Source organism: Acomys minous, assembly GCF_964271855.1.
Source record: "Acomys minous genome assembly, chromosome: 9".
NCBI lineage: Eukaryota > Metazoa > Chordata > Mammalia > Rodentia > Muridae > Acomys > Acomys minous.
In genome coordinates, this window is record NC_140490.1 from 9,307,038 (window position 1) to 9,377,255 (window position 70,218).

The window sequence follows — 70,218 nt, forward strand, 5'->3', positions numbered from 1 at the left end:
TATTCTCTGAGGTGCTTTGTGTGATCTTTCCTCAAAGCTTTGTTCAGCACCAATGACTTGGTTTCAAGATGTGGGTTCAGTGAGAATCCAGGTGTTGCATAGAGGCGCCAAACCCAAGGCAGTGATTTGATTTTAAAGAACTGGAAGTTGCCTCCCTTTTATTCCTCATCAAGAAAAGCACAGAGTGATGAATTTTGGTTTTTTGTTTTTTGTTTTTCCGAGACAGGTTTTCTCTGTGCAACAGTCCTGGCTATCCTACATTCACTTTTGTAGACAACACTGGCCTTGAACTCACAGCAATACACCTGCCTCTGCCTCCCAAGTACTGGGATTAAAGGACTGTGCCACCGCACCTGGCTGAGTGATGATTTTGTATATAACTGACAGTTCCTGGCTCCTACTAAGATATGTGAACAAGTTGGGAACCATTTTTTAAAATATGGGCTGTTATTTTTCTTTACTAGCTGAAGTTGAGGTTCTGTTGAAAGGAAAGACAAGTTTACATTGTGTAAGTGAGTTTAGAGAACAAAGAAAAACTATTATTTGCAAATTGGGTCACCGTTAGAGTCAGAACAATTTCTAAGAATTGTGGCCAACAACATACACATCAGTGTTTAAAGAAAAAAGAAGCAAAGGAGAGAATTTAACTGGTTCCAGCTTAATTAAATTTGTTTAAGCCTCCAATTAAAGTAAGCGTATTTGGCTTTTTGACACCAAGATAAACAATTTAAAAGTTTAAAATGACCAGGTGGTGGTGGCACACACCTTTAATCCCAGCACTTGGGAGGCAGAGGCAGGTGGATCTCTGTAAGTTTGAAGCCAGCCTGGTCTACAAAGCGAATTACAGGACAGCCAGAGCCGTTACATAGAGAAACCCAAGAGTTTAAACTGTTTGCTTTGAGTTACAGAAATTATTTTTCACTTTTGAGATTTTGTGTGCATGTATAGGCGTTTTGCCTGCATATGTCTGCATCATGTTGTGCAGTGCTTAAGAAGGCCAGAAGATGGCGCTGGGGCCCCTTGAAACTGGAGTTACAAATGGTTTATAGATGCGGTGAGTCCTGGGGATTGAACCTGTGTCATTTGGAAGAGTGGTCAGTGCTCTTAAGGGCTGAACCATCTTTTTAGGCTCTTTTCTTTTTGAAACAAGGTCCATGTGTCCCGGGCTAGCTCAGAACTCCCTAGGTATGAAACTTACTATGCCACTGAGGATGACCCCGAATTTCTGATCCTTCTGCCTCTTCTTCCTTAGTGTTGTTGTGATGTCTGTGCACCATTATACTTGGTCAGTGCCCTGCTGTGGGTTGAATTTAGGGCATTGCATATGCTAGAAAAACAATACCAGCTGAGCTGCATCCCTAGCACACAGCTGATTTTGTTTGTTTTGACCCACGGCTTCTCTGTGTAGCCTTGGCTGTCCTAGAACTTGCTCTGTAGACCAGGCTGATCTCGAATTCACAGAGATCCACTAGCCGCTGCCTCCTGAGTGCTGGAAATAAAGGCGTGCCATCCTCCCCTCCACAGTGCACGCTTGTGTATGTTTAAAGGCTTACTGCCCATATGTGAGTGTGCTTTCTTTTTTTTTCTCCCTCATTAATTTGTTTATTTAATCAACTTACAGGCTGATCACAGCTTCCTCCTTCCTCCTCTCCCAGTCCTATCCTCACATCCCCCTTTCCCCACACCTATTTCCCTTTCTCCTTACAGAAAGGGAGGCCCGCATGGGTACCAACCTATCCTGGTCCATCAAGTCACAACAGGACCAAGCACAGTCTCTCCCACTGAGGCCAGAGAAGGGAACCCACCTATGGGAAACGGATCCAGTGGCAGGTAATGGAGTCAGAGACTCTTGTTCCAACTGTTAGAGGAACAAGCTGCACATCTGACACATACATGTAGGAGGCCTAGGTGGTTGGTGGTTCAGTCTCTGTGAGCCCCCATGGGCCCAGGTTAGTTTATTCTGTAGGTGTTTTTTTTTTAATCTTTAAAAAATAAGCATTTATTAATTTAGGCTGTATAATGTTGATTTAGTAACATAAAAATTTAAAACACCACAAAATAAATAAAATGTCTAAGATGCCTTTCAGTTTGAAATTTGCATTCTAGGTTAAGTCAGGAGACTTCCTTAAGCTTAATGTAATAGAAGCAAAACGGCTTCAACTCCATCCCATAGGAGAGGACAGACCTGAGTTTACAGAGGTGAGGTGCCCAGTGCTAGTGTCTTCCATATTGAGACATCCTCAGCATGCCTGGCATACAAGTTTAGACAAGATCCCCTTGCCTTTCATCTCCAACTGAAGAGCAGGACTGCAACAAAATGGAAATCACTCTGATGTGGCTGTTTGAGCTTTGGTGGCATTTTTCAAAATCTTCTTTTTCCATTCTTCATAATCCTGTGTCAGATCTTGATCTTTCGGTGGTTTTTTGGGGGTGGGGGGGATGGGGTTCCATTACTTCTCTTTCCTTTTGCTGGCGGTTCAAGCACTAGCTATTTATTTATTTATTTATTTATTTATTTATTTGCCATTATATATACAGTCCTCTGGCTGCTTCTACACCCACATGCCAGAAAAGGGCATCAGATTAAGTTATAGATGGTTGTGAGCCACCATATGGTTGCTGGGAATTCAACTCAGGACCTCTTGGAGAAGCAGCCAATGCTATCAACCTCTGAGCCATTTCTCCAGCCCGCATTAGCTTCTTTTTCTTCAAGCTAAATCTGCAGACTCTCTGTTAATCTGATGCCCAATTTTTTTTTCTAACTGCTTACACAGCTGATTAAATATTGCTTTTTTTCTTCAGACTGGACGTAGTTATCATTTTGATTTTTATCCACGTTTAGCTTTAGAATTTTGCATGCTGAAAGTAGCGTGGCAGTGGTGAAGAGCGGCCTGAATAAGTCAAGACCTGCTCGCTGCACTTCAGGACTCATAGCTTTGCAGCCATGTTCACTGCTTCTGTGCAGCTGAACTTTACAGGTAGGTCTCTTATTCCAATATTTGAATTCATTCCCAGTCATCACTCAAAAGATCTAAGACAGCCCTGACACATCTTCTTGTCCAAACCAGAGAGTTTAATTAAATAAGCTCTATCCAAGGGGCACTTCATACCGGAAGCTGCAAGTCCAGGCATCTGACAGCATTGCTGGACTCTGAGCTATGTGCAGACAGACTGATGCACTTCAGCTTAGAGAGGTACAGGCACTCCTCCGCTCTCCTCAGTACACTCGGCTCCCCAAGGTCTAGACACGAGGCAAAGTGCTGTAACAGCTCCAACTCCATCGCTGGAAGCAATCTACTCTGCAGGTCTTACCATGGTGCCCTCGATCCCTCTGGCTCCTTAAATTCTCCCCCGCACTCTTCCACAAGGCCCTCCGAGCTCAGCCTATTGTTTGGCTAAGGGTCTCTGCATTTGTTTCCATTAGCTGCTGGATAGAGCCTCACAGAAGACAGATATGCTAGCTTCCTGTCTGCAAACATAGCAGAGTATCACTCACAGTGACAGGGGTTGGCTCTCTCTCTCTCTCTCGCTCACGGGGTGGGTCTCAAGTTGGGCCAGTCATTCGTTTGGCATTCCCTCAGTCTCTGCTCCATATTTATCCCTACACTTCCCACAGGTAAGGCAAATTTTGGCTTGAAGGTTTTATGGGTGGGTTGGTGTCACCCTCCCTCCTCTGGCACCTATGTCCCCCTGCTGCTAGTTGTCTCAGCTGGGGTAACCTCCATAGACTCCCAGGAGCCTCCCCGTCACAGCGATTCTCCCCCGTTAATTTTCACTCTCTTTCCTGGTCCTCCCTGAACCTCTCTCCTCCCTCTCTCACCCACACCCCTCCTATGTCTATTTTATTTCCCCTTCTGAGTGAGATTCAAGCATCTTTCCTTGGGGCCTCTTTGGTTTGGGTCTATGGATTGTATCACGGTTATCCTGCACTTTATGGCTAATATCCACTTATAAGACAGTACACACCATACATGTCTTTCTGGGTCTGGGCTACCTCACTCAGGATGATATTTTCTAGTTCCATCCAATTGCCTGCAAATTTGACGATGTCCTAGTTATTGAGGAGAGGTTGAAGAACAGAGGAAAAAGAAATACTCGGAGTCTCAGGCATATGCGGTACAAGCTGGAAGTCTTAAAGCCCAGGAGTACTTTTCTTCTGGCTCTCTCTGTCTCTGTCTCTGTCTCGCTTGCTGTCAGTCTGACTCCTTGCTCCTTTCTCACTTACTAGCTTGCTGTCTTTCTACCTAACCAACTATCTCCTTGCCTGCTGTTCCTCTTCTTTCTCTCTCTCTTGCTGTTCCCCATCTCACTCTAACTTACTCTCTCATGTCTGTTACTTGTTTGCCCTTTTTCCTTGCGCCAACCCTACTATTTTATTGAAATGAAGTTCAATTCTTTTTTGTTACAGATTACATCATGATCTTTCCCCATCTTTTACAATCATTTGGGCAATCAGAAATCAGCAGAGTAACAAGGACATACAAAAAGTTCTGTAACCTACAATAAAACATACAACAACAACAACAACAAAAACCAATCAATTTTCAAGTATCAATGGTCAGCCTGACCTGATGGTTATCTTTTCAACAATACAAGGGAAAATTTAATCATAAATTTCCCAGACTAAAGCCAATGTGTTTACAAGATGGTCATAGCAACATAGCTTGAGCTAGACATTCTCTAAAGAAAAAACTTGACCCACTTCCCGTCCCAGACCAACAGGTGGGCTATCCAGGCCTAGGCTAACTGCCAAGGGGTTCTTTATTGTAAAATATCTATACGGAATGATGCTCAAGCCCATCTTCTATTGCTCTCAAAGCAGATTCTAAAGAAATGTTTCTATGGGTAACAGAATCTAGTCAGGTACTGATATGTCAAAGTCTTAACTTTCTTTCACGCAGTTTCTGCTTGGGTGCTCACAGTCAGAGCCCTCCTTCAACATTCTCTGTGGGAAAAAGTTTTCCCTGTATGATTTTCCTTAGGGCTGAGAAATAAAAAGAAAAAACAGCTTTAGGAGAAATAGCAGATATCTAAACAACATTACACCTGGACCAAACATAATATTTAGGGGCAGTGGTGATCAGCTGGAGATCTTTGGAACTTTGTCAAGCAAAGCCTCAACAGCTACCCTGGATGTCTAGTGATCATGCTGGACAGTCGGAGGTCTCTGGAACTTTGTCAACTCTGGAACTCTGCTACTTACCCTCATGTCTGTGACAGGGTTTCTCTGTGCAGTACTCGCTGTCCTGGACTCACTCTTAAAATCAGGCTGGCCTTGAACTCGTATCAATCCACTGCCTCTGCCTCCTGAATGCTGGAGATCTTTTTAAAGACTAGACTTGATTTTTTTTTGTTATTTCAGACATACTAACGTCTTTGGATTTAATTATTAAGGATTATGAACTTTCAGAGAATCCATATTGCCTTGCTTTTTCCTATTTCTCATGTCTTTATGTTAATATTTTTAAAAATTAATTAGTTTCTGTTGAACTTGCATATTGATTGAGAGTGCTAGCTACTCTGGTTTCATATGGACTTTAAAAAGTTTAATTTTATTTTTATTCCTGTTTGTGTGTGTGTGTGTGTGTGTGTGTGTGTGTGTGTGTGTGTACATTTGTTTGCCATATGTGTGTAGGTGCCCAAGGAGTCCAGGAGAGGGCATTGGATCCTACAAAGCTGGAGTTAGAGGCATTTATAGGCTGCCCAATGTGAGTGCTAGAAACCAAACCCTTATCCTGGGCAAGAACAGTACATGAGCACTCTTACCTCCTAAGCCATCTCTCTAGTGCCTGGTGGGTTTCTTACTGAGCAGCCGTCTCCTGAGGCCTCAGTGTCTGTACCAATCCTGAATGGTGAAAGGAAACCACCAGTACAGCAACAAAGCCAAAACAAATCAGATATAGAAATACAATAATAATCAACTAAATCTAACCAGTGTACCACAGATAATCCTAGAAAATCTATCAAAGTAACGGAGAACAAACTATAGTTAATGATTAACGGGACTAGAGAAAGGGTTAAGCGGTTAAGATTATTTGCTGGATCATCAGAAGGCACAGAGTTCAGACCCTAGCATCCGTGTCAAAAGCTGGGTACCTAGTACATGCCAGTAACCCCAGCTCCAAGGGGAATAGAGACAAGAGGGTTGCTTGGGCTTGCTGCCTCCTACTACACCTGAGAGCATACTCCCCAAGTTGGGCATAGAGAACCTGCCTCAAAAGAATGCAGAGAGATTGAGAGTGAAAGACAACTATTGCCCTCTTCTGACCTCAATGTGCTCACACAGGTTTGTTCAGGTTTCCTGCGTGTATACTCAGACATAGGTGCATACACAGAAATAAATTATTAAATCTTTTAAGCATTTTAATAAAGCCATAGACTGTTTAACCAGGTGGTGGTGGCACATGCCTTTAATCCCAGCTCTCAGGAGGCAGAGACAGGCAGATCTCTGTGAGTTCAAGGACAGTCTGGTCTACAGAGATAGTTCCAAGGCAGCCAAGACTACACAGAAAAACTTTGTCTTGAAAAACTAAAAACGGGCTGGAGAGATGGCTCAGTGATTAAGAGCACCACCTGCTCTTCCAAAGGTCCTGAGTTCAAGTCCCAGCAACCACATGGTGGCTCACAACCATCTATAATGTAACCTGATGCCCTCTTCTGGCCTACAAGCAGACAATACTGTATACTTAATAAATAAATCTAAAAAAAAAAAAAAAGAAAGAAAGAAAGAAAAGAAAAACTAAAAAAAAAAAAAATTGTGGTGCACACCTGTAATCCCAGCACTTGGGAGGCAGAGGCAGGCAGATTGCTGTGAGTTCAGGCTAACCTGGTCTACAAAGCAACTCCAGGACAGCCAAGGCTACACAAAGAAACCCTGTCTCAAGAAAGGAAAAAAAAAAAAAAGCTGTAGTCTGCTGAGAAAACTCAAGTATGAATCCAGCAATCAGATTGGTGCTGCCAGTTTTGGCCAGAGAAGCATCTTTTCCCAATGAGTGGCAGTTACTGCAGAGACTCAACTGGTTTAGGTGCTGACAATAGGTGACTGTTGATTGATCAGCCCTAAATTATGCTCCCCAAGGCTCAGAAGAGGGGGCAGAAAAAAAAATCCCAAGAGTAAGAGAAAGGGTAGTGTGTATAAAGATAACATCCAGGGGCTGGGTGTGGTGGCACATGCCTTTAATCCCAGCACTCAGGAGGCAGAGGCAGGTGGATCGCTGTGAGTTCGGTGCCAGCCTGGTCTACAAAGCAAGCTTAGGACAGCCAGGGCTATAAAAAGGATAACATCCAGGTATAACAATAAATTTTATTTACCTGATTTAATTGTCATCTCGGAGGCTTACTGCCTCAGTCCACTAGCCTAGGCCTAGTCAAGCTAATCTACGCCTAGAATGTTTTCAGCCTCTGAGACTTGCTGCTGAATGAGCTCACCCTTTCTAGCTCTTTTTGAACTCTGGTTAGCTGGTTCAACTCAGCTGTTGTGGCTCAAACCCCTCTCCAAGCTGACTGATTCAACCTGGCTTCTCTCAGCTTCTCACTGAATAGCTCTGCTTAGCCTCAAACTAATTCTAGCAGTCTGTTTTAATCTTCTGGCTCCTTCTCATTCTCTGGCTTGGTCTGTCTTCACCTGTGTTTAGCTTGCTCTCTCTTCAACCTCTTTCTGTACAACTGACCCAATACACACACACACACACACACACACACACACACACACACACACACCATGCTGTTCTCTTAAGTCAACACCCTTTCCTCTGTTCTAGGCAGAGCTGGACATCTCCTATCCTGTCAAATCTTTCTCTGATTCATCACTTTTTCTGCCTCTCAATTAGACATGACTTTCAAACATGGAAGCTTCCTCCTACAAACTAATTTTACCATCATTGTTTGGGATTAAAGGTGTGTACTAAAGGCATGTCTTATTCTAGCCAGAGGGATTAAAGGTGTATGCTAAGAGAATGTATTCCAGCTGGGGTAGCATGTGGCTGGATTACAATCTCTCTACATCCAGGCACTCTTGAACACTCAGCAGCTGTGACTCACTGTGCAAGACCTGTCCAAGACTGGGCCTGTCCACATCTTGCCATGAGGGGAGAGGGACTTAGGAAACCTTGCTGCTCCTTCAAGATATATATAAATATATATATATATATATATATATATATTTATATATATATATATATTATATATATATGTATACATATATATTTTTTTCTTTTTTCCCCTGCAATGGCATAGCCATTGGTAAATTGAGAACATTGGCCAAACACAAGCATTTTCCTGTTTCCCAAGTGTGGACACAATAAGGCCAGCTCCCCAAAGCTCTTGCCACTGAACCATTTCTGCCACGATATTCTGTATGTCCTGGTACTGTGAGACAAAATCAACCCTTTCTTAGGTTACTTTTTTCAGGTGTTTTGTCTCAGCAGCAAGACAAGCAACTGGAGTGAGTATGATCAAATTACAGTATATGCACACCAATAAAAGATCTTTAAAAATCAATAATGATAAAGGTAATACTAAAAGAACAAAATTAAAGAGGGGCAAAGAAAAGGGAACAAAGATGAAACAAAGTTAAGTAAAGACATGAAAAAGAATGTGAGGAAAAGGACAAGATATAAATATGAAGTAAAAATTTAAAGTATGTAAGTAAAGTTAAAAGAGGAACAAAATTAAAATATCAATAAAATACAACAGAAACATAATATAGAAAAAAGAAAAAAGTGAAGGGGAAAACCAGGAACTTCCTTCAGGAATCTGCCAGGTAGGAGAGAGCAGCAAGTCTGTGCTGAAACCTGTTGAAAAGCCTCCTGTTTATGCAGGGGGGTCTGGCTCTGTCAAGGTGGGCTGCTAGCATCAAGGGGACATTGGCTCCATCAACTTCTCTGTTTTGTGCTCTAACAGCTGCTGCTGGCCACAGTAAGATTTGTGGCCTGTGGGCTCAGTGCCTTCTCAATCTATAGACGTCCACCTCTCAAGTTTTTACACCCACGAGTGGCAAACATCCAAGCATAGGGGTGTCCCTCGAATGAATCAGAGTGGAGAAAAGGATTTCTACACGACACGAGGTGGGGGTGTCTAGCTGTCTTCCTGGTTCCGGGCAAGCAGCCCCCGGCTAGCAGCAAACTTCCTTGCTGGAAGTAGAGCCATCTGCCTGCTCTGGCCTCTTGGCGCCTTGTTTCACTAGGCAGCAAACCAGAGGCAACTCCAGAGGCCGAGGAATCCGCCAGCCAGGACTTGGATCTCTCTGTGTCTTTGCAGGGATCCGCTGGCTGTGGGGCCTCCACCGAGCACTCTGGGGGGCGGGGGTAAGAGGGGCTCTGAGCTCCCGCCCCTAAAACTTCCCAGTCCGCCCAAGTCCGACCCTCCCCCTTTGCTTCAGCGTCTGGTCTTGGTCTGCCACTCTGGCTCTGTGGCAGAGTGGCCCCATGCTCGCTGACTTGGGACTGACTGTTCCTTGTTTTCAGAGTCCCAGAGTAGCTCAGCCTCAAACAATAAGCCCTTTCTCGACCAGGCATCTGGTACAGGACTCCCGAAGCATCGCATTGGGTAGGGGTTTGGATACAGGGATTGGATGCAGGATTTTTTTTTTTCCTCCGCAGCTAATGGGCCCCTCCGGAGGAGGCATTATCTCCCCTCCCCCCAGCTGGATTAAGGCTTGCGAGAACTGTGGGTTTATCCTGCAGCTGAGACTGCCAGTCTTTTGTCACCAGGGCTGACAGGTTTATGCGTGGTTGGGGCTCCAGCTCTTCTTTCCCCCACTGCGCGGATTGGGGCTGCAGATTGCTTCCGCTTGTTCTTGCCTTTCTGTTTTCCCATCCTTTCTAGTCTGTCCTGTCACTTCTCTCTGAGGCTCTTCCTTTCTTTCTGTTTTGGGGCTATGGCTTGTCCTTTGTTACTCTGACTCTTCTATCCCGGAGTTGCATGCAGGAAGAGCGTCCAGTCCGCCATCTTACCCCAGAAAGCAAACATTTTCTCTTCTGATACAGTGGGAAAGTGGGTATGTGGGGAGAGGAGGAGACTACGAAGAGGACGAGGTAGTATCAGTGGACAGCAAGTTGCTGCTGGAAAGATGTTTTCCACATCCTTCAGTTTCAGATGCGATCCCCCTAATTAGGTAATTTCTGCCGCCTGACTGAAACACCCAGGCTAGATCCCGGATCTCTCCTTTTGCAGATACATGGGGGGGGGGGGGGGGCGGGGATCAGGGGCTACTGGGTCTTTCTTTCCTTTACCATGTAGGTAGGATCCTGGGGGTCGAGATAGTATTTTTCCACATTCATATTTTTTCATTAGTTTAGTCACATGGCCTTTTTGGAAACTAACACTCATGCAGATAACATATAGATATCTGTAACACAGTCCATAAAGGTTAATTAATGCATTTAGATACAGAGCCTCCCACTTGATTGTCCCCTTCCCCTTTGTTATCTTAAATATTTTTTTAAAAAGTGAAAACAACAATGTCTTTTATGCCAAGCCACAAGAATATACCTTGTCGACAAAAGATATTTTTTTAACATTACTTGCATATGAAATGTGAGTTTTGGTTACAGCCAATAGAAACTGGGCAATATTATGTGACGAGCAGGCAATTTTTAAAAGAATTAATGTCTGACTTTAATGTGAAATGAACTAGGAAAGTTGATGGTGGAATGGACCCCCTGTGGTAAATATTTAGCTTTTAAAGGCTTGATGGAGAGTTTCGTGATGATTGAAAATGATCACCACCTGTACAGGGTCTGGCATCACCTAGAGGTAGCTCTCCTGGTACACCTGTGAGGGGTCATCTTGATTAGGTTAAGAATAAAAGTAGGAAGCTCCAATTTCAAAGCAGGCCACTCCACTCTTGAGACTTGGGGCTTGGACTACATTAAAAAGGAGAAAGCTCTGAGCAGTGGCATCCTTGGCCGTCTTCTTCCTGGCTCCGGAAACACTCTGACCAGCTACTTCAGGCTCCTGCTGCCTTGACTTCCCTGCGTGGTGGATGGTGCCCTGGAACTGTGAGCCAGCATGAACTCTTCCTTTCTTAAATTGCCTTCCTCGGGGTGTTTTGTCACAGCCTAGGAAAGTAACTGAATTTGTCTCTCAAATATCCTGAGCCTATTAGCCTCACTGAAGCAGCAACTGTCTTTTTTTTTTTCCCGTCTTTAGCAGCAGAGACAGCTGAAATGATTTCTCACTAGCATTTTTAACTCAACTGTTGCTTTCAGCAGAGGCACAGCAGCCACGCACACTTGGCATGCCTGTGTCTCTTCTAAGCTACTCACAGATACAAATAAAAACACAGAGCAAGATCAGACCTCTGTCTAACTTCCTATAACTCTTCCCTGAGCACATTTACACAGAAGGACAAGGCTCTTCTTCGGTGAGGTTCATTCTTTTCTTACTATATGTTGAGTGTGGTTATATAAAGTTGTTATGTCTTTCACTCACTCATTTATTTACGTGGGTGTGAGGGGGCACATTCATGCCACAGTGTAGGTGGATGTCAGAGGACATCTTGTGGGAGTTGCCTCCCTTGTTCTACTACATGGGGTCCAGGAATTGAACTCATATTTGTCAGGGCACCTGCTCAGCCATCTCTCTGGCCACTGAAGTTAATTGTTATCGGTATACCTTGTACTAGAGGATAAAGGGAAGGAAATGAAAATGCCTTTTGAATCTGTACAGACATGCTCATAAAGCATGTGTATGTAACACACACACATACGGACATGTATTGCAGTAGGGCCAGCTAGGAAAGAAGAGGGAAGCAGGCTGCAGCACACGCTAGAGCTGCGCTACCAGCTCTCCGCTGTTGGCTTCCCTCAGGCATGTCTCCGCTTTACTATCTTCCCTTCCTACTTATTGAGTTGGAGCCACCCAGGCTGAACAGTCTGCTTTCCTTAAAGTCACCTAGTTTTACTCTTTAATCACGTCTGTCAAATACATTCACAACATGCCTACCCTAAGGCCGAGTCAATATACTAGAGAGCTGAGGCTGGCCAATTTGGTGTACAATCAAATCAGAGAAGACAGAATAAAATTAAAAAATTTTGTTTTAGCAGAAGATGAGAAAAAAATTGAAAAATATGAAACAATGTGAGACTCTTAATATAATAGAGACTATGGCCAAGTTGAGATGATTAGGAAATAAAACCACCTGAAACCAGTAGGAGGGGCTGGGCCTGTAGCTCAGCGATAGAACACTTACCTTGCCTGTTTGAGACTGGGTTCCATCCTGAGCAAAGCAAATGATGATGGTGGTGGTGACTATAAAAATAACATACAGGTACAATCTCAAAAGCTCAGGAATAAAACCATACATGGAAAAGGTATTAGCCTAGATGAAAAACTACCCAGAGGAATCTACTCCAAATTCAACCTCTCCTTTGTGTAATTACTTCAAATTCCTCTTAGGTGGCTGTGTTAGTCAAATTTGACATTGTTCTACCAATGTCCCAGAGAGACAGTTTAAAGGAGGAAGAGCTCATTTCCTGTTCACCAGTTCAGAGATGTGTCTGAGATCAATGGGGTCCATTGCTGAGGGCCTGAGGTAAGGCAGAATCATGGCAGTGAGTCTGAGGCTGTTTCCCCCCTTCCCTTGGAAATGTAGCAGAGAAAGTGTGTGACAGGAATGCACTAGGGCCAAGACCTGTCCTTTACAGTCACACAGCCAGCAGCCCATGTACTCCAGCCAACTCTCAGCATTCACAGCTCATCACCTGCCAAGAGTCTTCAGAACTTCAGTCCATCAAAGAGTTAACCAGTGATTAGCTCAGCTCGGTCCCCATGATCTAATCTTCTCTGGAAACACCCAGACACACCCAGGGGCGGGGTTCACTAATCTCCCAGGAACCTCTTAATCCAATCAAGTTGACAATCAAGATTTGCCACAGTGCTGTTGCATATTTAATGAGGGGATTAACCCAACAGGTATTTAAGGAATGGGTGGGCCACTCTGAGCTTTCATAAATCCTGTGTCTCCATGAGCAGCTCAGCTGGGCCTCGTGGGATCCAGGTGACTGCAGCATGGATGTAAACTGTCCATTTGGTAAGTTTCTCTCTGTTGTTTCCTGTGGCAATGCTGAAGGTCTCTTTTGTTTCCCCAGACCTCAGAACTTTTCTGTTACACTCATGATTATCACACTGTTTAAGAGAGAGCTGGCTTTTAGTGACAGTTTGGGTGGGTAGACGAATGACTTTTTGAGTTCTTATAACTTATAATTTACAATGACAGCTAGGGTTCTTACAAAGGAGGCGTCTTCTTAGAGTATTAAAGTTGACACTTTGGATGAAGAGAAAATTAAATATCTAATGTTTAATTTTAGGAAAACATGTCATTTATTCCAAAGTTCAACTTTTGCACCATGATTTAATTTAACATTTTACTTTAAATATATATATACATATATGTATATGTATATATATATACATTTTATTAATTTGCATGTTTCTAGTTCCTGTGGCTTTCTGTGCTATTGTAGAATTTCTGTCCTTTCTTGCTTTGAGTTTTACATGACTATTATCCTTTCTAAAATACATGTTTATACCTGTGTGTGTCCTTATTGGCATGGCTTAAGCTATATCCCTAAAGTAAAAATTCATAGTCATCGTGTGTGTCTGGGCTTTGAGCATGGAGCAAACAAACAAGGAGTTCATGCTGGGAAAGAAACCCTTCACACTCCTTAATCCATCTTTTCTTTGCTAGGCCTACTGGAAAAAGAAGCCCGGAGAAGGAGAATTATTCTGAACCAGAGTCAAAAGGACACTCTTTGTGCGTGGTTTGAAAAGAATCCCAATCCTGATTTAGCCACCAGGGGACATCTGGCTAAGGAACTTGGTGTTTCTGAGTCTCAAATTATGGTAGGCATTAGGTCCCCCACCTCACCCCTTTTCTCTCTGAGTCAAGGAAAAGAGCAAAGCTAGGCTAAATTCTTTTGGGCAATTCTCATAGGTGGGCTGTATTTTGTTTAGTTTATTCCCTATGTAATGGAAAGATAAGACAGAAATTTTGTTTATGTCTCATTGAAGGAAAATAGCGGTTGTGAGCCTGCACTGAGGGGAAGGGATAGCCACCTCACGGTTTCCCCATAGGAGATGATGACAACATTATCTTGAGAATTACAAAATTTAAGAAATTATGCCATTAGCATAGTAATGTAAAGCCTTTCATTGTTAGAGCACAAGGAATAAAAATCATAGGGAGTTAAGATCTCATGAAAAGGAGCTGGAGCGATGGCTCAGTAGTTAAGAGAACTGTCTGCTCTTCCAAAGGCTCTGGGTTCAATTCCCAGCACCCACATGGCAGCTCACAACTGTCTATAACTCCAGTTCCAGGTGATCTGACACGCTAACACCAATGCACATAAAATAAAATAAATAAAAGAAAAGTCTTGTGAAAATTGCTGGATTGTATGCTAGTGCTTTTCTCTCCTTTATTAATATTTTTTAACTTATTCTGTGACGATTTCACAAACCCTCTCTGCATTCCCCTCTCAGTCCCTGTGCGCATCTTTCCTTGACACTTTCCCTTCCTACTTTCATCTTTTCTTTTCTTTTCTTTTTCTGAGACAGGGTCTTTCTGTAAAGTCCTTGATGTCCTGTACTCGCTCTGTAGACCAGGCTGGCCTCGAACTCTGAGATCCGCCAGCCTCTGCCTCCTGAGTGCTGGGATTAAAGGAGTGTGCCACTACTGCCCAGTTTGTTTTGTTTTTGAGTCAGGATCTAACTATGTAGACCAAGCTGACAATGGCCTAGAACTAAGAGAACCACCTGCCTCTACCTCTGGAGTTCCGGGATTAAAGGTGTGCACCACAGCTTTCTCTCCCCTCCTTTCTTCTTTCATCTTTTTCTTTCTCTTTTTTCTTCCCCCTCCCCAAAGATAGGGTTTCTCTTGTAGTCCTGGCTGTCCTGGACTAGCTTTGTAGACCACACTGGCCTCCAACTCACAGAGATCCACCTGCCTCTGCCTCCCGAGTGCTGGGATTAAAGGCATGTGTCACCATACCCAGCCTTCCTCTTTTTCTCTACCTCTCTTTCCCTCTCTTCCTCTTTCTCCTTTTATAGTTTGCTTAGAGCAAGTTTGAGTAGAGCTGTTGGCCTGTGCACAGGTCTGGGGTTATTTACCGGATTGTGGGGCCGCTTTGGTCTTGTTTTCAGACTGGTCTTGGACTTATGTGCTCATGTTGGCCTTGCATTTGCCAGTCTTCTGTTTAATTTTCAGAGTGCTGAACTGATTGGTTGTGTACCACTGTGCCGGGAATTTTATAATTATTATTTTACTGCCTTTTAATTTTAACCTCAAATATCATTTACCTAAGAGCATTGAATAAAATCCTATATGGCTTATGTTAGTGAAATGCTGCTGACATAGACAGAAATGAACTAGAGTAGTAAATTGTATAATTATGTCAAGTGGATTGGTATTTAAACCAGTGGAGATCTACCTTTAAACCTTTCAAGGCAAGAAAACGAGTTCAAGTTTTTGCACTTGCTGCATAGTGATGTTACTATAATGACTTCTTCAGTCCTTGGGAATCCTGGGGAGAAGAACATTTTCTTATGTTCTGATAAACTATCCAGGTATGGGAGATTGTTGACACAAATAATGCTCTAATGAAACTGTTCCGTGTGGGCACACCTGGTGACTGGCTGCCCGAGAGACTTGAACTAATGAAATTGTTCCATGTGGGGACACCTGGTGACCAGGTACCCGAGAGACTTGAACTGATAGAAAAGTTCAGAGCCATGTAGGGCATTGGTGGCTCTTGAGGACAGTTATATCTACTCATTAGTTGGAGGCTTCCAGCTGCTCATAAGGCTTTAATTGGAAAATTTATTTTGAATACTGACTCTGGAAAACATAAAGAGACGTTGAGAACAAAGCACGGACTTGGTGTTTTAGGAATGCAAGGCCTATGACTAACAAACCAGATGATAATTGTTGCAGGATATTTGATCTCAAGGTGATCCCTGAGATTGTGAACTGTAAAAACCCGTTGTTGATCCCATCATGATCCCTGAGATTGAACTGAAAATCCCCATTTCTTGAGGTTGAGCCCTAACACACCTTTAATCCAAGGACATTCTGTTTATTGTAAGCAGGTGATTCAGCCAGCCTTACACACACCTTGAATCCAAGAGCTATCAGTACACAGGATTTAATAAAGTTAACCCCAGGTCAAGAGGGAAGCAAGAAACCAGCTGACAGGGATTAAAGAGTAGGAGGGGCTTTGAGTTGAGGGGTGTTTAAGACAGCATGTAGCAGTAGAAGGGGTCTGTAGTGTTTGGCACATTTGGCTCTTGGGCTTTACTCTTGGGATTTTAGCTTTTAGCTCTTTGGCTCTTAGCTCTCTAGCTCTTGAGCTCCTCAGCTCCTTGGCCTTTGGCTTTTTGGGCCTTGAGCTAGCAAGCCTTTGACCTGGGTTTTTTTGCCTTTTTCCTCCTGTCCTGCCAGCTGATCTAGTGAGCCTTTTGGGCTTCTCCACTGGGACATGAGCTGAGTAGGAAGGTCAGCTTACAGTCTCAGAGATCACAATGAGATCAAAGACTGGATTTTTTTTACAGTTCACAATCTCAGAGATCACATTGAGATCAAATATCCTGTAACAGATAACGTTGTCTTTAAGGGTTTAAATGCTAGAGTGAATTGTCAGGTTGTCCAAAGAAAATACTCAGGAAAAAAACTAAAAAACCAACTGAAAAAACAAAAACAAAACAAAACAAAACAAAAAAACAAAAAAAAAAATTATAGCAGTGAATATAGTTTTTAAAACTTATCTTTATTATTTTTAAGTGTGTGTGGGTATGTGCATGTGAGTACAAGTGCCCAAAGAGGCAGAGGAGTTGGAGTTACAGGTAGTTGTGAGCTGCTTGATGTGGGTGCTGGGAATGGAACTCAGGTCCTCTAGAAGAGTATTAGTGCTTGTGCTCTTAATTGCTGAGCCATCATTCCAGCCTATGATGGAATAAATAGTCTTAACACTAGATGTTGGCATTTCTGGGAGTCTTCTTATTTCCGGCTTCCCCTGGGATGAAATAATACAAGCTACAACCAGAAATTAGTGTTAGCTTACCTGGTATCTGTTGTCAGTTCTGCCTTTCTATTTAAGGACATTATATTCAAAGATTAAGTCCATATATATTGCACATTGTGAAATGGATATTTGCTAAGAAGAGGGGCCAAGAAATTAGCATTGAATACTTTACCTATTTAACAAGTAGTGTGTGTGTGCATGGCAGGGGGCTGGGGGAGTGAGAGGGGAAGTGAGTGCAGAGTTTCCAGTCGGTATTTTAGATAAACATCATGACAATAAAGACAACAGAATGAAATGTTTCCCTTACCGACGTGGTCTGAAGGACAGATGTGCAATCAGTCTATCTGGTTGACATTTGGAGTGATCCAGACTGAGCTGCCACCATTCTCTATGGCCTTGCTTTTCGTTCTCTTTCCCCACATAGACTTGGTTTCAAAAGCACAGAAAAATACAGAAACAAGTCGAGTTTGAATGTTGCTTTGAAGAAAGCCAAGGCCAGGGACAGGATAAACTCAAAGGTAAGACCCACAAGCTCAAATATATTCCTCCACTGATTTCTTTGGGAGGATAAGCAACTGTGTGTTGTGGAGAAGTATCCTGTAGGGAAAGCTCAGGCTAGGAAGCAGTGATAGTATACCCTGGGCACCTGAGGGTCAGAGATATAAACATTATCTCACTGCGGGAGGTGAGAAACTAGAGGATCAAGAAAGAGTTCAAGAAGCGGGGTCCCAGCACTCGGGAGGCAGAGGCAGGTGGATCTCTATGAGTTCCAGGCCAGCCTGGTCTACAGAGTGAGTTCCAGGACAGCCATGGCTACACAGAGAAACTCTGTCTTGAAAAACAACAAAACGAGAGAGGGGGGGAGGTAGAGAGAGAAGGAGAGAGAGCAAGAGAAAGAGGGAGAGGGAAAGGGAGAGAGAGAGAGAGAGAGAGAGAGAGAGAGAGAGAGAGAGAGAGAGTGTTTCTGAGGTCATCTCTGGCTACTTAGAGAGTTTAAGTCTAGCCTGGGCTACGGGAATAATCTCTTAGCAAGAAAAGCTTCTCCTTTCTTATTATCCATTGGGGTTTATCAGTGCTGTGTCCCGTTGCCTCTGGAGTTTTATCAAACTGTTGTTTTTGTTGTTGTTGTTTTCAAGCTGGAATGTGAAAACTGACCACAAACCCTGTTGTGTGCTTCTGTTAAATCAGTTAAAGAAGCTGGCAGGAGCCGGACACACTTCACGCGATTTCAGACTGACATCCTAATCGAAGCTTTTGAGAAGAATCGGTTCCCTGGGATTGTTACCAGGGAAAAACTGGCTCAGCAAACAGGCATCCCAGAGTCCAGAATTCATGTACGTTGTGCATACTCCCTGACTCGGGTAGCCTTTGTGTCCTTACTGCAAGCTGCTTCCTTCCTGAGCTGTTGTTGGACAGGGCAGGCTATTTGGGGTTGTCCCCTCTGCCCTAGGCATGGGATGTAGATCATTGGTGTTCCAAGGGACAGTCTGGAGAAACAGTCAAAGCATAGGAAATAAGAAATATCAGCTAGCCAGGCATAGTGGTGCACACCTTTAATCCCAGCACTCAGGAAGGTAGAGTCAGGCAGATCCATGTGAGTTTGAGGCCAACCTGGTCTACAAACGGAGGCCAGGACAGCCAAGGCTACATAGAGAAACCTTGTCTTGAAGAACCAAACCCAAACAAACAAACAAACAAACAAATAAACAAAAAAAACCCAGCTAGGTGAAAGTGTAAGGTCACAATGTTGTGAGAACATAGTCTTTGTTAGTGTTTCTAGTCCATGGAAATACTGAAAGCTGAGCCCCAGGGGATGAGGGTGCTGTCCTGTGTATTAGGATGGTAGTGAGCACCCACCTTCCCGAGCATGGGATGTCTGCATACCTAGCCCTCAGGTCACTTCTGACTGAAGTCTGGTAAGTGCAGCATCTTGCCTGCTCTGGTTGAGAATCCCTGTTTTTTGTACATCATGGAGACTGATAAGCGTGGCCCATAGATTCTTCTGTCTTCGGATCAGCCATTGTGCTTCTATGCCTTCTAGAAGCTCCATGTTCTTAGGAGCTCCTTTACACCCAGAAATTCACCCTGCTTATGAGAATTTGTTTCCTGAATCAGTGCTGAGAATCAGAGGGGTGGGGTCTAACACTTTTATCTTTTCAACCATGGTAGTATTTTACTCTTGGCCTTGTGCCATGAGTTAACTTAACCTTGATTGTCAACTTAATTAGATTGAGAGACACCGAGAATTAGTGAAGCGCATCTCCTGGTGTGGTGAGGCATTCCTGGAGCTCATTAAATCGGAAGAGGCCTGAGCCAATCACTGCAAATACTCTATCTAGTCAGAGTCGGGATGGATTACTGGGAGGTGGTAGAGAGGTGGCTTGTGGGGTCTAGTTGGAGGAGGTACTAAGATCCTGCTTTTGAAGGATTTAGCCTATGTCCCCCTGCTGTTCTTTTGCTTAGCAAATATAAGAAACAGGTGGAATCACTTCTGATATTCAGGACTCTGTGTGTGTGTGTCTGTGTGTGTGTGTGTGTGTGTGTGTGTGTGTGTGTGTGTGTGTGTGTGTGTGTGTGTGTGTTTTAGATATGGTTTCAGAACCGCAGAGCTCGGCACCCAGACCCCAGACAGGCCACTCAAGCAAATGCTCAACCACCCCAGACCAGCCAGTGCCCTGCCCAGAAGACTGCTGAGCATCTTGTTCCTTCCAAAGCTCTCACTGCTAGCTGTTCAATTATACCGCCTCTTTCTCCTCCCCCCACACCATCTGCTCCTTTGGATCTCTCTCGGGGCCGTCAGAAGCAGTTATCAAGGGCCACAGTACTACAGCCTTCTCACGTTGTACAGCGAAGAGGTGATGGTCAAAATTCCTCAGTGTTTGCTGGCCACTCATCATTGGCAATAACTCCAGGAGAGGAGGGCTTCCATACCCAGGCTCCTTTGTGGTTCCTACGCCAAGAAAGATGGCAAGATCCCAGTGAGAACAGTGCCTTGGCTGTACCACCCTTAGAAGATTCTACTCAGGCTCTGGCTGTCAATCAACACTTTCGGGAACTGGGTCAGAAAGACCCTGCCTTTCTGCGACACTGGGACGAATGGTTCCAATCCATGCTTACCGAATGGATGCCTGACAAAGAATACTGGTCTCCTGATGGAGGGGAGCTGCCTCCGCGGCAGGTGCAGCCTCAGCAGCCTGCCAATGTGTCTTCTCAGGCAGACCAAACTCCGAAGCAATAGGTTTAAGCCTGAAGTCTTTCCCGTTCATTCCCACTGGCCAGATTTTTTTCAGGAGAGGACCTCATCTTTCTGCATCCAGGTCCACGTGTGGATGACTGTGCATGGCTTGGCAGCTTCTCAGAAGGTTTTCAGGTCCTCCTTCACGTGGGGAGAAGCTCATCAGTGACTCAGGTTCAGGAGAGCCTGTCCTTGGATGTGAAATCAGTGGATATATTGAAGAATAGGTATACCAAATTATGCAACAAGTTCAAGCCAGTGTACCCATAAGCCACTTGGACACACAAAGGGAACAGTTATTTTTATATTTAATTTATTCTTTTTTTTTTTTTTTTGAGACAGAGTTTCCCTGTGTACTATTGCTGTCCTAGAACTTGCTCTGTAGACCAGACGGGCCTCAAACTCACAGAGATCCGACTGTCCCTGCCTCCCTGAGTGCTGGGATAATAGGTGTTTGCCACCATGCCCTGCTCCATCTTGGAATTAATTTTAATTTTAGTTAAAAAAAAAAGAATCATAGTATCATTTACCATCTGTTATATTTTGCATGTGAAGTGTCCCCCACAAGCTCATGTTTTGAAATCTTGCCTGTCAGCTGATGGTGTTGTTTGGAGTCTGTGGAGTTTTCAGGATGTGGAAGTTGGCCAGGGGCGGGGCTTTGAAGGGTACACCCACCATGTGGACAGCACTCACACATGCTCCCGATGCATAGATAGACTCTTCTCACCATGCCTTTCTGTGATAATGGACTAAAAAATTCTGAAAATAACCCAAATAAATCACTCTTCTGCCATGTTGCTTCTAATAATGTTTGGCCACAGTGAGTTAAAAGTAACTAATACTGCCTGACATTTACTCAGTGTGTGGGACAGTAGGGCCAACTATATTAATTTTGTTTTGTTTTTTTGTTTTTCAAAACAGGATTTTTCTATGTAGTCCTGGCTATCCTGGAGCTCACTTTGTAGACCAGGCTAGCCCCAAACTCAGAGATCTGCCTGACTCTGGTCTGCCTCCAGAGTGTTGTGATTAAAGGCGTGCAGCTCCACTGCTTGCTGCTTCTGTGAGTTTGACTATTCTGGTTCCTTGCATCAGTGGATTTGCACAATGTTTGTCTTTTGTTGTTGGCTTACTTTCTTTTGTTGTTGTTGGCTTATTTTTATTGACATAATATCCTCAGGGTATATTATTGTGCGGCTGGTGTCAAGATTTCCTTTTTCAAGGAAAAGTAATTTGCATTGTATGTGTACTCCACATTTTGGACATTTGGGCTGCTCCTACCTCTTAGACAATAGGAAGGATACTACGGTAAATGATAGCACGTAGATAGTATTTACATGCTGTATAAAGACTGTCCTTCATTGAGACTTTCTTTCCAGGCAATTTTCTATGTTGTGTCATGTTGATGATCAACACCAGCCTTCACAGCTGGACCCTACTGTGTCTATTTAAGCTGTCATACTGTTCTCCATAGTGACTCCATCCCATTACCCTTCACCAACAGAGCATAGGAATCATTTACTTACATCCTCACCAATGCCTGTGAACTCTTGTCGCGTTGAAAGTGGTTGTTATAATGGGTGAGAGGTGGCAACTCACTTTCAATCTGACTTGGGCTTCTCTAATGGGCTGTGTATCTCTTAATGTGGCTACTTATATTTGCTCACTACTGAAGGAAGCATTTGTTGAATTCTAAGTGTTTTTTAAAAAAATATCTTCTTTTAAAGAATTACTTATTTTATGTATAAGTGTTTTGCCTTCATGCACGCATGTATGTGCGCCATGTATGCGCCTGGTGTTTTCATTAGATCTCCTGGAACAGTAGGTAGAGATGGTTGTGAGCCACCATGTGGGTGCTGGGATCCGAACCTGGAACCTTTGCAAGAACAGTTAGTGCTTTTAACCACGGAGCCGTCTCTTCAGTCTCCTTAAAGGTATATTCTTTGTTAGCCTTCTCCAAGATACAATTTGCAAACTTTTTCTCCCATCCCATATCTTTGCTTTTTTACTCTGTTGTGTGCTTAGAGAGACATGGGTTTTAATTATGCGTGTATGTGTTCATCCATGCCGCAGACTGCACCCAAGGTCTTGCACATCCTAAGTTATACCCCCTATTGCTGACACACCCCCTCAGGTCTGAGTTTTAATGTTTGAAGTAGTCTTACTTGGCTGTCTTATTTTTGTTGTCTACACTTCAAGTAGTAATCCAAGAAATCATGGGTCAAACCAGTGTCATGAAGCTTATTTTTCTGGTGTTTTGAGTTGCAAATTTGGATTGTTGACTTGAGTTCTTGCTTTTTTTTTTTTTTAATATGTGACTTATTAACAAATACACACACACATATGATAGTGGCACACTTACACAAAACAATAGTGACACAGCAAATATGAGTTTGAGAGTGTTTCTGTTATACCCAGACTTTTAAAAAAAATGTGCATATGCGTGCCCATGCATGTATAGGTGTCTTTTTCCGCTGTGGGCCATGAGATTGGACTGGGGTGACCAGGCTTTCACAGCAATTGCTTTTACCTAATGAGTTATCTTGCTCTATGCTGATGTTGGCTCCTTTAGTTATATGCCTAAGCGTGCTATAGCAGCTCTAGATCTAGTGTTTGGAGTACTCTTATATTGATTCCCATAATGATGAGACCAAGGTGTCCCTTTCTCTTCCACATCCTTGCCAATATTTGTTGGCTTTGTGTTTTATTCTTTTTAAAATATTTATTTAATATATATGTATATCTATTTGCATGCATGCCTGCATGCCAGAAGAGGGCATTAGGTCCCATTACAGATGGTTGTGAGCCACCATGTGGTTGCTGGGAATTGAACTCAGGACCTCTTGAAGAGGAGGCAGTGCTCTTAACTGCTAAGCCATCTCTCCAGCCCTTTAATTCGCTTTTAGAATAGATTTTAATTTTATTGCCCCCTGCCCCATATGCCACATATGTACAGGTGCCTGTAAGAGGGAAGAAAAAGACATGGGATCCCCTGGAGCTGGCATTACAGGTGGCTGTGAGCAGCCTGATGTGTGTGCTGGAACCTAGCTGTGGTTCTCTGTAAGAGCAGCAAGTGCTCTTAAGCACTGGCCATCTGCTCTTCTTCTCTTCATGATTGCTTCTGACTGAGATGAGGTGCAAGTTCATTGCAGTTTTGCCTTGTTTTTCCTTAATGGGCTAAGAGTATTTCCCACTTGTCAACACTTGTCATTATGTTCTGTACTTTTAGAGTCCATTTCATAAAGTCCTTGCTTATATCTTCAGCTGTCTTTGCTTTCTTCATGCAGTCAATAGCTTCAGCTTTATTTATTTATTTATTTATTTATTTATTTGTGATAGGTTTCTCTGTGTGGCTCTGGCTGTCCTGAACTCTCTCTCTACACCAGGCTGGCCTCAAATTCAGAGATCTGTGTGCTAGAATTAAAGGCCTAAGCCATCACTGCCTAGATGAACTTCAGGTCTTATGATCCACTTGGGGTTGATTTTTCTTTTTCTTTTCTTTTCTTTCTTTCTTTCTTTCTTTCTTTCTTTCTTTTCTTTCTTTTTTAACATACTGAGAGATGGGGATCCAGTTCTACTTTTCTGCATTTGAGCACGCAGTCTTCACTTACTAGAGATTTTCTCCAATCTATCTTTTTGGTAACTTTGTCAAGAATGTCATAGCTATAGCTATGTGGGCTCATTTCTGGGTTTTCTAGCCCATTTGTTTTTGTGTCTTTTTTAAAAATTAATTACAATTATATATTTTGTATCTATATACGGTAAGCATGCATATGCCACACAGGACAACTTTTGGGGATTTGTTCTCTCTTTCTACTATGTGTGTCTCAGAGCTCAAACTCAGGTTATCAGGTGTGGCAGCAAATACATTTACCTGCTGAACAGTCTCATGGGCCCTCTGTGTATTGTTATGCCAGCTCCACACTGGCTGTGTTATTGTGGCGCTGGAGTCCCCTGAGGGCATGAGTTGTAACACCTCCAGCCTTGCTTTTTGCTAAAGACTACTTCGACTAGCCAGGATCTTTTGTGTTTTTATATGAATTTTAGAATTGCTTTTTGCTGTTTTTTTTTTTTTAAAGAAAGTTACTAGAATTTTGATGTGGTTCAGTCACTTTCAGTAGTATGTCCACTTAAACAATATTAATTTTGCTGATCCGTGAATGTGGCAAGATTTTCCATCTTCTAGACTCTTCGCCTTAGCTCTTCAGTGCTTTATAGTTTTCATATAGAGGTCTTTAGCGTCTTTGCTTAAATTTATGATTACGTATTTTCGTCCTCCTCCTTCTTCTTTTTTAGTATTCATGTTATTGAGGCCACACACATGTCATAGAGTGAGGAGATGAAAGGATAAGCCGAGGGAGTTGCTTCTCTTACCATGTGAGTGTGGGGGAGTAAATGCAGGTCATCAAGTTTGGAGTCAAGCGCTTTACCCACCAACCCATCTCACCAGGCCTTATTTTCTTTCTCAGAATGTTTGCTATCAGGATATAGAAAAACTACTTTAAAAAAAAACATTGATTTAAAAAAAATATCCTGCTACTTTTAAATTTTATTTGTGTTAATTTACTTACTTCTGTTTATTTAAGAAAGGGTGTGGCTGTGTAGCCATGCCTAGCCTAGAGCTCAGTGTGTAGAAGGGTGACCTTGAGCTGTGGGGGTGACCTCCCTATCTCTGCCTTCCAAATGATAGGATTGTAGCTCCACCACGCATGGCCTACTTTTAAAAACTGTTCAGCACTGGGCGTGGTTTGCATGCCCATATGTGTATGTGAAGGCCAAGGGGGAACCTCTAGGTGTCAGTTCTTTTCTTCCACTGAGGAGTCTGGGATCGAACTCAGGTTGTCAGGCTTGTATGACAAACATTTTTACTCACTGAGCCATCTTGCTCGTCCAATCTGTATGTTTTAGGAAAGAATTCTGGCTACTTGAATTTAAGGCTATTATAGGGAGGCAAGTACGAATTCTTGTGATTTTGTTGGCTTGTTTGCTGAATGAATTGGTACCCCTATGGTTTTCTTTTCTTTTCTTTTTCTTTTTTTTCTTTCTGTAATCATCTTAGTGACTTCCTGGTTTGTTTAGTTAAAAATACTTGAAAAACATTTTATTAGTGCATATTAACTGTACAAAATAATGGGTTTAATATTGATTTTTTTTTCAGAAATTACCATGTGCTTCCCTATTGTCATTATGTGATTTATTCTTTCCTAGTTTCTTGTGATTGTGCCTGGTTTCCTTCCTCACTGTGTGTAGAATTACTTTAAGTAACTTCTGCAATGTTGGCTTGGTGGTCATCAGTGCTTTAGTTTGTTCTTGTCTTGGACAGTCTTTATTCTCCATCAGTTCCAAATGATAGCTTTGCTGGAACTCTCTCTCTCTCTCTCTCTCTCTCTCTCTCTCTCTCTCTCACACACACACACACACACACACACACACGAGAGAGAGAGAGAGAGAGAGAGAGAGAGAGAGAGAGAGAGAGAGAGAGAGAGAGAAGAGAGAGACTCTGTTCTGGAACTCATTTAGACATGAATTTGGGAAAAGTTTCCTGGTGACAATTGTCACAAGAATACTTAAGGTGTGAGTACATTGAAACTCTTTTGCAAAGTGCAAGTCTTTTCAAGTACATGAGATCCCTTCCATAAGGATGGGGTCTATTGACCGGGAAAAAAATGCTCAGGATAAAGTTCTAGGGAGGGAAAGTCTGGGATAAACATAATAGTCAACACTTTTGCAAACTGCACAGGACCTATTCCATAAGCATGGGTTCGATGGACTAAGAATCAAGATAAAAGTGTAGGAAGGAAGAGTCTGGAGGATTTAAGTAAAGCAGACCAGGCTACTAACCATGTCCTTTCCCAGAGTTCTAGGCAGAAACAAGTATACAGCCCCTCCATTGAAGAGCCTGCCTGTTTGACATTCAGGATTTCCCTAGGGCTTATCTGTGAGCACAAGGACCTCCAGCCCTCTACACCGCCTCAGTTCTAAGTTTTTAGAGAAAAAATAGTGGCTGTGATAGAGGACATGGTTGAAATGCATTGCCTCCATGCCTATATTACCCAGACTATTAATATAGCAAATGTGAGAGTTATAATACTAGGTAACAGAGGACCAAGGAAAGCATAAATCCATCTTCACCATGATGGTCAGGCAAAGGTCGCTTGAGGGATTTTTGTCCATCTCTTTAGGTAATCAACTTCAGGACAGCCAAGGCTACACAGAGAAACCCTGTATTGAAAAGAAATAAATAAATAAAAATTAAAAAGAAAGAAAAAAGAGAAAGTTTTGACAAAGTCCCAGATGTGGCATAATGGTATTTTTGTTGGAGCCGCCAGGCCTCCTGACATGTGTGGGGATGTGCCATAGCTGACTAGGAGGAAAGGCAGAAACAACCTTAACTCAGGATGCTAGCAGGAGCCTGCTCCAAGGTTGGTACAATGAGTTGTCCCTTACTTGGACTATAGATGCTTTCCTTGCTGATGCCTGGTCAAATTACCCATCAGCCCAGTGATGCACTCAGAACATTAGCAAAGTGAGAAGTTTTATCTTTGTCTTCTACACCAGAATTGGAGAGTTTCTTATCTCTTCAATTTTAGGCACTGAGAACCCAAGCTACCTAGATTCCTTTGTGCTTATGATCATGGAAACTACATTTCTTAAATTTGTATTTTGGTACAACACAAGAACAATATTTAAATGACAGTATAAACAGGCTTGGGATGGATTTAAAAAAAAAATAGAATCAAGAAAGTTTTTTAAAAAAAATACTTCTTTTGGATAATGTAGTAACCAAGAAATGCAAATATAATCGCATGTTTCTCAGATTCCATTGGAGGCCAAAAGAACTTAAACCAAAAATGCAATCAGTAAGAATAAGAGTATTTGGAAGTTTTCACCTAAAATTATTATTGTTACAGCTTGGGAATCTGTTACATCAGACTGTCTATAAAGTGTAGTAAGAACATTTTATCTTTGCCTTGCAGGAAGTTCTTCCTTCATAAAATTGCTATGCTCAGTCTTTTGTATAGCTTTGTCCGCTCACAGTATGGGCTGGATATGAGCTTTCATGCTTGCACAGGGCAGCTCAACTGTTTTCTCCTGCAGGGCTGTCTGGGGTTGTTTTTCTTTCTCTTTGTGTTCCCTAGATATGGCGGGGCCAGCAGTCTAGTAATACTAGCATGTTTCAATAACATTGGATTTATTTATTTATTTAGGGTTTTTTTTTCTCCCCAAGACAGGGTTTCTCTGTGTAGCCTTGACTGTCCTGGACTCACTTTGTAGACCAGGCTGGCCTCAAAGTCACAGCAATCCTCCTGCCTCTGCCTCCCCAGTGCTGGGAATAAAGGTGTGCACCACCATTTATTTTTAAAGTAAGGAAACTCAGCTGAAGAGATGAACTAAACCCTTTTGTTCATGTACCACCTGTTCCAAGTTTCTGTTTGACTAGACTCCATCCTTGAGGACTTTTGTTTTACCCTTTCTCCATTTACAACCCTTCTGCAACCTTTTCTTTCTCTCAGGTTGGGCAAGTTTTTGTTCTCAGAGCATCTTTATCTCTCAGGTGCTAATTACTTAAAGGGCCACTGGATGAGAAGTAGCTAATAAAACAGTGAGTTAGACTGTTGAGCTGTGCTGCCAGGGAAGGGTACAGTCCTTTTTGTGGAGCATGAGGAATTTGTATTTAAAGCCAGGTGTGCTGGTGCACACCTGTAATCCTAGCACTCAGGAGGAAGAGGCAGGTAGATCTCTGTGAGTTCAAGGCCAGCCTGGTCTAGAAAGTAAGTCCAAGACAGCTAAAGCTACACAGAGAAACCCTGTCTCGAAAAACCAAAAACCAAACAAACAAAAATCCAAAATATAAAACAAACAAACAATAACATACGCCCCTTGCTCTTTTGAAGAGTTATTTACAAAAGCATTAAAAGCAGTCTCTACAGGATTTTAAGATGTAATTTTAGGCAATACCTACAGAGCGTCTTCAAAGGGGACTTTTTGGGTAATGATTCTATAGAACCATGCTACGGCAACCTGCCAGTTATTACCAGTGTGGAACAAATAATCAACCTGCATTTTATATAGCAGCACAATAATTTCTGTAGGTTCTTTGTGAGTAAGGGATTAATTCTTTGAGCTACTGCATTAGCAGCAGCATTATTTAATAAGACAACAACCCACTCTACTTTACGTGTTGCATTTCATATAGAATTTAACCGAGCATCTCCAGAAAGCAACTTAAAACAGCAGAGCCAAATCCTCAGTGGTGATAGGCAAATAAGAATAGACTCCATTGGCATGGCCGCACAAAAGGTAAGCATTCCTTTAAGTATTGTTTAGATGAGCAGGGCAAGAGAGTGCCACCCATATACCAACTGACCAAGCTGGGCAGTGGTGGCACACACCTTTAATCCTAGCACTTGAGAGGCAGAGGCAGGTCGATCTCTGTGAGTTCGAGCCTGGTCTACAGAGTAAGTTCCAGGAGAGTCAGAGCTGTTACATAGAGAAACCCTGTCTTGAAAAACAAAAACAAACAAACCAAACAACCAATACCTAAGGAAATGTAAATGCACCAGCTTAACTGCTTTATGACTTAGTTGCAATTATTCCTGTACTAGAAGTTGGGCCAGCTTTATTCTTTCCCCATTATGAGACCATTGATTAATTTATACTGAGTTATTACTGCTGTGAGGGAGACTAAACAAAAACAAACAAAAAGAGCTTGGCTCTGGGGCAGCCAGGCCCTGGCTCACACTGGAACTCTAGTGTTTCACCAGAGGCTACTCAGAGCTCAGCCAAATCCAGGCAGCAGAAAGGGCCTCAGAGCCAGAGAGCTTTGCATTCCAGTCCTATCGCTTGGGAGAGCAAGCCCTGAACACGAGTGGCTGGTCTAGAAGCCAAGCGGCCCTGGAATTCATTCAGCCCATCCTGCCAAGACCTGCCAAGATGTGTCCTGCAGAACCCCCACCGCCCGCCACTTTTTTTTGCTCCTCATGAAAGAGGTCCGAGCAATACATTGCTATACTCCAGCTTGTAAGACAATTGGTAGGGATTTCATTATCCCCTTCTTTGTCGTAGAGGAATGTTAATGTTCTGGCAAGAGATCACATCCAAAGACCTTCTAGGTCTATGTGGTCTGGCTGGCAAGAGATCATAGCCAAACATCTGGAATACAAACATGCCTTTAGTCCAGGAGACAGAGGCAAACAGATCTGAGTTGAAGGCCAGCCTGGTATAGAGCAAGTATCAGGTAAAGAAAAGCTTAAATCCAGCCGTGGTGGTACATGCCTTTAATCCCAAATGAAGGTAAAGTTGGTTTGTAGAAGGAAGCATCCATGTTTGAAAATGAGGTCTAATTATGTGGCAGAAAAGGTGACGATTAATAGATTTGACAGAATAGGATACTCCCAAACTCTGACAAGAAGAGAGAGGAAAGGGAAGCTACTTAAGAGACAGCTTTACAGAGAGAGGAGGCAGTTTTACCAGAACGGCAATTGAGAGACGGGTTGCAGAGAGAGAACTCAGATGTAGACAGGATGAGCCAGAAAATGAGAAGAAGCCAGAAGATTATAGAAGATTAATGAGTTAGTTTGAGGCCAAGCAGAGCAACTCCGGGCTGAGAGAGAAGCCAGATTAAATAAGTCAGCTGGGAGAAGAGTTAGAGCCAGAACAGTTGAGTTGAACCAGCCAGCCCAGAGCTCAGAAAGAACAAGTAAGAGTGAGCTTAGTAAGCAGTAAGGCTCAGAGGCTGACAGCATTCTAGGCCTCGGTTAGAGTGTAGGAAGGCTCGAAGCTTCCAAGACTTGGCCTAGGTTAGCAGAAGGAGACAGTAAGCCTCCCAGACAACGACTGAAGAGGCGAATAAAAGTTACCTTTACACTTTGTGGGTCCTTTTTTTCATTAGTTCCTATGCATATAAAGCTGTAGAGCTGTTGCTCTGAATATTTTGCTACTTTGGATCTTAACAAATATTTCAATAGTTGTATAAAATACGTTTTCTCGGAGAACTAAGAATCCATATTTATTCCATTTACTCACTTATGGTCGTGAGCCCTTGGGCAAGAAGATCAAATTCTGCTGCTCCTTATATCTTTCTTCTTTTCTTTTCTTTTGTTTGTTTCTTTTCTTTTCTTTGTTTTTCTTTGTTTTTTGTTTTTCAAGACATGATTTCTCCGTGTAGCCTTGGTTATCCTAGACTTTGTAGACCAGGCTGGCCTCGAACTCATAGCGATCCACCTGCCTCTGTCTCCCAAGTGCTGGGATTAAAAGCCTGTGCCACCACCACCCTCGACCTCCTTATTTCTATTTAATGGGAACTTTCCCTATCTTCTGCAAGGGTCACGGCCCTCACATTGGGCTCCATATGTGCGGGTCTCTGTAAACAGCAGGGCCAGTGAGTAACAGTCCACGTGACATGAGAAGGAGACGCTGCCCTCAGGACTTAGCTGCTGTGGCTTCAAACTTCTAGAACAGTGGTTCTCAACCTTCCTAATGCTGTGGCCTTTTAATATAGTTCCTCATGTTGTGATGACTCCCAATCACAAAATTATTCTTGTTGCTGCTTCATAACTGTAATTTCACTACTGTTATGAATTATAATGTGTTTGCTGATGGTCTTAGGTTGTTTCATGCCCAAATTGAGAGTCATTGTCCTCTCTAAAATATATTTTAGATATATTTAAGTACAGTACAATTTGGAAAAAAGTTTCCTGGTGGCAATTATCACAATAATATTTAAAGTGTGGCTACATTGAAACTTGCAAAATACGTGGGACATCTTCTGTAAGTATGAATTCCATAAGTATTGGCTGAGAAAAAATGCTCAGGATAAAGGTGTAGGGAGAAAGAGTATGGGATAAATACAGTAGCCTGGGGAATTCAGGGGACACCTGTTTCTACAGATAGTATAGCCCTTCATTCACTGCATCCAATCCCAGCGAACGTTCTGGGCAGAAATAGGCACAATACACCCCCTCCATTGAAGACACAGCCCTGCATGTGGTTTCCCTAGTGTTTAACTGTGAGCACAAGGACCTCAGGCCCTCTACATCCAGCCCCTGGGTAATAGTTTAAAAAATTATTTATTACTGAATGCTTGTGTATTGTGTGTGTGTGCGTGTGTGTGTGTGTGTGCGCGTGTGTGTGTGAGTGTGAGTACATGGAGGTTAGAAGACAACGGCTAGAGTCTGTGTTCTCCTTTCACTATGAATTCTGGGGATCAAATGCAGGTCAGGCTTGGTGGCAAGCACCTTCCCTTACTGAGCCATCTAGTCAGCCCTCTGTGTGACACTCCTGTTTTTAGCTTTAAAAAAACATTTTTAAAAAAAAATTTAACTTCAATCTATGTATATTGGTGTGAAGGTGTCAGAGCTTGGAGTTACAGACAGTTGTGAATTGCCATATGGGTGCTGGGAATTGAACCCAGGTCCTTTGGAAGAGCAGGCAATGCTCTTAACTACTGAGCCACCTCTCCAGCCCCCTGGTTTCAGCTTTTGATCTCCTTTCTTTAGCTGTATTGTGACTTGTGGAGGGTCTCTGGGTGGATGCCCATGCTTGGGCCTTTTCTCCTGTAAGTTCACTAAATAGGTGTTCTGTGCTGTTCTTCTTCCTCTGCCCTGAAGAGTTTTAAGTTTGACCTCTTAATTGTGTCCCAGAATTCTTTAAAGTGGTCATGATTGCTTCTTCTTCTTCTTCTTCTTTTTTTTTTTTTTTATTTTTCCTTCCCCTTTCTGGCACTTGATTACAACAATCCTTCAATCTTGTATTTAGGCCCTGATATTATTTCTTCTGATATCATCAATTGATAATATTTCTCACTGAGTTTTGAAAACTCAACTTTTAAGCTTTTTGTTTCCAAGATTTATGCTATAGCTTTTAGAAAAAAACCAACTCATTACATTTGGTGTGTGTGTGTGTGTGTGTGTGTGTGTGTGTGTGTGTGTGTGTGTGTGTGTAGAGATCAGAGGATAACTTTTGGGAGTTGTTCTTTTTTTCCTTCCATCTTCTGAGTCCTTAGGATCAAACTCAAGTCAACAGGCTTGGAGATGTCTAGTCCCAAAGAGACTTGGGTCTAGGCTCACTCAGTACCTGTGGCTACTCCCCACACTTCTCAACCTACCCCTACCCTACACCTGTCCAGCATGTGTGTGTGTGTGTATGTGTGTGTGTGTGTGTGTGTGTGTGTGTGTGTGTGTGTGTGTGTGTGAGCCTTTATTTCCCCTTCCCCAGCTTCTGATTCCTATATAACTCAGCCATTTTGGCTACACACTCCCTTGGCTCTCCTGGTTCCGATGTACTCTGTTGGTCTTCTTGGCCCCCTTTCTCTGTTGGAGGAATGTTTTTGTGCACTGTGTGTTCAAATGCTGGTTTCCATGCTGGCAGAGATCTGGCTGCAGTCATTATTATGAAGCATCTCCAGTCTTAGTATTTTGTAAACATTCATCTCCATCACCTGCTGATTGGTTAAATAAAGAGCTGAACAGCCCATAGCTGGGCAAGAGAAGAAAAGGCAGGACTTCTGGGCGGAGAGCGAGAGAGCAAGACTCAAGTGGGGGCTGGAAGAGTCACCATCAGACATGGATGAAGCAGGAGGTGCAAGGGTGAGACTAAGATGGCAGGTGATGGACAAGTGGCAGGAAGTAGGTCAGGTCAGTATTGTCAAGTTAGAATAGCTCGGAATCTTCCAAGCTCAGTACTAGAAGTGAATAATGAAAATAATAAGTCTCTTCATCATTTGCTGGGGCCTGGGGTGGGCATAGAGAGCCATACAGTTACATTTAACAATTCTCTCTCTCCTCAGTCTAGTCTGGTGGCCAGATGTTCAGTCTGGACCCTTCCAGATGCCTCTGCCTGTTCTATCCCTCATATAGACAATGAGACCCTTCTTGCTAACTATACTTTGGAGTAGTCGTGTCCTCATTTTTATTCATCTGGTGCCAACCACCAGAAGTATTATATATGAGTTCCTTTCCAAAGGCCTCCACTCTCTGAGCCAAGATGTTGATTTGATACTCCTAAAGTATGTATGGATCACTTGTTTATGCTGTCCTCTGCCTAATCTATTTGACTCCAAATTTTATCTTATTTTACTTTATTTTTATTTAATTAATGTATTCAGATTACAACTCAATTGTTATTCCATCACTTGTATCCTGCTGTTCCTCCCTCTCTCCCGCTTTCACCCTATTCCCCTCCCCTAGGTCTATGACTGAGGGGGACCTCCTCCCCCACTGTATGGTCATAGGCTATCAAGTCTCATCTTGGTAGCCTGCTTATTCTTTCTCTGAGTGCCATCAGGCCTCCCCACCAAGGGGAAGTAGTCAAAGTGGGGCACCAGAGTTCATGTCAGAGTCAGTCCCCACGCTTCACATAACTGTAGAATGTCCTGTCCATTGGGTAGATCAGAGTAGGGGTTTGATGTTTACTATTGTGTTGTCCTTGGTTAGTACAACAGTTGGAGCAGACACCCCTGGGCCCTAATCTACCCATTACGGTGTTCTTCTTGTAGGTTTCTAAGATCTTCTGGATCCTTCTATGAAATTAATCCATGTAACGATAATTAGTCCACCAACCAGTCCAGCTGGTCAGTTATTGGGGGATCGAGGGGGGTCGCAACCTGTACATAAAGACATGGGCGGGAGAGAGACAGTAGCTCAAGCGAACAATTGCTTGTCAAGAGCTCGTTTATTAAAGGTAAGGGCAGGCTTTTTAAAACCTGCTTTAGTGAGGGCGGGGGTACGCAAGGAGAGTAGTGGAAAAGTACAAAATCTTCTGGGTTGAGCCCCGGGAACATTAGCAAGGGGAGGGGTCTTTCAGGTGAGACAAAGCAGGATGTCTCTGTGAATATCTTAGGATCAGATCGCTGTCTTCTCAGGACTAAGCCGGATGCCTTGCATACCTAATGAGTGGCCCAGCAGGATGTTTGCTGCAAATACTGAATGGGTGGGAGTCGGCCTCAGGCCTTTTGGTCCCTGGCATCCTCACCCCTTTTGTTTACTTTGGCCTGAGGGAGACCTTACAGCCCAGCGAATGACCTTTAGGAGGTCACCAGTCATTGTTACAGGATGGCGGTATATTTAAGAATCACTAATGTCCAATGTTTCAGGACAACAGTTATTCTGGACCGGCCAAATTCCCAAGGAGAGGGGGCCTCGCGATGGCCTGAGCCTGCTAGAGGATCGATGCTCAATCTTACCACGCCTATGGTCTGTCCTCCCACCAAGGACCGACCGACGTCTGATAACCGAGGCTTATTCGAACGCTCCGTCTCTGACTTACCAGGCACTATCGCGGGTCAGGTCAAGGTGGGCTCAGGCCAAAAGATATAGGGGAGGGCTTGCACAGGTTTATCAAAGGCACCGAGGGCACAACCAATCTCACCATCCAGCATTCTGCATCCTCGGGAACTGCAAAGGCCGCCCATAGGAACTGCAAAGGCTGCCCATAGTTAACGTAGGTGTAGGTGAAATCTCCTGGATGGAAATAGAAGTCTCATTTGCGTCCTCAGTCTCCAGGCTGCGGTAGTGAACCTGGATATTCTTGGTGGCAGCTTCAACCTGACTTTTAACAAACCCTGTAAGACGGTTTAAAGTCCATGGGCCAAAGGATAATAGAAGGAGAACACCAACGAGGGGCCCGAGCAGGGTGAGGAGAAGGGTAGTAAGCCAGGGGGAGGCAAGGTTAGGGTTGGGGAAATTCCCCCTTTCAGAAAATTTAAAAATGAGTCGGGGTCATGAATAGTAAAACGGGGAAGAAGAATAACAAGGACACACCAGTCTTTGGAGGAAAGGAAGGTAGGGGCATAGACGATCGAGGTTAAACCAGAGGAACAAGCAAAATGGGTGTTATTTGGCGCGAGAATGTAGGGGAGGGAGAGGTCGGGAATGACAGTCTGGGCGCGAACGTCGCTGAGGGGAAGAGGTTGGGGGAGGGAGCATATGGGGACCCAGGAGGCAAGTACCTATGCCGGAAACAGGCTGGAGGGTAATGCGATTGTCGGGAGCTAAGCCGGTGAGGGTGGGGTAACATTAGTAAAGAGCAAGGTGGAAAGAAGAGCAATACCCTCGTAAAAGGGCGGGGAGGGGGAGAAACACATCCAACATTCAGGAAATGACAAGGAGGAGTCATTCATTTTTTTTTTTTTTTTTTTTTTTTTAAGGCCCATATGGAGGCATTTGTCAACTGGGGAATGACATCAGCCGAACTGGGGGGGGGGGCCCACGGGGAGGGTAGGTCGGAAGGGAGGGGGTGGGAGGGGAGGGAGGCATGGGGGTGGCGGGTTTAGGCGGGGGGGGGGGGGGCGGGTCAGGAGCAGGAACGGGAACAGGATGATGGAAAATATGATTAGGCCCAACCACTGCAGCGCCCTTACTGGGTACCTTTTTCAGGAGGTGTAACCAAAACGTAAGTCCAAAATCGTACTCTGATTTATAAACACGGAGGCCCCATTTAAATCCACGACCCGTCCAAATGGCACGTTTACCGGGCTCAGTGAAGCGAATGGTCAGGGGGTTGCACCAGCCATTGGTGACTGAACGAGCTACATTGCAAAGGTCTTTAAGGGTCCCAAGAAGAGGATGGCTTCCAGTACGTGTCGCCAGTGGTCTCACACCCCCAAGAGGCACAGTAAAAATCTTGGGCCCCACCACAACGATGAGAGGGTCCCGGGAAAACATAGAGCCCTCCGGCCCAAGCAATCCCATCTTGGTGTAAGGTTTTGTGGAGCATGATGCGCTCCAGGTCATTACAGCAGCCGGGACTGGGACCACCAACCGAGCGAGAGAAAAAAAATGTCTTCCACGCCCCAAGAAGAGGGGCCTCCCAGGGCCAGGGCACAGAGGTCAACCTGTAAATCGAGCCACTGGGGATTAATGCCCTGAGAGGAGGAGGAACTAACAATATCTCCCGCTTGGTTAATAATGACCCAGATAAAATTATAGATTGTATAAGGCTGAGGTTGGCGCAGAAATGCGGCGAGAATCACTTCAGGGAGGCAGAGGCAAAGGAGCGACGTGGTGAGTAGCAACGTGATGCATCGGCGGTATCTTTTTTATCCTAAAAAAGAGCACAATTACATCTTTTCCTCAGGGGAGTTCCCTGGGAGAGGGGGGTTAAAAGGTTTGACTAGGCGCTCAGGTAACCAGCGCGCATTTTGTTCTTTCTGATCATAAATGCAGGCATGACCTTTGCCCCAAATAAGGACTGGGTCGGGTCCATGCCATCGGTGGGTCAGTGGATCCTTCCACAGAGCCTTGGCATAGGTGGAGGAGGTGGAGGAGTGCCAAAGGCGATCGGCCGCCGAATGGCCAAGATCATCCTTTTGTAGAAAATTTAGGATGAACAATGCATGATTGAGAAGCAGGCGAGGCCCTGCTGTAGAGGGATATAGGATTCCTTTGGAAAACTGTAATTTATTAAGCATTGCTTTAAGTGTCTGATGGGCCCTCTCGACAATTCCTTGTCCTTGGGGATTGTAAGGTATCCCCGTAACATGTTTAATCTGTAGTTGGGCACAGAAGGACTTGAAGGCAGAGCTTGTATACCCAGGGCCGTTATCAGTCTTTAAGGTATAGGGTTTGGGGGCAACAGTAAGGCAATACAAAACATGATCAATAACATCTCTAGTAGCCTCTCCAGCGTGCGGAGAGGCGCAAATAAATCCACTAAAAGTATCTATAGACACATGAATATACTTAAGTTTCTTAAAAGAGGAGAAATGAGTAACATCCATTTGCCAGACCTGTCCAGGCATGAGGCCACGAGGGTTGACTCCCGTATGTGGCTCGGGAAGAAAGGTGACACATGCCTGGCATTCTTTAACAATAGCCCGGGCTTGTTCCCGAGTGATGGAGAACATGTGGCGGAGGCTTTGGGAATTAAGGTGGTGGAGGGCGTGAGCCTCCCTGGCCATAGCAACGGGGTCACTGGCGGATGGAACGGCCAGCCCTGAAAGCAGGGGGCGCGTGGCTGAGTCCACCTGGGCATTAAGTGTAGTCAGAGGCCCTGGCAGGGTAGAGTGAGCGCGAATATGACCAACGAAAAAAGGCTGAGAGCGCAAAAGAATAAGCTGTTGGATACGGGAGAAGAGAGGAGAGGCATTAGTAGCAGGCTTAATACGAGGAACCGTCTCGAGGAGTGGAACAGAGGATGCTACATAGGCACTATCAGTATATAGATTAAAGGGAGTATGGGGAAGCAATGTAAAGGCGTGTGCAACAGCTTCCAGCTCAACAAGCTGAGCAGAGGTATGGGGGGTTTGTTTTTGCAGGATAGCTCCGTCCACAGAAAGGGCAGCAACCCCGGTAGAGGAGCCATCAGTAAAAACCAGGGAAGCCTGGGGGAGGGGTCTGGAGCGGGTGACTCTCGGGAAGATGACAGGTTGTCGCTGCAGGAATTGAATTAGTTTATCTGGGGGATAATGATTATCTAATAGGCCGCAAAAAGAAATACAGGAGACCGCCCAATCATCTGAATTTTGAAAAAGCCACCTTATTTGTGTGGCCGAGTAAGGCGTGATAATAGAGTGAGGGTCCCTTCCGAAAAGCCTGGTGGCCGCTTCCCGCCCCTGTCGAATGAGAGACGCAACCAGAGTAGGATAGGTAGGAAGGACCTTAGTGGAGGAGGAGGGGAGATGAAGCCAAAAGAGAGGGGTCCGTTGCCAGAGCAGTCCTGTGGGGGCAAAGAGGGAAGGAAAAATTATGAGCGCGAAAGGCTGGGTAGGGTCATAATAGGAGATGGACTGGTGGAAGATGGCGTCTTCGACCTTTTGTAGGGCCACTGAAGCTTCAGCAGTGAGACTGCGTGGTGAAGAAGGGTCAGAGTTGCCTTTTAAAATATCAAAAAGGGGTTTAAGCTCTCCAGTAGTGAGCTTAAGGTAGGGGCGCAGCCAGTTTATGTCCCCCAAAAGCTGCTGGAAGTCATGAAGTGTTTTAAGGGTGTCTCGGCGGAGCTGGACCTTTTGGGTCCTGACTGAAGAGGTCCCAAGTTCATAGCCCAGAAAAAGAAAAGGGGGGTGTAGTTGTATTTTGTCTGGGGCAATTTTAAGTCCCAGATGACCCAAACTCTTAACAAGTTCCTGGGTGACGAGAGAGAGCTCAGCCGTGTTAGGGCCAGCAAGTAAGATGTCATCCATATAATGAATAATATATAAATGTGGGTACCTAAGGCGTAGCGGGTCGATGGCCTGGGCTACATATTTTTGACAAAGAGTGGGACTGTTGGCCATGCCCTGAGGAAGTACCCGCCATTGAAATCTGGGTGAGGGCCCAACATGATTAACAACAGGGAGGCTAAAGGCAAAACGTTTGGAATCGTCAGGGTGTAGGGGAATGCAAAAGAAGCAATCTTTAAGGTCGAGAACAAGTTTATGAAATCCTTTAGGGATAGCTACAGGAGAGGGGAGACCAGGCTGCAGAGCTCCCATGGGCATCATGGTCTTGTTAATTTCCCTGAGGTCCTGGAGGAGTCGCCAGGCACCATTCTTTTTTTGGATGACAAAAATGGGGGTGTTCCAGGGGGAAGTAGAGGGCTCAACATGGCCTGCATCAAGTTGCTCCTGCACCAGCCTTGAGGCTGCGGCCAGTTTACGGGAAGGAAGGGGCCACTGATCGATCCAGACAGGAGAATCAGTTCTCCAAGTAATTTTATCGGCCTGGAGTGCAGGGGGAGAAGTGGCCCTTATAAAAAATTTTGTTCATATCCCAGCCCTTGGCGACTAATCCTAGGCATAGGGACAATGGGCTCGAGACGCCCCTGTCCCAGCTTGCCGAGGCCCTGGCCTGGCAAATAGCCTTGATCCAAAAGCTGATGCGTGACAGGAGAGGAGGGGCTATAGATAAAGACCCCCATCTGAGAGAGTATGTCCCGGCCCCACAGATTAACGGGTAACCCTGGGACAATGAACGGTTGCACCGTCCCTGTCTGGCCATCAGGGTCAGTCCAGCGAAGGACCTTAGAACTTTGAAGGGTATTGGTAGATATTCCGATGCCCTGAAGGTGAGTAAGGGAGGGCTGACAGGGCCAAGACGAGGGCCAAGAAGATTGGGACAGGACCGTCGAATCTGCCCCGGAATCAATGATGCCTTCAAAGGGGCGGCCATCAAGCCTTAGTGTAAGATGGGGTCTATCAGAAGTTAAGCGTTGGACCCAAAAAGCGGAGGGGGGCAGGGAGGGAGTCGGGGTGGCGGGAGGAGAGACAACAGAGTCAGCCAGGGTTAACGGAAGGGCCCAGGCCAGAATCTGACCAGGAGAGATGGAGAGAGGGCCCTGGGTAGCGGCGGCAAGGAGGAGCGTAGGAGAAGGGAGCGGGTGTTTTAAAACGAGGGGATAGATGAGTAGCCCGATAAGGGCAGAAGAGGCACGGCCGAGGACCAGGAGGGGAAGAGGGGGAGGGTTTCCAAAGAGGGCGACAGGCAAGGACAAGGTTCCATCCTCGGGCGTCAGTATTGTAGAGGTGGTGGCACGGAAGTCCAATCCTGTGGGGGAGGGCAAGGGGCCGCCGCTGGAATGGGAGGAGGTTGGGTTTGGGAGGTGGGGTAGGAGGTCTGTGGATGGAAGCGGGTCTGTAAATTGGGGGGAGCCTGTGACACCGGTCCCGACGCAGGCTGGAATTGGATAGGGTGAGGGGCCCGGGACTGGCCCCCAGAGGAGTTTCCCGAACGCGGGGGGAGAGGGTTACCCATGGCATCAACAGTGGAACGGCAGGTGTTCGCCCAATGACGACCTCTACGGCAACGAGGGCAGAGCGTAGTAGGGGGGGGCCGGGCCACAGGTCCCCGGGATCCAGTGGGTGGCGGAACGACCGGCGGCTGTCCAGCCTGTGAGGGTGGGCGGTTACGCTCATTTGGGCAGGCGCGGGCAAAATGTCCCGGTTGGCCGCACCGGTAACAGGAGGCCCCGCTAGGGAGGGCTCCGACGGCCATAATGGCCTTGGTAAACTTATCAGTTAGGGGATCAACCTCTCGGCAAAGCTGAATCATCTCATCAAGATCCCTGCCCTTATATTTGTGTCTAAGAACTGCCTTACAGGCTGAGTTGGCATTTTCAAAGGCCAATTGTGTAAGAAATTTACTGTCTGTCTGGCCAGGACCAAGGGATCTTTCTGAAGCCTCCAGGAGGCGCGCAGCGAAGTCGCTGAAGGGCTCCTGAGGTCCCTGAAGAATCTTGGTAATAGGGGACAGGGCGGAGCCCGTGGAAGCAATAGTTCTCCAAGCAGCGAGAGCGGCAGAACTAGAATGTGAAAGTAAGGAAAAGGGGAGTGCACGCTGTTTTTCGTCAGTGGCATATTTGCCCTGGCCAAGGAGTTTGTCAAGAGACCATTCACGGGTCTCGCGATGTCCCTGCTGTACGTTTTTTCGGATAAGGTCACGGCAACGATCAGCCCAGTCCGCCCTCCAAGAAAGGAACTGTCCTCGAGTGAGGACAGTCTGTGCAGTGGTGATCCACTCGTTGGGCGTTAGATGACCTCCATCTGCCAAATCATCAAGGAGGGAGAGTGTGAACGGCGCATTAGGTCCGTAACTACGGACAGCCGTGTTAAGTTTTTCTAGCTTTTAAAATTTGAGTTTATGATAAGCAGTGGGGGTAGGGTCAGGAGCCGTTCCACCACCTTTCTGTTCTCCCTCCGAACCTGAGGAATCATGCTCACTATCAGAATCTACAAGGGCCGCGGACGACTGGGAGGGTGTAGGGGCAGGTGGGTCTCCCAAAGCAGCGCCTGAATCAATGGCCTCAGTTTTCGCCCCGCTCAGGGCGGGCTGGCTCTGGGAACGGGTGACAGGGAAAATAAACGGAGCTGTGGAGGAAATGCGCGTTGTTAAAAGCGAAAGCCGTTGTTGAAGCTGAAGAATCTTCGTCGCATGGGAGATCTGGTGTTGGAGATGAGCCTCCGTCTGGCAAAAGCAGTTTGGGAGGGAACAAGGTGGCGGGAGCCGGGAGGCAGGGTAAGGCTTAGTAAGGGGAGGGGGAAGAGTGAGCAAGGTAGAGGAGGGAAAGGTTGGCGCCGCGCGGAGGAGGCCATCATCGGAATGATGTCGAGCAGCCTCCTCCTCAAGGGTGGCAGCAGCATCCGGATCCAAGGGCTCATCTGGGGCCTGAGAAAGGAAAATGGCGGAATGGCGGGAGGCGTGTGAAGGGGGAACAGGAGAGGCTGGCGGACCGGACCGGACAGAGGGTGTCCTTTTTGGGGGAAAAACAGAGGCACAAAGTGGTGAACACCCGCGTTCCATAGCGGAAATGGGGTCCTCATGGGTGGGAGGAAGCGACGGATAGAGACGGCGGGAGGAAGGGGAAGGCTTGGACGCAGGCGCGGGGGAAAGATTTTTTAAGGGCTCCGAGGATGTAGGAAGAGAGGAACCCTGCAAAGAGGAACAGGAAGGAACACGAGAAGGAGGGAGAGATTCGCGCAGGCAGAGTTCAGCCACGGAGAGGAGCTGCCTCTCTCCGCTTTCGTTTTCGCCGGACTCAATTATGTCCCGTATAAGGCCCCAATAAGAAAAAATACTGTTCGACACCGCTGTATTACCATCTTTTTTAATAAGTGCATTAAGCTCACGCCCCACCTTCTGCCACTTTTCAGAATGAATAGTAGGTCCATCAATCATGAACCAGGGACAGGTCTGGTCAATAAAAACAAAAAACTCAATCAAATGTTTCTTTTTTACCCTAATACCTCTCTCTCTGAGTACGTCCTTTAAGCCTTTTATGAACTTTGCTTCCTTGGACAGCGAATGGCCCATTCTTGAGATATGCGAACGGATGACTCACCTAATGACGAAGCCGGCCGGGCGAGCTCGGCTGGTCATGAAAACTCCTGTGGACCGGTCCCTTAATCCGTTCGGGGAGAAACCCGCACCTCGAGTCCCTTCGTGGTCGCCAGATGAAATTAATCCATGTAACGATAATTAGTCCACCAACCAGTCCAGCTGGTCAGTTATTGGGGGATCGAGGGGGGTCGCAACCTGTACATAAAGACATGGGCGGGAGAGAGACAGTAGCTCAAGCGAACAATTGCTTGTCAAGAGCTCGTTTATTAAAGGTAAGGGCAGGCTTTTTAAAACCTGCTTTAGTGAGGGCGGGGGTACGCAAGGAGAGTAGTGGAAAAGTACAAAATCTTCTGGGTTGAGCCCCGGGAACATTAGCAAGGGGAGGGGTCTTTCAGGTGAGACAAAGCAGGATGTCTCTGTGAATATCTTAGGATCAGATCGCTGTCTTCTCAGGACTAAGCCGGATGCCTTGCATACCTAATGAGTGGCCCAGCAGGATGTTTGCTGCAAATACTGAATGGGTGGGAGTCGGCCTCAGGCCTTTTGGTCCCTGGCACTTCTATTTCCCCATCTCCTATATTTCTCTTACATAGAGTCCTGGTAGGATGCCCTCACACCTATCCCAATCTCCTGGTAAGTGGAGACTTTCATGGGACATGCCTTTTGGGCTGATGCCTAATTATAAGTGAGTATATACCATGTGAGTCTTTCTGCTTCTTGACTCCAAATTTAAAGCCTAACTCTACCTGCTTCTTCCCTCTACCCGTTTCCTCCATCCAGGCCTTCCCTTGCCCGCTTGCGGGCCACCACCATGTGGGTAAGTCTCTATGAAGACACATTCCTGTCCCTCTCTACTGCAGTGGTTTTCAACATGTGGGTTGGGACCCTTTCACAGGGATCACCTAAGACCATCAGAAAACACCTGTATTTACATTATGATTCATAACAGTAACAAAATCACAGTTACAATGTAGCAAAGAAAATAATATTATGGTTGGAGGTCACCACAACAAGAGGAACTCGAAGCATTGAGAATCAAAGAGTGACCTACAGTCTGTCCCACCCACAGAATGTCCTGGGGCAATGGCCTGTTGGAACCCACCCCCTTCACCGAAAGCCTCTCCCAGGTTACCTCTTCAGCTGTTTTCTACTCTACCTGCTCTACTGTGTCACCCCCTGACCTGCCACTATAAAAGCCACACCTGTTCCAGGACACTCCTGTCTCCCTGTTAAGCCCCAGTTGCATGGAAAGGGATGCCTCTCCTCTGTGATTTGGGACATCTCTCCCTGAAATGTCTTTCAGTCCAGTTGGGGACCATGACATTTGTCTGCCTCTGGTCCTTTTATTCTCAGCTCCTTCCTGGAGCGTCCTTGCCCCTCCTCGGAGCTGCAGCTGCGCAGCTTCTCTGCATCCTGTGGCCTCTATCTACCATATTGGAATCCAACATTGGGCAGAGTTCCCATTTGTGATGCTTGTCCCTTGTGTCCCATTGGCTGTACCTTCCTGGGCTTCTACACTGAGATCCTTGTCCCTCACAGCTCCTTGCTTCCCCTAGAAGCTGCCTGCTAACTCCTGCAGTTTCTCCACACTCTCCTGGGCTTCCACAATACTGGAGCCCTTCCTTAGCCAGAATTCCTACCTGCACTCCTGCTCTCTGGCTCCCAGTTTTAGCATGGAACTCATAGGAACCTTCCCTCTGGTCAAATTCATTTTGTATCCCTTTCTTTTACTCCCCAGACTCAGTGATTTTATTAAAGACTTGCTATCTCACTGTAAATGCTTGATCTCTATACAAATCAATAGCCAAAAATTGGCATGCTCAATTTTCAAATTCTCCCAAATTGTGACAACTTCTACCACTGCACAAAGAACTGATCCCCCAAATCTCTTCATCTGAACCTTTTCTGCTTTACACTTCCCAAAGCCTCTTATCTCTTAGGTTTCAATTTTTCACTCTTGAAAATCTTTTATTCCTACAATTTCTTTGTGCTCTGCTTTCAATCAAGAAATCTTTTAAAACTACCGTATAACACACTTTTCTTTTCTTTTCTTTTCTTTTTTTTTTGAGACAGGGTTTCTTTGTGCAGCCTTGGCTGTCCTGGGCTTACTTTGTAGACCAGGTTGGTCTATAAACTCACAGAACTCCACCTGCCTCTGCCTCCCAAGTGCTGGGATTAAAAGGGCACACCAACACACTAGGCATGTATAAAGTTCTTTATCTCAGAATTTGTGAGTTCATTGAGTGTGGTTAAGGAATCTATAAAATCTGTAACAAAAAGTAAGCTTAAAACTTGTATTTAATCTTGTAATTAATTTTAATTTGCTATCTGTGATTCAACTATTACTTAGAAAAATAGATCTACTTCTTGTCTGTGTAACTTGAACTCAACTTTTGTTTAGGAAAATAGATGTTTTTAAATAGCAACCATGTGAGTTGTCTCCATCTTGGCCAATAACCTCATTAGACTGTCAGCAGCCATGTGGCTGGCAGCCATCTTTACTGAGGTTAGAAGATACTGTGCCATGTGACTTCATCACCATCGCCGTTAAGATGGCTATGTGCTCTACACCAACTAAAAGGCAATTGTAAAACTTCTTAGTTCAGCTGTGCCCTCTGCTTATCATTGCATGTCCTTTTAGATAAAGGAGGAAACATCAGGTCTCCAAAATGTTTTGAATTGGGGTTGGTTTTTTTTTTCCCCCAAAAGATTTATTTATTCATGTATATAAGTGCTCTATCTACATGTACACCTGCAGGCCAGAAGAGGGCATCAGATCCCAGGATAGATGGTTGTTAGCCACCATATGGTTGCTGGGAATTGAACTCAGGACCTCTGGAAGAGCTGGCAGTACTCTTAACCACTGAGCCATCTCTCCACCCCTGGGGTTGATTTTTTTTGTATGATGACAAATCCCTAAGGTTATAAGGATATAGTCAAGTTAACAGAAATCTTTTATGTCTTTGATAACTTGTCTGACACCCAGCTTCTGGAAAAATTTTAAATAAGTATCAACATATGTCTGATAAATAGGTGACATTTAAGATAAAGTTTATAAGTTCCTAAGGTTATAAAAGTCTACTCAGTTTGTCTTTGCTAACGTTCCACACTGGGTTTCTAGAAAATTTAAATAAGTAACAACATAAGTGTGAATTAGGATTGCTATGTGGTGATGAAACACTATGACCAAAGCAACTTGGAGAGGAAAGGATTTATTTGGCTTACATTTCCACATCACAGTTCATCATCAAAGGAACTCAGGACATGAACTCAAACTTAGCAGGAACCTGGAGGCAGGAGCTGATGCAGAGGCCAGGGAGGGGTGTTGCTTACTGGCTTGCTCCTCACAGTTTGCTCAGCCTGCTTTCTTATAGAGCCCAGGTCCACCAGCCCAGGCACGACACTACCCACAATGGACTGGGCTCTATCCCATCAGTCTGTAATTTCAAAATGCCTTACAGCTGGATCTTACGGGTGCATTTTCTCAAGTGAGGCTTTGTCCTTTCATATAACTCATCTTCTATCAAGTTGACATAAGACTAGTCAGCATAGTATGTTTAATGATTAAGGCTTATAAATCCTCAAATGTCCCCAGGCTAACAGTACTGGACTTAAAGATAGTTGTTAAACTTTTTTTTTTTGTCTTTGCTAATTTTGTTAATCTTTAGCTATTTGGATAAACTGAGTCTTCAAGAAACTGTGATATTCTGTAATGATACATTATGAACGGATCAAAAAATAAAGTTCTCGGTCTCTCTATGGACTGTATTTATGGCTTAAAGTTTTATTTTGATGCTAAAGGATTTTCAGTCAAATCTTCAATTCAAATTTTTAGAGTTCAGAGTTAACAGGACCAAAGCTATAAAGTTCCAATGTTATATAAGCTACTAACTTGTTGCAATCATCTAAAGATAAGTAAGACATGCAAGTTAATCCTCAGTCACTATGGTCTCAAGTGATCAAATTCTTTTCTATGCTCAGAACTATCCTCTTATTCCTGCCAAGTAGAAATGTAATTCATTTACCATGACAAGAAAATCTATATATGACAAGAGTAATTCTAAATCAAGTACCAAAAACCAAGTAAAAATTGTCTAATTCAGGAATACTTAATAGATACTGATCCAAAAACTCTTCAGGGGTCTGCTGAGTATGACATTTAAAATGTTTTGTAAAAAAATATTTATATATATAATACAATATTCTATGTGCCTGCAGGCCGGAAGAGGGCACCAGATCTTGTTATAGATGATTGTGAGCCACCATGTGGTTGCTGGGAATTGAACTCAGGACCTTTGGAAGAGTAGACAGTGCTCTTAACCTCTCAGCTATTTCTCTAGCCTGGTGTTTAAAATGTTTAATGAAGAAGCTTTCCATGATTGACAGAAATGCCAGCTTCTAGAGTCAACCCTAATGTCTCCAAAGAAGACAATGGGACACAGGTGACTCTACCTGGACAGTGGTAATGCTGACCAAGGGGCAAATAACTGCCCCATGCCCAGCCAGATGCCAGGGCCCTGCCCAGACTGTGCACGCTGCTGGGTTGACTGACCTACTCTGTCTCACCAAGGTGGGTCAATTTCCCCAAGTTCTTCCTCTATGGGAAAATCCCCAAGACCTTCTGGGTCTGGCAGCTGAAAGCTAATGGTGCTTTGTGCAGCAGCTGATGTTGTAATGCTGGCCTGTGTGACACTTAAAGACCTATGACCTTTGCCTCCCAATGAATCCATTGAACTACAGGAGCCTAGGGTAACTGCACAAGCAGCGATAGGTCTCTGTCACTTTTATTGACAAGCGGCTATTTGGATATAGCAGTTCCTGCTATAATTTATCCTTCTTGGATCTTTGATGGTGTTGATGGCTAACTGTAGCTTTATCAGTTTTAACAGCAGCACCCAGCCCCTTCCCCAAAGCTGCAGCTACCTGGTGAGTTCATTTCAAATGTAGAACCAGACCTCACTTTTCTAGAGCTATGAGGTCTCCTGCTGTTTAAGAAGGCAGACTTAGCGCAGTTTATTTTGCTCTCAGACTTCATAGCGAAAGAGACAAAACCACAAAACGGGTTCCAATGTAATATTTTCCTAGTTTCTTATTTAAAGGAACTTACTTCCTAATGACTGCTCTCAGCAGTCAGCCACCTGTGTCCCCTAGTAAGTAATTGGAGGAAAAGAAAAGGCTCTAAGCTTATGTAAGTCATGAGGAACTAAGACAGAAATGAAAGTTGTGATGGTCTAAGGAAGTGATTTAAGGTATATTTAAAAAACGAGAAATGTTTCAGATCACAGGATCAAAAATTTTAATTTCCTTTGGTTGCTGTGCTTGTTTGACTAGGAACGGCCCCATATTCAAGACTCACGTGTTTGATTGCTTGGCTCATAGGGAGTGACACTATTAGGAGGTGTGGCCTTGTGGGAGGAAGTGTGTCACTGTGGGGGCGGGCTTTGAGGTCTCCTATGCTCAAGCTGCACCCAGTGTGACACACAGTCTCTTTCCTTTGCCTTCAGATCAAGATGTAGAGCTCTCAGCTCCTTCCCTGCACCATGTCTGCCTGCATGCCGCCATGCTTCCCACCATGATGATGATGATGGACTAAACCTCTGAAACTGTGAGTCCGGTTCCAGGGAATCTAATGTCCTCTTGTGCCCTCCTCAAGCACCTATGCACACGTGGCACAGGCATAGACATATATACATTAAAAATCTTTTTTAAAAAAAGGTTTCTAATTTTTTTTTTTTTTTTGAGACAGGGCCCAGGATGCCTTTGAAGTTGTTACATAGTTGAGAACAGCCTTGAGCGACTGGTCCTCCTGTTTCTGCCTCCCAAGTCCTGTGATTACAGATGCACAGCACCAAGTTTGGTTGGTGGAGTGTTGAAGATCGGAACCAGGGCTTTAGGCACGAGGGAAGCACTTTATCAGTCGAGGCCCATCCCCAGCCCTCTGCTGAGTTCACACACGCACCGCCTTTCCCATTTTCTTTGGTGTCTCTTTGTTATGTTTTAGCTCACTGACATTACTGATGGTCACTTGTGAAATATTTGTCAGACAACTCGCAGATCTCTCTGGTCCTCTACAGTTAGGTTCCTAGAAATGTGTCTTTCTGAGTGAGTCATTCCCTGGTGTTTTAGTGCCTTTCTATCTTTTGTGGAAAATTGAACAACAGCAGTACAATAGTTTCTCCCAGTCTCTACGACGTGGCTTTGTTAACAGGAAGACCTTTATCAGTCAACCTGGACAGAGATTGTGTATCCCTCAAGCTTACTCTGGCACTTGAGTTTTGCCTGTGCTCTTTCTTCTCTGTGGCCTCTGTCACCCCTATCAACAGCCTGGTGTCCGCTGGCAATACAGCAATGCCTTGGGTGCTGGAACAACCCCTAACCCCACTTTATGGAGTTTGGTTGGCCCTCCACTGATCGTCTAAAGAATGCTGTTTGTCTCTACTCAGTTGTTTGCATTATTTGAGACAGAAGCTCATCCGCAGGCACCCCCACGTTGCTTTCACTGCTTTCCTCCCCCATGGAAGAGACAGCAGACTTTAGAGTTTGCTCAGCCAGGACATTTCCTCCTAATCATAGAGGACTTTCCTGGGTGGCAGGTCTCAAGAGCCATCCTGTTAATGGAGCTCACTAGGCATGTGGGCTGTCTAGGAGGTGATCTGGTATTTGTAAGGTCTCTACCATGATGCACCCCAGAATTGCTTCCAACCTCTGACTACTCTGTCAGTTGTGCATTGCTGCATCTCTCTAAAATCTGGCATTAGAGTCGGGCATGGTGCGTATGCTCTTAATTCCAGCACCCAGGGAGGCAGAGGCAGGTGGATCACTATGAGTCTAAAGCCAGGACAGCCAAGGCTACATTCAAGGCCAGCCTGATCTACAAAGCGAATCTAGGACAGCTAAGGTTACACAGAGAAACCCTGTCTCGAAAACCCAAAAGGAAAAAACTTCTGGCATTGGTGTAAACTGTCATTTTCTGGGTATTGACTAGCTCTGATTGAGCAAAAACTTCTTATAGGATCTTGTTGGAGATGTACTGTTTGTCATTCAGATGAATTAATCCCTGATTATGGAATTCCTGGTTCAATTCAAATAGTTTTAAAAGTTAAATTGTTTTAGAACTTCTAAAAACAATTGTAGGGAGTTTATGGCTGCAATAAGTACCTTTGTGGACCTCCAGACATCTCACTAGAGATAGCTTTGAGCAGATTTGTGGCTTCAGATAAGCACCACTCCAGATGGCACCAGGAATCCTGGTATTCACCATAAATATAGACAAGTTGATTTAAGCTTCTCATGAACCCAAGATATAATGGAACTACCTAGAAATGGCTAAGCTAAGTACAAACCTTAATGTCTATATATACAAAGCATTCTGTTATAATTCCTTATACCTTGTCACATTGTGGCATCATATGTCGTCATTTTCAATTTACTCTTTTTCGTAGAATGAAAGACAGATAAAATGATTGTCCTGAACCCATTATGAGCTAAGAGATAGCTGGACAGTGTATAGTTAGATCAGTCCTAATTGAAAATTGTCACTCTGAACTCACTGTGAACTTATATAATGGATACCTAGATAGAAATGTTTAGCTTTAAAACATATAACCTCTGACATGAACTCTGATGCTGCATATTTGATCACCTCCCCTTGGTGGGGAGGCCTGACAGCACTCAAAGAAAGAATAAGCAGGCTACCAAGATGAGACTTGACAGCCTATGACCATATAGTGGGGAAGGAGGCCCCCCTCGGTCTTAGAGCTAGGGGAGGGGAATAGGGTGAGAGCAGGAGGGAGGGAGGAATGGGAGGATACAGGTGATGGGAATAAATTAATAAAATTAAGCTAAAAAAATATAACCTTTTGTATTTTAGAATTTGTCTGTCTTCATGATTAATTGCTCTTCTTTTTCCATGAGGTAATTCCTTTTTCTCAGAAGTATAAGTACGGCGACCAACAATAAACGTTGTTGAAATTGGGATGCTTAACTTCAGTTGAAGTTAAGATGCCTAACTTCATCCACCTTTTCTCTTGAATGTGTGTGTGTGTGTGTGGTTTATTTTCTATCTCTCTCTTATGTCTTATTTCCCTATAGATTCACAAATAAGTTAGAAGACTTAGGACTTTACCATCAGCCTTCTAGGGCTAGCAGGTTTAAGTTTATATTAGCTTCCTGGAGAGCTCCGCAAAGAGACCTGTCTACAGACCAAAGCGCCTCCTTTTATGACCCCCATGCAGTCTCTAGGCAGAAGCCACTTTTACAGTCTCAGCTATAGGAAAATTGTGGTCAGTTTAAGTCTTCCTCCTCAACCTCAGTGCAGCCAGTCTCTAGAGAAGAAACCCTGGACTCCCTTTTATCTTTCTTCTTTTGATCCTGATCAGTTGCCTAAGCCATCAGCTCTGGCCACCCAAGAGATGAAGCGAACTGAAAGGGCATCTGCGTCCAGCCACAGAGACCCTACCCTGGACCTCTTCAGAGCCACAGCTGAGCATTAACAGACAGGAGTGTTGGATGCAGGCTCTGGCATGCTGTGATCTTTTTATCAATTTGTCGATGTCTCACAAAGGGGAGTTTATATTGTTGCTGAGTTCATGCCTTTACCAATGAACAAGCCACGGGGCTTCCTGCTTCACTATCATCCTGACAGCACAACATCCAGGCCTGAGCTTTTGCTCCTTTGCTTGTTTTTGGATTCACTTCCAAAATGAAAGGTGATGTCTCACAATTATTTGTTAGAAAGGCCAAGTTGTCATGTCTCTTCCTTCCTTCCTTCCTTCCTTCCTTCCTTCCTTCCTTCCTTCTTTTCTTCCTTTCTCTCTTTCTCTGCACCACCTCGGATTAAAGGCATGCACCCCTGCACCCAGCTCAGGCCTCTTTCTTAATTTCTGGCATTTGCAGGCAATCTTTCAAACTTTGCCTTCTAGATCCACACCCAGATCCAAATTGTCCCCTCCAGGGACAGGAGGCTGCACCTCCAGGGGGTCGTCATGTCCAAACTAACTTTTCTGAGTGCACCTGAGATGCGGAACTTGAACCCCGGGTAGGAGTGAGATGGGGACAAAGGCTTCCTCTGTTTACCCCAAATGCAAACCCGAATCACAGACTGGGGAAAGGGGCAGCATGCATTTTAAGAAGGCTTGACAGTGGTGGCCTGTGGGAGATGCTGGTGCTGAGAGTTTATTGTGAGTCTTTGTACCTCGCCAGCAGGTGCTTTGGATTCTAGATACTCCTGGTAGCAGCTGGGAGGCATGGAGCTCATCACTGCTGCCCCTCTGTGATCTTGTTCCTTACTCTCTGAGAGAATGGCACCTTTCCTTATTTCTTTAACATCCTAGTGTGTGTGTGTGTGTGCGTGTGTGTGTGTCCTTCTGGATCCTAAGCATAGAGGATTGGAGGCAGGGCCTGAGGAGTTGCCAGTCTCACAGATTCCAGGAGATGCCAGTGCTGAGGTCTGGGAACCCCACATTGAGCAGCACTGCTCTTAGCTCCTGTGTTCACCTTGGTGGCACACTGGAATCCCCTGGGTAGTTTACATAGCCATCCTGATGTTGGATCTGCTCCCTGGAAATACTGATTATGTGCTCTGGGCATTTGTGTAGCAATGAGATCACAGGATTGAGAGTCCCTATTCTAAAGCTAGGAGAAACCTCACAGTTTCTGGTGGGCCTTCACCTGTGACATAGACTCCTGGGAACCTTTTAGAGACCTAGTCTGTTCCTCCAGGCCTACTAAGGGAGTGTCAAGTCCAATGTGACCTCAGGGGCCTGAAGTGATGCCCTAATATTGCAGGCCGGGCATGAAGAGTTGGCATCAGACCTAGCAGGTACTGTCTAGGCTGACAAAGGTGCTACAGAAGACACTGGCCAGGCTTGGCTGTCCTAGAAGTGATGGGCCTTCAGCTAGAAGTAGTGGTTGGGGTTTGCTACGCTGGTCTGGACCCAAAGTGACCCTACAGGCTTCTTTGGGCCCATGAGGGGTAGTTTGGGTAGGTGGGATTGCTCTGGGCTAAGATATGGGCTCTTCTGTTGTTGTGACTGTCTAGGGCTCTGCAAAGCAAGCTTGGAGAATTAGTTTTTTTTCTGGGCCTTCAACTAATTGCTGAGGCTGTTTGGTGCCCCCTGGTGGCTATTGGGAGCAGCTAGGCTGGTCCAGGATCAATCTATGGAGTTGGTTTGGCTGACAGGGGGCCTAGAGTGCCTGGTGGGGCATCAGCTCAGGCCTGAAAGATGCCTGAGGGGACAACAAAATGGTTTTAAGGTAGAATCCCAAGGGGCTGGAACTAGCAGAAACTGTGGGGCCTTGCAGTGCTGTCCTGAGGCAGCCCTTATAGGCCTGGTTACAGGGACACAGTGTGGTTCATGACCACAAAGGTTGGCAATTGTGCCAAATGGTCAGTAGAGACCTGCAGAGGTGACACAGGGTCAACAGGGACTAAAATGGGTGGTAGAGATGCCATGGAGTCTGGATGGACCACAGGTGCTTCCTGGAGTCTGGAATCCCCCAGCATGTCCTGCAGGGCTGAGCCTGGTCTAAGAGCTGGGTCTGGCTTAGCTGATCTTGAGCAGGAAGCAGATGCTGGCATCGGTGGTGCTAACCAGGGCCTAGAAGTGGGCGTCAGTGCTGGCAGGGCTGTCTCAAATCTGTAAATAAATTATAGGGGCAAGAAACCAGAACCAGGGCTGCTCCAGGACTGGGAGGGGCTCCCGAAGCTGGCTGGACTGGCTGGGCAGTTGCTGCTGCTGGTAGTACTGGGCCAGGCCATTCTGGTAACACGTGCTGGCTAGGAGCATGGCCCTTCTGGGGATCATACATGTTTGCAGGGCTGCAATGGGACCATCCTTGTCCCTTCATGACAAGTAGGCTCAGCATCCTGCCCTGGGCTGCCCACCTCCAGGGACTTCCTGTTCTGACTCAGCTCTGTGGATGTGAGTTTTCTGATTCTTGGGGCTTCTGAGCAAGACATTGATCCCATTTCTCTTTCTGCTCATGTGGCTTCAGAGCTATATCCTTGTATAGGGCCTCCAAGATGCTGAAGACGACTGTAGAGAAGCTGTCAATACCTTCCCCCTCCTGAGAACTGCACTGCTGCTGGTGGCCATGAAGGGTGCAGGTATCAAGCAGCCATGTAGGGCACTGATGCTGTAGGACTGATGCTGTCTAGCGTGCTCCTCGATAGGACTGGGCTCAAGCTTGTCACCTGACCACCATCTCTGTGCATGGACCGCCAAGGCAGCTTTCCTGATACCAGCCTTGGTTTTGCGGGTGCTCGATCTCTGCTCCACAGTGACTTTGGCACCCTGCACTGTAGGCTATAGTGCACCACCAGGCCGCAAGGGCACCAAAACAGCTTGGGGCTGGGTCATAGCAGAAATGCTCAATGTTCTTCCCTGACATCCAGCTGACAAGGGACAGCACCTGCCTTCCTCAGTGCTTCATCTCAGCCCACCCTTGGCACATGGAGGATGTCCAGAAAGGGAATTGGCAGATGGAGACTTTGCCTAGCTGGTTCTCATGGGTCAGGCCTGAGACTCCCTGCCGGCGGATGTCAAGTCTCCCGTGTCTCTACAGGAGCAGCCTCTCAGCACAGGATGCTGCACAAGCTTGGACCTCAGGACCCTAATCATCATATCGGTGGGATGCTGGCACTCAGTGGCTGTAGATCAGGCACCCATGACACAGCCTATGGTGACGAGCTAGTTTCGGAGTTTCTGAGCACCAGCATCTAGAGGCAGGCATAGTAGTGGTAAAGGCCAGAGGCAAGCATGAATAACAACTGACTCGACTCTATTTCTAAATAGGGTCTTCTAGAGACCACAAGTTGAGACCTTCCTGGATTTTAGGAGCTTCACATGTGCATAAATAGGTATGAAAAGCATCTTTTTGAACATAGAGGGTGGTGGTGGAGAGGAAGACAGGAGAGAGAGAGAGAGAGAGAGAGAGAGAGAGAGAGAGAGAGAGAGAATACTAGAGAATATACGCCTTGTGCAGATAAAGACAGAGATGAGGCAGTGGACCTAGGAGGCAAAGTATGAGTGACTGCTTGCAACTCCCAGCAACTAGGAGACACGGAGCCATCCTTGGGACTTCAGACAGCTTAGCCTTTCTAACAAATAACTGTGAGACATCATCTTTCCATGTCCAAAGCCCCAGCCTGAGAGATATAATTACTGCAGCCCAGGCAAACTCACACTGGACCCCCACATGTATCTGCCTGCCTCTGTCACACTGAACTCCAACAGCAGAGATGCTCAGTGTTCTTCCCTGACATCCAGCTGGCAAAGGACAGCACCTGCCTTCCTCAGTGCTTCATCTCAGCCCACCCTTGGCACATGGAGGATGTCCAGGAAGGGAACTGACAGATGAGACTTTGCCTCGCTGGTTCTCATGGGTCAGGCCTGAGACTCCCTGTCAGCGAATGTCAAGTGTCCCGCGTCTCTACAGGAAAGAGGTGTCTCAGTGGTTAACTGACGTCTTCTCCCTCCACTTATATGTTAAAGATGACCCAGGTGACAGCCTCCTCAAGATGTTTCACAGCTGTACAGGATGTCTCTTGGCTTCAGAACGCTCAATTCTTGCCTCTGAAGCCAGGAGAAAAATGGCACAATTCACAGAGCTAATGCAGACACGTCAGGGCATTTCCTTCATGTCCTTGCTCTCAAGTGCACTCATGTTTCATAGTCTGTGCAATTCTTTCTACAAGGCCACTTTGTGGGAAGAGCATTCTGACTCTGCCCCCATCCATAGCCCATAGATATCGTTTTTTGTTTGTTTTTCTATTTTTGAGTTGTTCACTTAACATGCCAATTATAGCCCAGTTCCTCATCACTTCCCAGCCCTGCCTTCTATCCCTCCTCCCCTTTCCCCTTCGCTAGTGCTCTGAAACGAGGAGTCCTCCTCCACTATCGTCTGACCCCAGCCTATCAGTAGTCTCTTCCTTGAGGCATGGCAAGGCCACCCCACCCGGGGGGGAAAGTGATCAACTAGTGCGCACCGGAGGTCATGTCAGAAGTAGCCCCTACTCAACATATTAAGGGACCCACCAGGGGACTGTGCTCCCTATTGACTACATTTGACAGAGGATCTAGGTCCTCACCGTGCATGGTCTTTGGTTGGTACATTAGTCTGTGCAGCACGGCTCACTCCAGCCCTGGATTTGTTGGCTCTATTGGTCTCCTTATGGAGTTCCTGCCCCCTCCAGGCCCTTCTATTCCCCCAACTCTTCCATGAGACTCCCTGTGCTCCACCCCAATGTTTGGCTGTGAACGTCAGCATCTGCTTCAATCCTCTGCTGGGGAGAGTCTTTCAGGGATCTCTATGGTAGGTTCCCATCCTGTCCCTTCTCTTCAACCACTTCTGGTGTCTATTTTATTTGCCCTTCTGTTTTTTTTTATCTGTTTGTTTGTTTGTTTTGGTTTTTCAAGACAGGGCTTCTCTGTGCAGCCTTGACTGCCCTGGACTTGCTTTGTAGACCAGGCTGGCCTGGAACTCACAGAGATCCACCCGCTTCTGCCTCCAGAGTGCTGGGATTAAAGGCATGCACCAAATGAGAATGAAGCATTCTCCCCAGGGCCCTCCTTGTTATTTAGCTTCTTTAGGTCTGTGGATTGTAGTGTGGTTATTCTGTATTATGTTGCTAATATCTGCTTATAAGTGAGTATATATCATGCATTCTTTCTAGGTCTGGGTTACCTCACTCAGGATCATTTCTAATTCCATCCATTTGCCTGCAAATTTCAAGATTTCCTTGCTTTTAATAGGTGAGCAGTGTTCCATTGTGTAAATGTACCACAGTTTCTTTATCCATTCTTCCATTGAGGGACATCTAGGTCATTTCTAGATTCTGGATATTATAAATAAAGCTGCTATGAACATATAGTTGAGCAAATGTTCTTGTTATCTGGTGGAGCATCTTTTGGGTGTATGCCCAGGAGTGGTATTGCTGGGTCTTGAGGAAGCATTGTTCCCAACTTTCTGAGAAAGTACCAGACTGATTTCCAAAGTGGCTGTACAAGTTTGCACTCCCACCAACACTGGAGGAGTGTTTCCCCTTCTCTGCATCCTTGACAGTATGTACTGTCACTTGAATTTTTGATCTTCACCATTCTGATGGGTGTAAGGTGAAATGTCAGAGTTGTTTTGATTTGCATTTCTCTGATGACTAGAGAAGTTAAGCATTTCTTTAAGTATTTCTCATCGATTCAGTATTTCTTTGTTGAGACTCTGCTATGCTTGCAGACACGAGCCTAGCATTGCAGTTCTCTGAAAGGCTACAACCAACAGCAGATGCAAATAGTTACGGAGACTCATAGCCAAACACTGGGTGAAGCATAGGGAGTCTTGTGGGAAAGTCTGGGATGAACAGAACGACCTGGAGGTGACAGGAGCTCCACAAGAACCCAACAGAGCTGAGTGTGGTGGCGCACGCCTTTAACCCCAGCACTCGGGAGGCAGAGGCAGGCAGATCGCTGTGAGTTCGAGGCCAGCCTGTTCTACAAAGTGAGTCTAGGATAGCCAAGGCTACAGAGAGAAGCCCTGTCTCCAAACAAAACAAAACAAAACAAAACAAAAAAACCCAACCAACCAACCAAACAAACAAAAAACCAACAGGGCCAACTAAGCAGGGCCCAGAGGGGCTTGCAGAGAGTGAAGCACCAAGCAAGGACCATGCACCCTACACAAATGTAGAAGAGCAGCTCAGGGTTCATGAGGGTGCCCTAGTAAGGGGAGCTGAGGCTGTCTCTGACATAGACTCAGTTGTCTGCTTTTTGAACACAATGCCCCGGTGGGGCTTCATGGGAAGAGGATGTGCTCATCCCTGAGAGACTTCATGAGCTGGGGTGGGTGACGGGAGGGTGTGGCTCCCCTTTTGGGAGGAATAGGTGAGTGGGTGATGAGGGAAGAGGGTGGGAGGGTGGGACGAGGAGAACAGGAGGTAGGGGCTACAATCAGGTTGTAAAGTGAATTAATGAATTTAAAAAAACAAGTGGTCAGTACAAAAAGGAAGCTGATACAATTCCCTCCACTGAAGCTTATAACAAGGCTATTATTTCAAGGCTAGCCTGGTTACATATAAAGCCAAAAGGGGGGAAAAAAGCCAACAGAGCCTACCACACACCTGAGGAGCTGTTCCTGGGGAAGCCAGAGGCATGTGGGCAGAGCTCTGTCTCAGGGGCAGAAGTACAAAAGGACAAGGAGCCAAGGTCAAGAATAGTTCACTGAACTGTTTGGTCAGGAGGACATGACAGGAGGCTCCTGGGTAATTTTGAGTGTCTGCAAGACCTGGGAACACCATGTCTTTGATTCTGATGCCAGCAGTGAACACTAGAAATGCCCTAAACTGTGAAGCGTGTGTTGTCTGCATCATGGAGAAAGGCGCCTCAGGGAACTGTAGCCATTCAGAGTCAAGTTGATGAAAGCACAGAAAGAAACTTCATGGGCTGAGTTGGGTTCTGAGAGCTGAGGAAAAACCTGGCTGATCATCTGGGTGGCCATGAAGGGTACTGTTCTTGCTCTCCATAGTGACCCCTAGAGGACAGTTTAGCCTGTGAAAGGCTGATAGGAAGCTCTTGTCTGCATGCACAAGTGCCAGTAGAAAAAGCCTGGTTAATCTACACATCTGGTAGCATTTAGGACACATCCAAAGGCATAGTCAGGCCCAGGCTCTTCCCAGCTACTAAGATGAACAGGAAGACCCGCTCAGACGCATAGTAACGTGGGAGCATGGCCTACGCTAGTCTCACCTAGTGTCCCGAGTGTCCACACATGCCCTTCCCGTGTTACTGCGAGCTCAGAAAGAGAAGGTTCCCTGTGGCAGAGGGGAACCAAAGGTTCTCTCCAGCTTCTCTGGCTGCAGAGCTTTTAAAGGCCACAGGAGTACTTCCTCCACACTGTCACTCTCTGACTCACCTCCAGTCTAAGAAGTCAGATTCATCCCACAAATCAGAGAAGTGTCACCTGGAAGAGACACTTGCTCAATATACTCTGAGATCTCTCCTGGCAAAGGGGCAGCTTCAGTGTCCCTCACATGCATCTTCTGCACCAGAAACATGCAGCCTGTGCTGCAGGCTCTAAGCACCGTGGCTGCCTCGGAGATTCTTCCCCGCACTGCTTAGATGAAGATCTTTTTCTTCTTATTAAAAAGGATTGGTTCCCCATCGCTAGCCGGCACGAGGAGCATCTCAAGTCTCTATGTTACCACATGTGACTTCTCTACATTCTTATCCTCGGAGAGAGGTGAGAGATCCGCCCCAAAACAGAGAAGAAGTGATGCTGGGGCAGGATCCTGAATCCACGGAGAACAACGAGGCACAAGAGCCCCGCGGGGATGCCTGGCAGCCTAAGATGATTAGCCACGCACCTGTCCCCACACAGCGCAGACACACATCCACTTGACTGGGCGTGGTCCACTCCAACTACTGCAGCGCATGTGCTGGAAGGACAACAGCCAAGTGCAGGAGCGGGAGTGATGGCTCCTAGGTTAAGAGCAGTTGCTGCTCACAGAGAAGCCACATGGTGCCTAACAATCATGTGTCACAGAGGACCTGACTCCCTCTTCTGAGGGAACTGCAAGAATGCGGAGCAAAGACTTAGACTAGACAAAACACCTCTTCACCTAAAATAAACACAAGTGACTCCAAACAACAAACCGCACACCAAATGGCTTGGCAAAGGCCAAGAGCTAACAGAAAAATCTATTTCCCAACATGACTTGGAATGTAGTTATCTCTTGTGCAGTTATCAGTAACGCTGTATTGCAAGAAAAATGAGGCACACAGCCCAGGGGTTCCCGATTTCTTTTACACCCCCTTAGTGGAGATTTTTATTTCCTGAGAAGCTATAGAGCAGTACATATGTGTTTCTCAGTGATTTCCTCTGCACAACCAATAAGCATGGTTTGTTATAGAGAACTATACTTAGGTGTAGCAAAATACATGACATCATGGATACCATATGGCACTGATTGCATCATAAAGTGTGTATCTATGGAATAAGCCACACTATCAACACACAAGACACCATGCCCTGTGTGTCCATGGTGCCTGGAACATACAGAGATCCATCTCTCTTGTGAGTCTTTGGGTTACAAGAGTGAAACAGCACACCTGAAGAAAAAAGATGGACTTAAGAGTGAGGAGTTGGAAATTGTACTTTTAATCATAAAAAATACATTTTTCAAAAAGGGCTTTAAAGGGGCAGTCAGCATTAAGAGTGAATAGCCTTAGACATTTTTGAAAAACAATAATAATAATATATAACATCCAATAACCAAAAATAGCCAAAAGCAAAAACCCAAACCACAACACGAACAGAAAATTATGCTCAGCAGTGTTTATTCTCTCCCTGAGGACTTAGCAGTACAGACCCACAGCCTGTGGCAGTCACTTCAGTCCTTTCAAGGGTGTTGTCAGAGAGCAGAGAGAGTCAGACCCAGAAGCAGCCTGGCTGGCTCACTGGCTAGATAAACTTAGGGCCTATTCACAGAAGGAAACCATATTTGAGGAAGAAAATCAATCGCAATAATTCTGTGGTTGCTGGGCACAGGGCTGAGCAGGTGTCCTGATCCAGCCCCTCCCTCTGCAGGAGGCTCTCCTGCTGGGCTGAGGCCAGTTTCAGCTCCTGCTGCAGTGTCTCAGACCTGGGAGAGAAAGACAGTTAAGGCACAGGCCTAGTGGTGACCTGCCCCGTCAGCTGTCAGGCTGCTAATGCCCACCAGTCAATGGTACCAGACAGTTAACAAATGCTTTAACTGAAAATCACTGTAACTTCAACGAATAAGAGTCTAAGAGCTGGACCTAGAAATTTCCTTAACTTTAAACCCACGTCAGACTTTTATCTAGGTTCTATCTGTTCTCTGTTCTACTAGAAAGGCTAGGACTTTCCCTACAGCCCCCTGGTACTTGATTTTGTAAAAGTAGTCTACCATAGTCAAAAGCGCACGAGGGATACACACGTTAGCCATGATGAGCTACTGATGGACCACATCATTTTATAGATAGACATGATAGAGCCTGGGCACCTCAACAAGACCATGAGACAAGCTCAGTTCTCCTGCCCAGAAGGCACCTTGCACCCAGGAGACAGGTAATGTACAGCCTGTCATGCTGCAGTAGCGTTTCCTGAGCTGTGTGCCTGAGAACAGCGACCCTGCGCAGGCTCAGGCACCAAACTGAAACCTGTGCTTTCCTGTTGGGAGCCATTTTTTGGAGTGCTTATAGAAGTAGGCCAGAGGACTTATGACCTTGGCTTACAAACTCTCACACAGCCTTGAGGACTTGGCAAGATGCTTACGTTGGTTAAGAAGATTTATTATTAATTCCAGGTCGCGATGTGGAGCTTGATGTAACTCTTTGACCTAAAATTCGAAAGAAGTCTAAGTGTATAGATAACTAAAGTAATTGGTAGCTTTCATTTGTGTTCCAAGAATCCTCTGGTTCATACGTATGTACACCGTATAAAAGCTCTGAGAGAAATAAACTCAGGGCTACAGTATTTACTGTTAGTCCTCACGAATACTTGTCTCTTTTTTTCCTTATCTCTTTTGCTATATCTTTTCCTATGTCTTTTTATTTTCTCAGCCTCTTGCTCCATATCCAGGTACTGGTCAATATTGTCCAGAGCGGGCTCTGGCCAGTGGCGCCTGATCCAGGGACCTGAGACACTGTAGAGTACGTGAAGGACACCATGGTAAGTACAAGCTCGGATCAATCAAGAAGTGCGGTGAATAAATCTTCGGGAGAACTGTAACATAATGGGGAGTGGAAACAGTCGCCTGCTCTTTGTACATATGCTTAAAAATATGCTCCTCCAGGCTGAAGGAGCAAAAATAGACAGCAATGGTTAAGTAAGTTTTTAGATTTTGTTGAACAAGTATGTTTGTGGATTCTAGAAGAAGGTATTGTAAATATAGAAACCTAGGAAAAGGTGGTAAAAAGTTACAAGATTATTGTAATGTGCATAGACCTGGTAAGGTTCCGTGAGATGCCTTCTGTCTCTGGGCACTTATAAGGGACAGTTTAGACCCCAGGCATGAGAGAGAAAAGTTAGAAGCCAAGTTTACGAGGCACGCACGCCTCAATGCTTGGGAAAAGTGAAACTAAGCCTTCTGCTCCGCCACCTGAGCCTGTGTAAACTGAGTCTGCCAAAAAGATAGAAATATACAGGCTTTTCAGACAGCTTTCTCAACACTAGCAGTACAGATGAAACATAAAAAAAAATTAAGCCCTCGAATTAATCAGAATGGCTTTCTAGATTACAGATAAAGAAATCTGCAAATATTGTAACAGGATTGGACCCTCCTTCATTTGAGGGCTCTCCTCCTATGATAGCTGTGATTAAAAATGCTCAGAATTGTAAGCCAATGTCTATTATACCTAAACTATGTTTCCGCTGCAAGCCAGTGGTAAAGGAGAGGACCTTCAAGGATTTCAGTTGGCATAACTGAGTCTTTGAAGACACTGATGGATGCTCGAGTCAGAGACTAAGAGCTCATAGACCCACCCCCTTTAAACAGTTAACAGATCCGAAAACAACTTCGTAGCTCCTTCTAATTCTCCCTGAAATCTGTTCAAAGTCTTGAGACCATGTCGTTTTGTCTTGCCCATCTGACTTTGTTTTATGGTCATCCTGTCAAATTTTGTTTCTATGTGTGTAAATTTGTTTAATTGCTTAAATGTTGTTTTATGTTTTATGTTTTATATTCTGAGGGGGGAAAAGGTCAAACTTCCCCCTCAGGCTGTTAGTCCTAACTAATTTCAAAGATTCTCAGAAAAAGAGGCAACAAAACTAATAAACTAGCTCTGTCCTTGGAGCCAGGCACTTGCAGCTGAGAGTCTCTGCCTACATCAAACTGACAACCAGCCCAGGGCTGCCTAAACCTCTAATGATGTACTCTGGGCTCAAACAAGCTCAGAAGCCTGGACACGGTTAAAAATCTGTAACATCTATCACAAAAAAGTTAACTTACACTCGTAATTTAAGGTTAAAGCCATTCTAAATAACAAATGACATAAACCAACTCAAGAAGTCTCCAAATGTACTTTTAAATTGGGATAAGATTTTTATTTAATTCTTGTCTTATCAGATTTATAAGTGTTAAGATTTAAGGTAATGTTTTTAAATGAAGTATTAGGGCTGCACATCTATGTGTTCATATACAAGATCTTTTCTTGCTGGCAGACAAACTTTGTAACATGAAAATAATACACTTGGTATTGATTTTTAAAAACACTAAGTTGGAGCTGGTCATGGTGGCCCATGCCTTTAATCCCAGCACTTGGGAGGCAGAGGCAGGTGGATCACTGTGAGTTCGAGGCCAGCCTAGTCTACAAAGTGAGTTCAGGACAGCCAAGGCTACACAGAGAAACCCTGTCTCAAAAAACAAAACAAAACAAAACAAAAACCACTAAATTGTTCATACTGTTAAAATTTAGTTTCATTTTATAAAAATTGTGGTTATGCTCTATGACTTCACTCCCAAAAAGGAAACTATGAGATATTATCACCTAAGGAAAACTTACAATAGAAAAATCAACAAATAAGATATATTGATCATAATTTAGATTTAGAAGCCTATGTTTTAACTACTAAGCATACTCCTACAGCTATTTTATGGCAAAAGGTCTCCCTGTATCTTTTAAAGTATTAACTCCTTACTATGAATTTGTTGCATATTTAATTCAATTAATAAGAGAACAATCACATAAATATTTGCTATTGAACTTGCTATTATAGGAATCCCTTTTACTAAATAGCAAATTGATTGGTTATTTTGAAATAGTGATCCATGGGTGATATCTTTGGCTCACTTCATGGGGGAGAATAGATAATCACTACCCTAAAGGTAAGTTATTACAATTCTTAAATGTTCATACTTTAGTTTTCCCAAAGATAAGAAAAGAAAATCCCATCCTTGACACTCCAGTAGGTTTTGCTGATGGTTCACCCAATGGAGCTGTTTTATATGTGATCCAAGATCAAAATACATATTAAAAACGTGTTCTGCTTCAGCACAAGTAGTAAAATTACGAGCTGTGACAGCTGTGTTTGAGATGATGGCACAATACTCTTTTAATTTGTCTTGTGAGGTTGTGGGTCACAGGGACGTCGACCTTTAGGCAGGTTGGGTGGAGTTTCTGGGGACTGCTGGCAGATGCAGTTCACAGCAGTGCGTGGTCACTCCTGGAATGCAGGGAGAAGAGTCACTTAGAGGACGAGTTCTCACAGAAAATATCCACTATGGCATGAGTTACAGGACATTCAGAACATGGCATTAGTTACAGGACATACAGAACATGGCATTAGTTACAGGACATACAGAACATGGCATTAGTTTGGCCCTACCTGCTGTTTCTGGGTCTAGAGGTCGCTGATCTCCTCCTCTTGGTCCTTGCAGATCTGCTGCAGCAGGGCCCAATCCCCTTGCACTTTCTTCTTCTCCTGCCTCAGCATGTCCACCCTCTTCTTCAGCTGATTCTGCTCCATCAGAAGCCTGCGGCGGAGGTTGCTTGAAACCCCCCTGCAGAGTCAGCCCCTCCCAGCCTCCTCCTTCTAATCCCTACTCCCAGCCCCATAACCCTCACCTGGCCCCAGGTTCCCATGAAGAACTAGGAAACAGGCCAATCCAGCCAAGACAGCTGCACTCAGAAAATCATACAGAGAGAGCAGCCAATTCAGGAAAGAACAAACAAGTTCTAAAGTCCCCAACACCTATAAGGAAGTTTTAAAGTCCCCAACACCTATAGGGATCCATGATATTCAAAATGGAAGAGGAGCCGCCACCTGGCCTTTGCCTTCCAAGCATGAAAAAGAAGGCGAGATGGCAGGCACACCAAGGAAGGGTTAGCTGGATCCTGAATGAGACCGGACAGACTGTGGCCATATGGTGGGGGAGGAGGTTCCTTTCTGTCAGAGCTCTAGGGGAGGGAAGGAGGTGGAAGAGAGAGGGAGAGTGGGACAGGGAAGATACAAGCCTGGGGATAACACTTGGGATGGAATCTGGATAAATTATAACAAATTAACATTAAAAAAGAAGGGGACAAATATTAACAAGGAAGGACAGGAGACCCAAGGGGAGAACATCCTAACTACTGTCCCTTAAGAATAAGCTCTGTAAACCCTGCCTGAGCCCCTGAGGGTCAGGCATGCCTGACACCTCTCTCATGTCTCTAGATAAGTGATTCACAGCATGAGAGGGGTAGAATCAAAGCTGGGGACTCTCCTGTCCAAAACCCAAGAAAGGCTGTGATGGTCACTGCAGAACTGTTGTGGTCCCTGACAGGCACTTACCAATAGAAGGCAATCTCCATGTCCAGCTCTGTGAGGTTCTTTGAGGCTTCAGCATTCTCTCTCTCCAAATTCTGGAGGTCCAACATGACCTGTTTGTGCTCCTTCCTGAGTTTCTCCAAGAGAGGATTTGGCCTATTGTAGGGCCTGGCCCCAAGAGCAAAGAACCACATGAATACGGGCCTCAAGGAGCTGGTGAAGTCAGGCTGTGCCCTGGACTTAGGCAAGCCCAGAGGCTGCGCAAGCCCAGAAGATGTGCAAGCCCAGAAGATGCACAAGCCCAGAAGATGTGCAAGCCCAGAGGCTGCCCAAGCCCAGAAGATGTGCAAGCCCAGAGGCTGCGCAAGCCCAGAAGATGTGCAAGCCCAGAGGCTGCGCAAGCCCAGAAGATGTGCAAGCCCAGAAGATGCTGCATCCTGGCTTCTAAGTACTGGGATGTCCTGCTGCTCATCACGCTTGCTTATGAAACACCAGCAGAGGCTAGGTGTTCAGCTGAAGGGTGTCCTGGCTGCATGAGTTCAGTGAGGAAAGTCAGTAAGCGGGGGCCCATTACGTTCTCATGAGTCTATCCCACAGGTCCTGGCTCCCCAAAACCTGTGCTTTCATTTCTCCTGTTTTCAGAGCAGTGATTGTAGATACTGGGTGACTACTACCACAGAGTCAGACTGTGCACATAATTCTGGGGATGAGACACAGCATCAGGACAGCTTTATGAACTGCCCAAGGCATTCCAATGTCCTCCAGAGTATAAGGCACAAGGTCAGAGACAGTGTTGATCTCCAGGCCTTCCAGTCATGCACTGAGATAGAGCAAGTGGGACCAGGACACTCCAGATGCTACCAGGAGCTTCTAGCACTCAGTCACCTGCCAGGCAAGTAAAAAAAAAAATCTCATCCCAAACCCACTTACTATCTCACATAAGCCACCACCTGTCAAGGCCTTTCCAAATGCATGCTGGAAACTCACTCTCCACTGCCTCAATCCCTGTGCTGTGTGACTCAGACCAAGGGGTCAGGTTTTCAACTGGAGGAAGCAGAAGAGTCCGTTTCCCATCTCACTCTGTCCAAACTTTAAGTCGTGCCTTGCCTCTGAGAAGCATCAAGGGACATGAGGCTTGGCACAGAAACACCTTGGAGGTGCAGCCTCCTAGAGCCCATGACCTTAAAAGGATAAGGATCAAGGTGGCATCGCAGACCCAAGACTGACACCACGGGGTTTGACACAATGCGTACCTTTCATCCAAGGATCCTTCGGTTATAAGGATGAGGCTGTCCCTCAGGTCATTTCCCTCCTGGGTTATCACCTGCAGCTGGTTGGTCAGCTTCTTCATTTCCTTCCTCATCTGCCTCTTGGAGAGGAGTTTTGTGGGGCATGATGGCTCCCCACTGGCCCCTACAGGTAGAAGAACTCAAGTGAACTTGCATAGTGACAAGGCATAGAGTTCAGACAGACAACCCCCATTTCCACACAGGCAGAGAGTCTGCCTGGAACCCAGTGACACGCTAAAAATTTTTGTCTCAGGCCTGAGATGCCTGCTCTGTGGATCTCAGCTCTCCCATCACTCTGCAGAGAAGTGTCTAAGCAGCCAGGATTTTCTCCGCCTTCCTACACATGCTTCAGGTGACCACAGAGATGGCCTCCTCAGGCTTGTTCACAACAGCATAGGAGGCAACCTGGCTTCAGAGCTGTTGGTCTGTGGTTACAGAAGCCAGGAGAATAATGGCACAGTCACAAGCACCCAGGGGCTGTGGACAGGCCTGGGCCTCCTGCCTTGTCACTCTAGGACAGTGACTGTGGATTAAAAACCCATCAAGTAGCGGAACAGGATCGATAGACTGATCAGTTCTCCCCACTGACAGACCCAAACACCCCAGAGCTGGCAATAAGGATCCAGTCTCTGTCTTGCTCCACTACCTGTGACAGTTTGCCTGCACTAGAGCTATGCCAACCACCCACAACTACTGATTCAGAAAACCTGTAGATGCCACTGTCAGGGAGAGGCGGTCAGAGGAATCCTGAGAACATAAGGTCACAGCCAGGAGCACGTTTCTCTCTCTGTTACTACTGTCCCATAGCCACAGCACTAAAAGAAGCCAGTGGGAGTGAAGTGTAGTGATGCCCTGCCTTAAATTGGGAAACACTGACACTCCTTGACTCCTGATGGCCTGTATTGTCCCCATGTTACACCTCAAATGACCAGTAAGAGTAAAACCTAGGTGCTCCCGACAGCTTTGGCTTTGCCAGCTCCAGACTTTGGACATGGACAAACTGCTTTTGTGAAATCCTAAACTTTCAGGAATTTTGATAAGCAAGGAAGTCTATTTGCTTCCCAGAGGCTCCTGTTCTGTGCCCCATTACTGGAAAGGCCAGCTCAAGCCCCCACCTCCTCCAGGAAGGTCTGCATCCCCTGCCCAGGACTCACTGTGCTTTCCCCAGGACCACTTCTTTCTTGGTGATTTAAACTCAGATGGAAGGCCAGCTTCCTTCTGTCTCCCTGGGCTTTCTCCGCTGTCCCGATTCTCTCTCCCAAATAGACTCCTCAGTGTGGTCAACATCTTGATTGATAAGGCCTATAGGCACTGGAAGAATGCCCTAAGAGCACTTGCTAACACTAGTGACATCACAAAGGATGCCAAGAGAATGTCCAGAGAAGGGAGCGCTGATGTCATAGGGAGGGAGCAACCTTCACCTCCCTGCTCATGGTCTCCTGTGCTTAGCAGAAGCTGAGGTGCCCTCTCTAGCGTTCTGTCTTGGGATAGCCATTGACCACCACTTCCTCCCAAACCAGAGATTTTTCTAGGCTGGATTAGAAACAGTTTAGCTCTTTCCATGTGGGGGAACTGAGTGTTTACTTGCCAAACAGTGCACAGGAATGTCTCGTTCCTTCCTCAGAAACCCCTATTCATCAATATGAGAAATTAAATAGTGGGGAGAGATCACACCAGGATGAATGTGGAGGAAAGGCCACCTGCCTCATGTGTACAGGGGGTTGAAAGCACATCCAGGCAGAGCCTGCAGGACTAATTGCAATGGCGCATGCTTCTTAGGAGGTACAGTCATGGAAGGCATGTGCTTACCTTTTGAAAGTTGCCCCACTTGAAGTTTAATAATAAACACGGAGAGACCTGTGCTTTGTCTGTGAAACTTCAGATAAAGTCCTGATGCTCAAGAGCTCTGTGAAGATTTCCTGGATCATGTGACCATCAGCTGACAGGCATATGTGTAAAAGATGCCATTCCAAAATTATCCAGAAGCAGACTAGTACCCCACATCTAGCTCAAAAAGGTGGATTCACAGCCCCGTAGATTATGATGAGATCCAGCTGAGTATAAATGTCAATATATGGGAGTCTCTTGTGGATCAGGTGACTACCACAACTAAACAGTCACAGCAAACACCAGCTGCAGTGAGCATGGCCAGAGCTTGCTGCCAGTGTTGTGCCTGCAGCTGATGAGGTTCAGGCATGACCCTCAGATGACCTGACTCTATCAGGCCAATTGCCACTTGTTGAATTTTGGGGGGGAAACAGACCATAAAACACTACTAATTATTAACCATGCAGCGCTGATTCTAGCAGAGAGCATCATAATATATGAGATTTATCATAACCCCAAAGGTGACTGCAAATGGTGTGATGTTGGGGTGCTGAGATGTGCTAAAGAAGCATGCCTGAAGAAGGGGGGACCTGATGTCACCCTTGCAGGTGTGTGCTCCTAAAACATGGAGCTTTAGTTACTCATGAGTTACTGTGAGGAACTGGTGATGCCACACACATTCCATCAATGCATGACTTGCTATCCATGTAAGTGGCAAACAAGAATTTCCCTGAACCTGAAGTGTACCTTCCATGTTAAGTTAAACCCAAAGCCACTGTGAGGATTCAGGATTCCTACTTCTCTCGTGATAAAGACCTCTGTTTACAGAAGGGTGGTGACACCGTGGAGTCAAGGAGCCATGACCTTGAAAGCAGCAACAATGACTCCCACTACAAACAGAGTCTTCTGCTTCCTGAACATGGACTCTACCTGACTGCAGTTTTCATGTCTCAAGGCTGTAGGTTTGGACCTAGTGATTATCTGTACATGACTGTGTAGGAGCAATAAAAATTCTACAGTTCTTCAAGCGGAGAACCTAAGAGCCTTCACTATCAATGGCTTAAGTTAAAAGCAGATAGTTGTGCGTAGACAGAAGGTACTGTGTACTTTAAACTCTGATTTCCTGTCTAAATGTAGTGTCAACTCTGCTCCCCAATTATCCTCCTGTTATGGTAATAAAGCAGCTTACAGCCAATTGATGAGCAGGGGAGAGAATAGGGCTGGACTTCCTGCCAGCCAGAGGAGGAGAGAGGACTGGGCCAGGGGATTCAGGCATGGCTAGAAGGGCAAGGAAGATCAGGAGGAAGGAGCTGGAGCCCAGGAAAGCTACAACGTGCAAGTATCACTGGGATGTTTGCTGAGAGTAAGGCAAAATAGCACAGAGGGTTAAGAACAGGCTTAGCCTGCTCAGGTTATTATATTGTATTGTAAAAGAGTCTCAGTTATTTGTGGGATAGCCGGGTTAAGAAATAAGCTAAGAGAAACAAACACAGTTTTATAAAAATGAATTTAAAAGTTGTGAATGGACAAAGTGTTAAGTGTAAGAGGCCCAGATGCCAGTTCAGAGCTGAGGAAGTCACACTCTATCCGGACCTGCCTGGCTGTCTGCAGGATGCATAGAGAAATGAACAAGGCTGTGGGGTTCAGGGAAGGCACCGGGGAACTATGGCTCCTAGAAATTATATCATAGAAAAAATAAGATGCACGTCAAAAACTTTCAGAATCTTAGGTCCTGAGGAGTGGAAAATTTGAGTGGAGGAAACACCATGGCAGAGAGTGACCACAGAGGTGCATTTCCACCCAGAAACTGGGATTCCCTTCTTGCTGGGGATGCACCAGGGACGGTCAGAGAATCGCTGAGACACATCTAGAGCTGCTGGCCTCCAGAATAGCTCTGAGAGTAGTAATTAGAGCGTGTGCCGATGAGACATGGAGGATGCTTTGTTAGGTGTGAACAAAGTGAATTCCAGAGTTTGAGCCAAAACCTGCAACATGTTTCCTCCTTCGCCATGGTGAGAGCATGGCATGTAAAGCCCCAGAGAGGCATGGCTGTGCTCCTTTTGCAGAGACTTTTACAACTGGTATCTGCCTTGCGACTTGTATAGCCAAGGAAAGATTAATGCTGCAGGTCTGTGCTGCTACATCTGCGGTGAGACCGTGTTGATTGGCATATTATTTTGTTTGTGTTTTAGTTTGCATTTTACCTTTGGCTGTTTTGTTTTCGTTTTTTTTGTACATTTTTTTATTTATTGTTTTTCATCCTTTGCTAAGGCTATTTACTATATATTGACTGGCTGTTTGAAGCTCCTCTTTTTCTCTTTATTTATTTGTTTGTTTTGGTTATCTCAAGACAAGATTTCTCTGTGTAACTTTCTTGGCTGTCCTAGACTCTCACCTTGTAGATCAGGCTGGCCTCAAACTCACACAGTCTGCATTCTGAGTGCGGGGATTAAAGGCTTGTGCCACCAAGCCCAACTTTGAAGCCCTTTTTGAGAAAATGTTTTTTCATGAATTGAAAAAAAGTGATTTCCAACTTTTCACACTTAAGAAGAACTTCTTCAGTCAGGTGTGGTGTCACACACCTGTAACCGCAGAACTCACAGGCAGAAATGGATCTCTGCAAGTTCCAGGAAATCTGGGCTACCTAGCAAGTTCCCAGCCAGCTAGGGCTACACAGGGGGATGGGCTCTTGGGTGTGGATAGCTTGCCTTACCGCATGGATGCACACTTTATGGTGAAGGACCATACTGTATCCATGCTGTCATGTATTTAGTGACCCCTAAAATATAGTACCCTATATACATACTTTCATGAAGTGAACATGCTGCACAAATTATTGAGACATA

The 70,218-nt window shown here is 45.3% G+C and overlaps 2 protein-coding genes, 1 long non-coding RNA gene and 2 pseudogenes across 9 annotated transcripts in view; 2 read left to right on the top strand and 3 right to left on the bottom strand.

Annotated features, from left to right (window-relative positions):
* Positions 1-2,708: 2,708 nt before the first annotated feature.
* Positions 2,709-3,281, bottom strand: LOC311605041 (origin recognition complex subunit 6-like; annotated as a pseudogene). Its single transcript has one exon. The product of its transcript is annotated as an origin recognition complex subunit 6-like (transcript).
* A 6,119-nt stretch (positions 3,282-9,400) lies between these two features.
* On the top strand, positions 9,401-21,037 carry LOC311605943 (double homeobox protein B-like). Of its 4 annotated transcripts, XM_084796778.1 has the most exons (7): positions 9,401-10,114; positions 12,400-12,535; positions 12,976-13,033; positions 13,691-13,845; positions 17,443-17,536; positions 18,207-18,352; positions 19,606-21,037. In XM_084796778.1, the coding sequence occupies exons 3-7, from the start codon at positions 13,012-13,014 to the stop codon at positions 20,254-20,256; spliced, it is 1,068 nt and encodes a 355-aa protein (XP_084652904.1). In that variant the 5' UTR covers positions 9,401-10,114; positions 12,400-12,535; positions 12,976-13,011; the 3' UTR covers positions 20,257-21,037. The 4 variants fall into 4 exon arrangements, with proteins under 4 accessions (XP_084652904.1, XP_084652903.1, XP_084652905.1 ...); XM_084796777.1 differs by lacking the exon at positions 12,400-12,535; XM_084796779.1 differs by lacking the exons at positions 9,401-10,114; positions 12,400-12,535 and adding an exon at positions 10,958-11,365.
* A 26,538-nt stretch (positions 21,038-47,575) lies between these two features.
* LOC311605547 overlaps positions 47,576-70,218 on the top strand; it is a 26,465-nt gene continuing 3,822 nt past the window's right edge. Inside the window, exons 1-3 of the long non-coding RNA XR_014782002.1 lie at positions 47,576-47,604; positions 60,572-60,680; positions 68,201-70,218. The exon at positions 68,201-70,218 is cut by the window's right edge and continues 3,822 nt beyond it. This is a non-coding gene — a long non-coding RNA (uncharacterized lncRNA). The remainder of the gene's footprint in view (positions 47,605-60,571; positions 60,681-68,200) is intronic.
* On the bottom strand, positions 51,736-53,214 carry LOC311605000 (annotated as a pseudogene). The gene is made up of 2 exons: positions 53,194-53,214; positions 51,736-53,135 (listed from the first exon to the last, which is right to left on the bottom strand). The product of its transcript is annotated as an uncharacterized misc_RNA (transcript).
* On the bottom strand, positions 62,642-66,902 carry LOC311605383 (disks large homolog 5-like). 2 transcript variants are annotated; one of them, XM_084795877.1, is made up of 5 exons: positions 66,700-66,902; positions 65,510-65,669; positions 64,281-64,424; positions 63,336-63,498; positions 62,642-63,173 (listed from the first exon to the last, which is right to left on the bottom strand). In XM_084795877.1, exons 1-4 carry the CDS (start codon positions 66,830-66,832, stop codon positions 63,351-63,353), a joined length of 585 nt encoding a protein of 194 aa, XP_084652003.1. In that variant the 5' UTR covers positions 66,833-66,902; the 3' UTR covers positions 62,642-63,173; positions 63,336-63,350. The 2 variants fall into 2 exon arrangements, with proteins under 2 accessions (XP_084652003.1, XP_084652004.1); XM_084795878.1 differs by having other exon boundaries at positions 62,669-63,173; positions 63,336-63,483; positions 66,700-66,898.

Coding starts and splice junctions, on each gene's coding strand:
- LOC311605943 (XM_084796778.1), top strand. CDS start 13,012: ATGGATGTAAACTGTCCATTTG. Junction 13,846..17,442: donor TTTCTGAGTCTCAAATTATG/GTAGGCATTAGG, acceptor TTCCCCACATAG/ACTTGGTTTCAAAAGCACAG. Junction 17,537..18,206: donor GGGACAGGATAAACTCAAAG/GTAAGACCCACA, acceptor CTGTTAAATCAG/TTAAAGAAGCTGGCAGGAGC.
- LOC311605383 (XM_084795877.1), bottom strand. CDS start 66,832: ATGTTGACCACACTGAGGAGTCTATTTGGGAGAGAGAATCGGGACAGC. Junction 64,425..65,509: donor GAAGGATCCTTGGATGAAAG/GTACGCATTGTG, acceptor TCTTGGGGCCAG/GCCCTACAATAGGCCAAATC. Junction 63,499..64,280: donor ATGGAGATTGCCTTCTATTG/GTAAGTGCCTGT, acceptor GGGGGTTTCAAG/CAACCTCCGCCGCAGGCTTC.